The 72,089-nt window shown below is 37.2% G+C and overlaps 1 long non-coding RNA gene and 1 pseudogene across 1 annotated transcript; both read right to left on the bottom strand.

Annotated features, from left to right (window-relative positions):
- Positions 1-30,743: 30,743 nt before the first annotated feature.
- Positions 30,744-33,237, bottom strand: LOC100722593 (heat shock protein HSP 90-alpha-like; annotated as a pseudogene).
- A 12,725-nt stretch (positions 33,238-45,962) lies between these two features.
- LOC134475285 (uncharacterized) lies at positions 45,963-53,759 on the bottom strand. Its single transcript, XR_010046412.1, has 4 exons — positions 53,643-53,759; positions 53,373-53,434; positions 50,593-50,812; positions 45,963-49,212 (listed from the first exon to the last, which is right to left on the bottom strand). It is a non-coding gene; the product is annotated as an uncharacterized LOC134475285 (long non-coding RNA).
- Positions 53,760-72,089: the final 18,330 nt, after the last annotated feature.

Genomic DNA, 72,089 nt, shown 5'->3' with positions numbered 1-72,089 from the left:
TTTGGAATTTAGAATTTGGGGGGATATGAATCTTATATTTGTCATATAAAATTACCATACATCATACCATATGCCACATGCAATTAATCTCTATTTATGCAATATATCATATATCCCCTAATAGTGGAATCTCAGGCACTGGCCACTAATCAAATATTAACATTTTCTCCAGCTAAAAATAAGATTCAATTTTGTTACTAAATCAGTTTGGTCAAGTTCTGTGGTCTATTGAATTACTAGAAAACTTTGGTTTCTAAAAGCTTTTGGATTTTAGAGCAGTAAGGGTCCTTGGCCCCATAAAGGAAAACATTTAGAATAATGTCTGCAACATAGCTAACATTAGATAAGTGTTACTGCAAATACTGTCCATTTTGGCACTGTTTTGTTATTCTCCATCCAACTTGATTAAAGAGTTCACTCAGGAGGAAGGCTCCCATGCCTTCCCATATTAGCACCAAAATTATGGTAGAGATCAACCCAAATTTCAAAGTTCGTAAATGTCATGTCTTTTGCACTAATTATCATAACTTTACAGAAAATACCAATGAACATGGGAACTTAGTAAATCATGTTCTGAATAGACAGAAATCTACTTTTACTTTGTCAGGTAGGGACATCTATTATGTGGAATGTTAAGTATAACAGACAAAACATTAGGAAAATAGTGGTCTGAATTTTCAGCTCATCTTCTGCTGGACTGGTTCAATGACAGCGACTGAGTCCCTAGAAAATCTGAAGTCTTCTGCAGGCTGGGTCACTTCTCAGCCAAACTATCAATCTGATGTAGCCATTCTGAAGATCAGCAATTTTGTGGGTTTCCTCAGTTTGGATGGATTCAATAGGTTACATTTGTCTTGAAAATTTGAGTTGTAGGTTAGCAATGGAATTGGTATTTTTTGTTATTAAACTTTATGATAAAATATAAAAAAACCTCTCAAAGATAAAATGTAGAAACTCTTTCATAAGTTTTAAAATGAAGGCCATTCACCTCTTTAAAGTCAGATGAGTTAGTACATTGTGAATTTCCTTTCTTACCTGTCTTTGCTTGGATTATTACTTTTCTTGCTGAGTATATTTAAGGCTTCGAAGAGCTAACAGCACTTATTTGAATTCACAATTTGAGCACTACAGTACAGAAATCAAAATTCTTGGAATGAAATCCTTGTTTTGTTCTTTGCAAACTTTCCTTTCATTATTTCGTATGTGTCTGCAGAAAGATTTCTCTTGGTACTGTTCATGGAGACTTGTTCCCCCTCTTTCCTGACATTAATTGTTCCAGAAGGCTCTGATGCCTCTCAACAGAGCTATTTAATTCACCAGGGGGCTGAATAGACTGAGCAATGCTTGCTAAAGCTCAGGCATTTGGGTTCTGCTCTCCCTCACCAGCAGCAGAGCAGACATGATGGGCAACTATTCTCATTAATTATAAGCACACAGAGGTGGACCCCGGCCCCCAGCTACCCTGCCTTTAGATAGGATCTAACATAACTTCAGAGTGCGGTCCTAGTAAAGGGGCTTCTCCTTCTTCTGCAGCCTCAGCCATCCTCTTGTGCCCATTAAGTGTGTGGCTTGAGTGGTTTACTTTCCTATGATCTCTGTCTAGCTTGTCTCTGAGATTGCCTTTATTAGACTATCTTACCTTACTACTGACTTTTGCTTTGAGAAATTTAATTTATTTAGTTTTAAATTTCTGTTGCTGAAATGCTTTCAGTTGTTAGTTATAGTGCCATTTCTGGAATCCTGCTGCTTACCAATTTTATTATTGATGCAATATCAACTTTCTTTTTCTGATGTGCTTTTGTATAAATATGCATCAACATAATGATGAGTATTACATGTCTGTATATAATGCATTGTGTCTCTACATATGAATCAGTCAGTTTGGGCTGCCATAATAAAATACCATAGATTGGGTGGTTTAAACAAAAGAGATTTATGCCTCATAGTTCAGTAAGCCAGAGGTCCACAGTCAGCCTGCTGACATAATTGGGTTATGGTGGGGGTTCTCTTCCCTGCTTGATGATGGTGGCCACCCCCCTTTGTGTCCATGTGATCTCTTTATTTTGTGCATTCATGATCAGGGATGGAGGCATAGAATGAGGGTAAGTTCTCTGGTATCTCTGCTTATCTCAAGATGAGGCTCCACATTTGTGAGCTCATCTAAATCTAATTATCTTCCAAAAACCACAAATCAGATAGCATCTCATTGGGTTTGAACATCTACATTCTGGGAGGGGTATTAACATTCAGTCTCTCTCTCTCTCTCTCTCTCTCTCTCTCTCTCTCTCTCTCTCTCTCTCTTTCCTTCTCTTCCACACACTCACACTCACATCACTCACATGTATGTGTGTATGACAAGCTTATGGTGTTTCATCTAAATTTAAAGTAAAGCTATCAATGTTTGTTTTTTCTAAAAATGCTGATGGAATTAAAAACACTTCGAGGACGCACTAGTCTCTTGATAAGCAAACAGAACAAGTTCAAAAAACCAATTTAAAATACTAGAGGAATTGCAATATATAATAGTAAAAAAGCTACAAGTGAGCACCAAAACTCAGAAGTACCAATATTAATTTGAACCAGTTTTGGTTTTTAATAATTCATATAGGAAGGGTGCAAATGCCATGATGTCTGTGTGAAGCAGTTTTATAAAGGCATGTATCTTTGAAATGCATCTGATTATTTGCATTGCTGACTCTTGCTGTTTTGTTGTTTTGCACCTTGGCCCAGATTCTCAACCCTCAGGGCCCGAAGACCAGATTCACAGCAGTCTCCTGAGAAATGGTCTCTGGGGACTCAGCAAGCAAGGCCGGAAGGAGCCGCTGCCGGGCACGAGCTGGGAGGCTGGGTCTGTGACTTCTCCTTGTCTCTGATTCCCACAGCCCGTGGCCAGGAAATCTGAGCACAGCCCCTTGCGTTAATCCAAACACTCTTTCTGAAGTCCCTCAGAGAGATGCATCTAGATGATAGCATGTCCGGGAGTATATGTCAGAGGAGAGGGGAGCCTGCAGCCAGGGTGCGAGCCAAAGAGCCAATTCACCAGGCGTTTCTGTTGTTACAGAATGCAAAGGGAAACATACTCAAGAAGGTGTTTATTCCCTTCTGAATCCTCCATTCTGTTCTCCCTATTGGCAGATAATCTATTTTATGTATTTCTCTATTCCACTGTAATTAAGTGAGTAGGCAGTGGGGCCAGCAGATAAAATTTGAATTGTGATTTCTCTCACTTATCAACTGTATGGTCTTGGGGAATTCCTTTACATCTCTCAGCTTTTTTGATCATTTATAAATTGAGCTAAAAGCAGTGGCTATATGATACTGTCGTTGGATTAAATGAGATAAAAGGGGAAAACATCTAGCATCATGCATGGCGCATAGTAAGTACTCAGTAAATATTAGTTGCTTTTAATTTTATCGTGGCTGCTATTATTCTTTGATGAGACTGAATCTTGGCTGTCTATTGGTGTCTGTGTGACTTTGGACACATTGCTTAACCACCCTTTCTGTGTTTCAGTTTCCATCTCTATAGTGGAGATGGTAATACTGTCTATCACATGTGATTATTCTAAAGATTAAGTAAGTTAATATATTATAAAAACCATGAAAGAATGCTAGGTCCCTAGTGTCATAGAAATGTGTTAAATAATGTAATTTTTAGCACACTAACCTAAAGAGAAATCTACCTACTCTTTACCTATGAATTTCAAAACTAAGAACTACAGTTCCAAAGAAATGTGTTTTCTGAGGTCTAGTGAACTATATTTTAATTAAGAACAGAGTAGATTGACTTATAAGTCTTGGAATCACTTTATTAATGAAACAGTCTCAGCTTTTAGAACAAGAACATATTGTATTTTTTCCTAGAACTTAGATTTTCATAAATAATAGCCTATGCGCCAAAATTTCCACTGCATAAAGCTTGCAGGCAAACCTTGAGGCAATCAGAAGATTTGCTTCAGCAAAATCTAAAATAATAATAAAAAAGGATACTAGGCTGTAAGAATTGACTACACAAGCTGATGACTGAATTATGTAAATTGACACTTAAACTTCAGGAGCTAGAGTCTCAACATTCACAGATTAGAGACTCTGTTCTTTACTCATGGGAAGACTGTGGAGTGCTGGTGAACTGGAGAGGGCTCAGTTCCTTTCCAGACCAGGTAAGAAGGGGCTGGTGGCTGGGATGTGGCTAGAAGAGGTGCGCAGGTGGATTCTTGGGACAGTGGATACTAATCTTTCTTTAAATCACTCACTTTGGAGACTTCAAGGAACCTGTGGAGCATCTTGGTCTTTGACCAAGCAAACTCCCCATTGAGATTGTCCAGTTGAATGGCTTAAGAAGGCTTGGGCTCCAAACCTCAGAGTGCATACAGAGTTTGGGAACAGGAATTTGATCTTTTCTGCTTCCTCTGGAATTCTGTGTTGTCCCTGTAGCAATATAAAAAGTCCCTCTTGAATTGTAGTACCTAGACATCCTTGAGGACGGACAGGGAGGTCCCTGGAACTAGTGTCTGCTCACACAAACAGGTATGTAGTGGGGGAGTACTAACACGCCTCTGTCCTCTGTTTGCTTGACATGAACTGAGCTGTATCACTTCATCCTTGGGTCCTTGGAGGTAGAAATTCTTTGAGGGAGAGAAATTCAGTCTCTTCCTCCCCCTATTCCTGGCTTGCAGAGGAGAAAGTTGAGACTCAGAAGGGAGATGAGCTGATTCAGGCACACTGCCAGTATCTATGAAGCTGGAGTTCAGGCCTGTGCCTTTGCTCCACTTCTGGAAACATCCTTTGAAGATCCCCATCTAAGTAAAAGAAGCGAATCCCATCCAAGAAATTGATATTGCCTTTAATAACATTGTTATTTTTCTGACTTTCGTATATGCAATTTTTATTTTTTCAACCTTTCATTGTCTTGGTGTGAATAATAACATCTCCGATTTGCATTTACTTGATAATTTTCTTTTAAAGGACTTAGTAAGTATTACTCCTGACAATTCAAAAATTTCTGCTAGAAATCTGAAAGCTCATTGAGAATGTTGAAATCAAATCATATCTCTTCCCAGTTTCTTGGACTTTTTCTAATAAAGAAAATTTTATTTTGTTTATAACAAATCAAATATTGTCATTTGATCAATAAATATATGGTATATTGAACATCTACTATATGCCACATATGCTAACAGTTTTTTTTTTTTTTTTGGACTGGATTTTTGAAAAATTCCAGTTCTATCTTTTAATCAACATTTGGATTAGTTTGCATTTTTATAAACAGCAAGACTTCAAACATAGGGTATGCCAGGAATTCCAGAAATTGGGATAGCAGCCAATCCATTGAAGCCCTCCATGCTGTTTATTATCTTTTAGCCATTTGGATCTAGTTTCTGCCCTTCTTTGCCCTGTTCTGCTCTTTGGGCCTGAGTAGAAGTAGGGAAATGGTAGCCTCTGCGTGTTGATTCTCCTGGCCTTTTTCATCTCCATCCTCTGGTTGTTTTTGGTTGAGCAGCAGAGAAGTAGAGAGGTGGGTACTCACTGCCCTTGTGGTTGCTCTCTTCCTCCCTGGCTATGATGTAGGTGATGTGGGGTCCTCTCCTGCTCTGCACCTGTCAAGGATGCCCCTTTTGCAGTTCCAGGTCTCCCCAGGCTCTGCGAGACTACTCATGACTTTCCCTGTCAGACCTAAGACTGACACTGGCTCTCCACTGCTGCTAGTGCCTGGACATCTCACACTTGATATCGCTTTGCCTAAACCCTGCATGTAGTCCTTTATTTGGAATGTGTTGTCTGTTTCTTTTAGCGTCCCAGGTCACAGTGCTAGTTACCGTGTACCAAAACTGTGCTATGACTTCTGCATGGATTTTCTCATAGAATACATGCCTACATTGGTTGTAATTGTTAATATTATTTTCATGACAAAAAGACTCATCAAAAAGAGATGTCGAGAAAGTAGGCTGCTGAAGGGATCACAGCTTGAAAGTGGCCAGGCCAGGATTCAAACCCAGGCAGTCTGATCCTAGAGCCTGCCCTCTTAACCTTGCCAAGGCTCTTGGGAGGAACACACTGAACAAAGACTTGTAGGCAGCATCTTTCTTTAGAGGTAGAGCTCTCGGTGTGAACACCTGTGAGGAGATGAAAGCAGTACGACTGAGGAGAATTTAAACTGGCAAACAAGGGACTTGAAAGCCTAACTGGGTCCCAGAAAGAGCTCTGGTGCTGATACAGCTGCCAAGCTGGGGTGAGGGAGCCAGGTTTTATATCATAGTATCAGCCAGTCACTCAATGCAGGGCTTTAACCTTGGATTCTTTCCAGCTAAGGGAAGTCTCAAGAGAGATTCTATTAAGAGTGGTGATTCTCAACACTGTCACCAAGAAGGGATGAGGGATTACCTGGTCCTGGAGTGTGGATCCAAGTGGCACAGCGTGGTATTGTGAGGACTGCTAAAAACTGAACTCTTGAGTAAGCAGCTTGCTTAAATCTTGCATTAGTTTTGCAACATTTTTTTTGACTCTGTGTGTAAAGATGAACCTGATGTAATTATTCAACATTGTTGGAAAAAACCCTGAAGCAGTAGCAGCTAAGAGACCTGGGTTCTAGTTCCTGCTCTACTTCTTACTATGTGCTTTTGTTCATCTTACTTACTGATTTCGAATTCCAGGTTCTTTATCTGTAAATTGAGGAGTTCTGAATAGACAATCTCTAAGGTCACTTTCAGCTCTGAAGTTCAGTGCTCTTTTTAATTTATTAGCTTTCTAAAAGCCAGAAATAACAAAAGCAAACATGTTGGAATGCTTTTTAACTAGTGCTGGAGATTATTTCTTGCAACCTCCACTTAGTGACTTTCCCAAGCTCTCTCAATAAATCATGATAGACCTCATGAAAATTCACCCGGTGCCAGCATCACCCTGTGTTCTCTGAAGAACTGGGATGCTCTATGCCCCTCCCCCCAATGTCTTTATTTGGCATGTACAAGATTTTAGTATGCTTGACACTTCTCATTTTTTCTGAGCATAGCTCATCCAGATGTTTCATTTTAGGAATTACTTGGAAGTAATTGCTTGCACAGGGTCATTGCTATAGTTTGGACAGACATGGCCTTAATTTTGGGTAGATATCTTGATCAAAACAAGAAGGAATGGGAAATGGCTTTTGCTTGGATTATTGAACTACAGCTTTTCTCAAAGAATAGATAGGCTAGGGAAACAAACAAAAAGCCAAACAAACAGATGAAGACTGGCCAAAAGGAAGGAATAAGATACTGATGATAGAATTCTGGAGAAAATATTGATCCACATTGTGAACTTTAATTACTATGCACATAAATATAACTTAGCAACAGAGTGAAAGCTTAAAAACGGAACCAAGTAAATATAGAAATCTCTTGCAATTGATTTTTCTGAGCAATGGCAAATGATTGAATGAAAATGGAAATAACTATTATTGTCAGCCATGTATAGCCCTGTCTGTATGATTTCCCAAAGTAAGCCTTGTGGTTGAGGCTGCTTGGATCATAAATAAATAAATAGACATACCTTCACTCTGGCTTCCTTACCTGACTCTCGTTAAACCCTATCAGCAACTGTAGAGGGTCAAAGAAGCAATTTCAATAAATATTTCATTAGATGGGAGCCCATTTGCTGGTATTTGAAATAAATAAGTACGTTTTCTCACCCAGTGGAAGCTAGAAGGGAAAACTCTCCAGTTTCCATTTTTACACTTTCTTCTACTTTCTGAGGAGGTCAGTCATTTTTTGTTTTCCAGTGTACAACTCGATTATTTATTGGAAGAAAATGTTTTAAACCAGAAAAAGAAAAAGAAAAAGCAATGCAGTAATTTATTGAAGACTGTCTCTTGGCAGATTAATCCCTACTATTTGGCTGGAACTCATTGCAGAGTGACCAGATTGGTCAAGTTTAAATCTTATGCCCATAAGAAGTTGCATAAATAACCCCAAATGCTGTGAACCTCTTTGTACTCGGTCAACTCCATGACCTTCAAAGAAAGTGTCAGAAAGGTAGGAAGGTAAAAAATATAGCCGAGACCCTCCAGTTATGGTATTTTCTAATAAATAACAACCTTTTTGGCTCCTTTCATCTAAACACATGTATCAGTTAAGACACATATGCTTCCTCTAGGTAAGTGAATAGAAATACTACCCTTTCTCATATGGGTAACCTGAAAATATGATTTAAAGTATTCTCAGCCATGCTTAGAGGTGGTATTAAAAGCTTGAGTTAGAACACAAATCTTTGTTTATTATCTCGGTTTGTATTACCCTGAACAAAATCATGAAAATGGTCCATTTTTAAAGACTGTGTAAAGACTGTATGTGAGAGTAGTAGCGAAAGAGGTTTTCTAAGAAATTCTGTCTCCTATTGTAATGGTTAATTGATTTTGTCAATTTGAGAACTTTAGAAGCTTAATGAAATTGGCTCAGCAATTCTAAACTCTAGGATGTAAGATGTAGAAGACCCACCCCAGGGCAGCTCATCACCTGGACAATTAAAAGGCAAAAAGAGCACAGTCAGAGCTGCTTCAGCTCTGCAGAGGAGCTCTGTCTTTGTCTTCAGCTTGGATGTCCATTCTTGCCTTCCAGAATGGTCTCTGGCTTCTGCCACAGATCCTTTAGCCTTTTGGCATAGACTCGTTAGGCTTCTGCCTCAGACCCATCAATCTCCTGATAGAGGGCCCTGGGTGAGCAGCACACCTCAGACTGAAACCTTTGGTCTCTGATGTGCAGACACCCTTTTCATGTGTCCTCAGCACTCTGGCTGACGAGTCTGTAAATTTGTATGTCTTGCATTATATCTGCTTTTTTAGTAAAACACTGACTGATCCACCTGTCCTGCTTAGTCAAAGGATGGGCCTTGATTTATAGCCACAGGGAATCAAGAGCTATTATAGAACTCTACCTGGTCTCTTCTTGCTTTCTGTCCTCTGCATTCTCAGATTTGGCTTGAGGCTTTGCCAGTATTTAACCTTCCCGGGCCAGAAATTTTAGATAACTTAACTTTTTTTAAAATTCTTTTTTGCTAATATTTAGTTTCTTACTCATTAATTAAAAAAATGTGATGGAGTTAGAAAGAGAGACCTGGAATTCTACAATTTGTGTCTGCCACTTACTAATTATGGGGCCTGGTGATTATTAAAACTTTCAGTGTCTTCTCTTGTAAGATGGGAAAATGTTAGTTTCATTTTGAAGTGAATTAACATAAATTGTGTGTTATTCAAATTTATGTGGCAGAAGGTGGTAGGAGTAACCTAAAAAGATTTCTGCCTGCCTTTGGACACCAGAACATGACAGGCGAGCTCCCTGTGTACCAACACCTCCATATCTTTGTCAAATTAGAAGGGTTTGGATGTGTTTTTGTCACTCTCTTAGGTACATCTTCAGTCATCTCCTTTGGGACAACCCAAAGAATGCTATATGTCTAAATCTTATGATAGGATCCACAATAGATCTTTAATTCTGGACATAATATTTCTTCCTCTTAAATTGTTCCTTTTCAGGGTTCCCTGGTTCACCAAACAACACCACTTTTTTTTGCTTGTTCAAGGTGCCCTACCCTGCCATTATCTGATTAAACACCAAATTATCTCAAGAGTCTGTGTCTTAGATTGGTTGGCTGATGATTGATTATCGTATTTGAGATTGAGCCTGGGGTCTAGTGTCCACAGGGTTACACACCCAATCCTCATTAAAATTTTATTTCACAGGAGGCCTTGCTATGGTACCTAGGTAAGATTTCAACTTATGATCCTCAAGCCTCAAGCTCCTGAGTAGCTGGGATCACAGTCGTGCACTACCAGGCTCTCCAGCTTAATTCTATTCATTTTTTCCATCTTTATGATGGCTCATGACATCATGACCTCTTACTTGAATTTTCACCACAGCTTGCTACATTTCCTACCAGTCTTTGGTCATTATCCCACCTCCCTAAGTTTTGTTCCACATTCTAGTCAAAGTTGTTATTATGAATTCAAATCTGTCCATGTCAAGACCCTGCTCAAACTATTTTCAATGATCTCCAACTGGCTTCAAGATATTGGTCAAATCCCATAAATCCTTGCTATGGTTTGAATATGGTTTGTTCCCTTAGAAACACACATAGAAACTTACTCACCACTTGGAAATATTAAGTAGAAACTTAAGAGGTCAATAGGATTATACCATATGAATGGATCAATATATTCATAAAATTAGTGGATTCATGGGTTAATGGATTATCCCAAAAGCAAGGCTACTAGGAAATTCGGTATGAGTTGGCCTCTTGCATTGTTTGTCTATTACCATATGATGCTCTGCATCTTGAAAATGTGCCAGCAAGAAAGCCATCCCTGGATGTGGCTCTTTGACCTTGGACCAGAACCACTAACAAACTTTCCTATTTTTAAAAAAGTCTTTGCTCTTATTTATTTACTTACTTTTATCAATACAGGTTTTCAGTATAATAATTGTATTCACTGTAGGGACTCAGCTTTATAATTTACCTGTTGTGTGGTATTGTGTTATTAGCAACAGAAGACAGACCAATGCAACCTTACAGGACCACATTTCTGATAATGTTTACAGCAGCTCTCTTCTCTTTCATACTATGTGTGAACAGCTTATAGACTTGAGTAACTGCTTTCAGCTTCAGGAAAGCGCCATGAAAACATTTTCATGATTTTGCTTCGCAAGTCTTCCTTACTTGAACTACTTTCTTCCCCCTTTGACTCGCTAACTTCCTGCTCGGTTTGTATTTTGGTTCAGATGTTGGTTTTGCTGGAATGTATTTTCAGCTTATCCAAGTTCATAGAGCAGCTTGTGTCCCTGCAAGAACTCGCTGTGTGGGACTTGTCTCTTACGCCCTCTTTCCCACACTACTGCTCTTAAAAAGGCAGGCACTTGACACTCAGTGTCATTCCACAGGGCATAGGAAATTTTGAAAGATTTTTTGAATAAGTAAAGAAATTAGATAGCAAGTTAGTTTATTTTCCTAAAGAAAGAGCAGAATAGTGTTAAAAAAATATCAACCAGCTATCAAAAGTCCCAAATTGCTGTTCCACTTCCCAATGAGGTGATTAGGAATGCCTGTGATGGAACACTTTTAGGGTTGCTGTAGTAGTGATACCTCACATGGAAGCTCACTATAAAAAGAAAACTTTCCTGTGAATGAAAAGTGTCAGCACAACAGTGCTTATGCCTGCCTTGCCATGCACATATTAACTATCTTAGAGCTCTTACTTGACTGCAGCCATGAAAACATTTTGCACAGAACGTACCCATTAGTTATTGTCACATAAAAACTTTATCAAATCATTTAATGCTTTAAAAGAACAATCATTTATTTGCTCATGATTCCATAAGTGGGAAATTTATGTTGGGCTTAGTTGGACAGTCGGTCTTCCTGGGGCTCTGAGGTAGCTATCTGGTCAGCTGGGGGGGGCAACAGGGACAGTGTGGCTTCAGATGGACAGCTTAGCCTTATTCCTTGTGTCCTGTCCTCCTCTAGTGGGTTAATTTAGAGAGTTCCAGGAAAGTGAACTGAAGCACAAGCGATATCTTAAGGTGTAGGCTTGGAGCTGCCATAGTTTAACTTTACTGCATTTTGTTAGACAAGTCCAAAGTCAGCCTATTTTAAATAGGAGGGGAAATATGTACTACCTTTTGATGGGTAAAACCTCTAAGACATTTTATAAAGAAGTGTGTATATCCTGGAGAGAGTAATTGTGGTTATTTTGCTGACAACACATTGCATTCTGTCAGCATCTTCTTTTGATTATTGACCAAGTCACAGATGCGAACATCTTTTAATTAAAGATTATTCAGAGCCTCTTAATTACCTATCAATAAAGTCCATGCTCATAGCAAAAACCTCCATGAGCTCCCCACATTGACCATATCTGCCTGGGCCTTTACTCTTTAAGAACAGAACCTTGTAATCCCAACAAATCCATTGTGCTGTCTATTATCTGCCCTTCTTACTGTTTCTTCTCCCTGGACTGCTCCTTCTTTTGTCTGGATAATCTTACTCATTATAATAATGACAAGAGTACCACTTGCTATATTTCAGGTACTGAGTGCTGTAAGCATTTTGTACATTAACTCAATGAAGCAAATACTATTTTTATCTCCTTACAAATGCAGAAACTGGACACCATCTCAGCTAAAATCTAGTTCTAGTAACGAGCTCTAAAAATTGTGCATTTGTCCTCCAGAGCCTTCTACCTCTTCAGACCTAACTCAGTTTGGTCTGCTCTTACTGGTCTCTTCACATTTTCTGTATTCAGTGACCTATGTCAGTGTCTGATGCCTCTTTGAGTTATGAGAACTAAATATGTGTTACCTTTGTAATCAAATCTAGACTGGGACCAGGTCTGCATCACCCTCATCAAAGTTATCAAGATGAGTGTTTTGTATCATTAAAAATTTCTTCTGGGATGGAAAAAAATCAGAGCAAAGACTATTAGTCCTCACAGCATCTCCAGGAAAGGACTGACGAGTGGGAAGCTCTGTCTCATTTTGCAAACAGGAAATTTAGGCATGTGGAGATGAAATCACCCAGTGCCGTGCCAGGATTCTTTTTTGGGTTTTCCAATTCCTAGTTTTGTGTTCTATCTACCAAAAAGTGGTATTTGTCTATGAAGTGCAGCTGAGGGTTGCTTAATTCCCCCTAAAACAAAGTTAAAAAACATAACAATTAAATTAAATCACCCAAGAGGGACGTTGACTACCATTGTAAAGTTTTGAGGGAACAAAGTTTTGGGGGAACTTTCTTCCCTGGGGTATAGCACTTTCTTCTTTCAGCAGAATATATTGTGTCTGATGGAGCAAAAAATTGTTTTTAAGAAGCCCTGCACCAATCTGTCTGCCCCAGCTCAGACACATGCTCACACAGAAAATTAAATTCACAGAAATGAGAGAAAATCAAGAGAACCAAAGGAGCATATCTTCTGTTTCCCAGAATCATTCTCTAGTGTATTTAGTGGCCTATTGGGTGACAGGGTGATAAGCAGAAGACACTGGTTGAATGCAGCTAATTTTTCACATGCTTTTGCTTATTTCACTCAAAGCACCCAAAACAAGCAAACATAATGTGCATTGCACCTACCTGGCTTTAATCCATAAGGAGTTTTATTAGAACACAGAGAGTTAAAGCATGTTTTTTCCAGTCTGAGTTTCATGACTGCCATTTGCTCCATTAGCAGCAGTAACTTTGAGTGTAAAGCTTGCTTGAGATGTAAGTACTAAGAGAAAGTGGAGGGGGAAGTGGTAATCAAGGTGGTAACTTAAAGAACAGTGTGCCATTCAAACACGTTATGGGGCAGAGAATTGACTCTTTAGAGAGGTCTCTCGAGCTATTTAAAATGTTGTTCCTCTTCAGGTGTTTTGGTGTTTGGCTTAAATTCTATTATTCCCTAAATTATAATCTTAAGTCTCATAATCAGCTCTCCTACCCATATGATTTTGACCATGCCACAGTTAGAAATGTTATTCCTATGAAATCGTTTGGTTTCCTAGTGATTTTCCAGTTTTACAGACTTCTTTAGGCTTGTATCTCTCTAAATTTCATTAGCCAATATAACCATGCACTTAGGAGAGGTTTTGGCATGTCTTGAAAACCATACACTTAATAAATGTTAGATGAGAATAATGAAGATTATGGTACAGATGCTGACCTTTACTGATAATCCATTTTTCCTTAGAATGATTGTATTTGCCTTTCTCAGTGACTCAAATGTTTCCTTTTTTTTTTCTATCTCTGGAAAGACCAAGAACCTTACAGATTTTGTTATTTTTCTGCTCCCAAGTTGAGACTTGAAGAAACTAGAAGCCAAGTCCCTGCGGTCACTGTGCACAATATAAAGCTGCATATGAACTGGCAATTAAAACTCGCCAACTCCTCTCCACTGTCTCAGAGTCTTCCGCCCGATCTCTTCTCACCTCTATTCTCAGAAAGGCTGGTTTGTTACGAAACTAATTCTTTTCTAGGCCAAGTTTCCTTTGAACAGGGTGCAAAGGCATATGATCCTGTGGATTAGAAGTGGGTTGTCATCAAAATGATATAGCTCTGTTCTTCTCTGTTCCTTTCTTGGAATGGCTGAGAACAGACTTGCGAAGAGAAAAACTTGTTGGCGTTTGGGAGCTGCCAGGTTTTAGAGAGCCCAATTATGTCTTTTTTGAACTAGCATTCTTTAATAGAGTTTAATTTTAAAATGTTTTCTTTTTTCATTTTTGACATTTCTTTTCGGTTTTTAATTTGAAAAGATGAAGATGTGTTTACTCACTGAAAAAAATAAAATAGGACTGTGTGTGAGTAAGCAGGTCAGCTGCTGCCCTGTGAGGATGTCTGAGTGGCCATCGGAGGTCTCTACGTTTGAAAAAGTGCCCTCTCTACTGCCTTAGTCCCACACGTGTCACTATTGTTTGCACCTTTTCCTTACCTCCTTTCAAATCTAGTAGAAATGAGTCTTATTTGCAGTTTAGCACCTATTGCACCTACTTCTTGATCAAGTAGCCACCGATCTCTAAGGAAATCAGCTTTGCACTATTTTGGAGAAGCTGATTCCACCTTTGTCATACATCTGTACCAAGAATCTAGTGTCCTGAGCAGAAGGGTTGCTTCAAAAAACTGAGCCCTTGGTGATATCCTTTGAACACTGAACAAAGCCTTACCTGAACTCCTGGGTATTTACTATGCATGATATAATCACTTGCATGACATATGTCAATGACTATATTGTTGTAGGCATTTGATTGTGGTTGATTTGCATTTGACTCCAAATATCACGGCTTTATCATTACCAGCGGGCCTCATGACCTGTGTCTCTTCTTTCTCTAAGGTTCCACAGGGGTGAAGCCTTGAGCTGTTCCATGATAAGAATCTTGCAGTGAAACTCCATCTTAGCATCTTTTTCTTGGAAATTCAAACAATAACTGACAGACCAATGATCCCTGGACTTCTTTTTGATCAAAACAAAGGAAAACAAAACAAAGCTATTTTACTTTGTCTCATTCAACCAAGTTCTGGAAGTTCATTTACTGGGTTTTGTTTTAAGATTTAACAGTTGTCCAAGGAGGTTGAGGATACCAGTAGGCAAGTGCAAAGGAGAGGTGACCATTTCTGGAATCTCTAATCAAATGCATGTCTTATTTTTAACTCCAAATATATTTACATACCCATAAAGCCATTACCGTAGTCAATAAACTTTGTAGCTTCTCCCCACCCTTTCCTTCTCCTCATGCACTTATGCACTCATTTTATATTATCATAGAGTCCTTGCATTTAAAAAATAATGTAAATAGAGCCATGCAGTGCATGTGCTTCTGGTTTGTTTTAATTTACTCAACAGTTATTCTGAGGTTCATTTATGTGGCATGCATCAATTAGCTCAGTGTTTTTACTGATGAGTTTATCATTGCATGCACACACAACATGTTTATTTGTTTACCTACTAATGGACACTAGAGTGGTTCCTAGTTTTGGGGTATAAAGCTGATATGAACATGTAGGTAGAGATCTTTGTAAAGACATATGCTTTCATTTCTTTTAGCCAAATACCTAGGAATAGAATGACTGGATCCCATGAGAAATGCATGTTTAACATTTAAGAAGCTGCCAAACTATTTTCCAAAGTGATTCCATCATTTTACAACTCTGCCATCAGCGTATGAGATTTCAAGTTCCTATATCCTTACTGATCCTGGATAGTCTGTCTTTTTAAATGCTAACAGCTCTGTGAGTAAGAAATAATTTGTTGGTCAGTTTTTCTTTCCCTAATGCCTGATGATATTGAGCATCTTTTCACATGACTATCTGTGCTTCATCTACCTTCTTTGGTAAGGTATCAATCAGATATTTTCCCCATAATTTAACTTGGTTTTTTGTCTTTGTCAATGAATTTCAGAGCTTTAACAAAGTATTATCTTTTATATAGAAATATTTTATCAGATATGTGCTTTGAAAATATTTTCTCCCAATTTGTGGCTTGTCTTTTTAATCTCTTCTTATAACAATGTATTTCAAAAGAACAAAATTTTAAATGGTGACTAAATCCATTTCATCAATTTTTTATTTTATGAATTGTGCTTTTGGTGTCATAGCTAAGAAATTTTTGCATACCCCAAAGCCACAAATATTGTCTCATATGTTTCTTCTAGAATTTTTACAGTTTTAGATTTTACATTTAGGTCTATGATCCATTTATTTTCAATTTTTATATGATCCATTTTGAGTTAATTTTTGTATATGGTACAAGATATGGACTGAAATTCATTTTTTTTTGCATATGGATATCCAAGTGTTCCAGCACCATGTGTTAAAATTGCTCTTCTAATTTTAAAAAATGGAACACATAATTCCAGTGTGGTCCATAGACTATCTCAGTATAATCATTCTTGTGCTTGTTAAAAATGCAAATTCCTAGGCCTCACACCAGTCCTTCAAATTAAACTCTTGGGTGATTCTTGGAGATACTAAACCATGGAAACAACTAGCATAAGGCCATTATTGCCCATTAATACTGTCTTTCAAGTCAGCACTGTCTCCATGAAAGCTCAGAAAACATGAAAGTTTAGAAGTTTAGCAAAAATTCACCTGTTTGAGGAAAAACTTACAAATGTAAAATGAGAATAAATAAAAGAAAAAAACAGTATGAGTAACTGCAATATGTATGTGTATATATATATATATGTATGTATTTATGTATATATTCTTTTTTGCAAAGGGGAAGGTGGGCAGAAGATGGAGGGAGGAGAGAAGGAAAGGGAGAGGACAAAAATAGAAGATGTGTGGTGCCCCTGAACCAGCTCCCCGTGGTGCTGCAATCATCACGTACAGCAAACATGTACTAACGAAAATAAAAGTGAAAAGGCAGAAAATCAGTACACTTTCCCAAATATAACAAAATTTATAAACATCAAAAAAAAACCCTTAGCTTAAAAGTAGACAGGCAATAATATTGGAAATTTTTTTGAGCTTGGATAAGTAATTAATTTTAATTTATAGATATGAAATAACTGAAAATGAGTAAAAACCCTTTGAAGGACTGATAAAGAGACAGAGGCTATATAATACTAAATTTTAAATTGTTTTACAGCATAGAGAAATGTCTATAATATGATGAAAAATCTGAGCCCAAAATTGCTGTTTTGTATTTCTTCAGGTACACAAGACAAAGCCCTGGAAAAGCACCTGGGTGCAAGGCAAGTGGCCCCCAACTTCAGCTGGTTTGATCGGTGGTTTTTGACTTCGCCAGGATAGGAAAGTTGTTCTTTTCCACTTTGAATACATTGGTCAATGAATTCCATGAGATCTTCAATTTTCCCTGTAAAATAGGTTTAGTGTGAGGTAGTTTTGCCCAAATGTAAGCCAGTGGGAGTGTTCTGAGTATGCCTAAAAGCAGTCTAAGCTCAGCTATGATGCTTAGTAGGTTAGTTGCATTTAGTGTATTTTTGACTTAGCGATATTTTCAAAGTACGATGGATATGTTGACACATAACCTCGTCATAGTTCAGGAATTTCTCCCTGCTCTTAGATGGTATTTTGTAAGTTATGCACAGTGAATATGTGTATACTGCCAATGTAATCAGAAAAGAAAATAAAAGTCAGATTTTCACAGAGAGCTCAAAAGGTGGACTGAATGAAAACACAAGGAGAGGCTGAAGCCAGGCCTTAATGAGCTAGCACGCAGGTGAGAATCTGTGGGACAGCTCATTGCTGAGATGACCTCCATGGCAGATTGGCAGATCGGCAGGATGGCAGATCGGCAGGACTAACATCATGTCACAGTGTTTTTCTGACTGGGTCTTGTTATGGTTTTGTCTAGATGTGCCCTCAAAGCCTCATGCAGTCATGCAACCTCCGTCAGGGAGGTTGCAGAGATGGCCAGATTTAGAGTGTGTGACACTGGGATTGATTCATGGTATTAGGCTCAAGGGCACTAGGATTGAGGGTGCGGGTGCTGCCTGCCATAAGCAGTCTGGATAAAATATAAGGCACAGAAAGCGCTTTGGTCATCCATGATTATTGCTTTGCTACCTCCTGTCTGTCTGGCACAAACTGTTTCTTCTTTGCAATGCCTGCCTGTCTTGGAGGCAGCTAGTTAGGTACTAAACCCTTTACAAGCTGTGAGCTAAACAACTTTCCTCCTTTAACCTTGGATATCAGGTATTTTGTCTCATTAATGAGAAAAATAATTAAATCAGATATACAGCACACCCTCCTCCCATCAAAAGAGTTTCTTAGAAAATGAGTGGGAGCCACATGTGGTAGTACATGCCCATAATGACAGCACTTGGGAGGCTGAGGCAGGAGGATAGCCATGAGTTTGAGACCAGCCTGAACTACATAGTGAGTTCAAAAGAAGTCTAAACCACACCCTCTCTCAAAACAAATCGAAGCAAAACTGAGAGAGTTGCAAAGGAGTCAGTAAAAGTCACCTGCTCTTTCCACTAATGCAAAGCTACTGAGCTATGAAATGTCTGTTCATAGACTCAGGACTATTTCTTTGTTTGCTTTGTCCCTCTTCTTCAGTTCAGGAAGTAAATCTGAATACTTCTGCATATTGAAAATCCACTCATCTTTCTTGGGTTTGTGCTTCTGGACTGAAATTGAACTCTACGGCTCTTGTTCACATGACCTTAGAACCATGGAACGTTTTGTTTTGAAGAAGAATGAGTCCTACCTACTTTTAGCTATTAAGCAACACTTATAAACCCCAGCTTCTAAGTTTTGGGTAATTATGAAAAAAAAATAAATTTTAGATAGAAATACATAGGTTATATACCTCTAATTACACACAGGTTTTGAAATAATAAAATATATTCATCTCTCTCTACCTACTACGAGTAACTGCATTAAGAATTCGAGAAAAGAATATGAAAAGACACAAGGAGATTGTAAGCTAGGAAAATTCTAATCAAGAAAAGTAAGTTATATTGCTAAGTAAAGTTGAAGAGACCTCTAAAAATTACAAAGCTTATTGGAAGGACTTTTTATACACTTGCTCTTTAGATGACTCTGTTCTTTAAAGTTACAGGTAGTATAGATTGTGATTTCCACATAGTCTCCATTGATCTGTAAAATAGCCACGTAGTTCATCAAAAACGTGATTGAGTATTGCAAGCATGCAGAACATATCTCATTAAATAAACTAAAATAAACAAATTTATGTGAAAAAAGCTTTCTCAGGCTTGTCAGGAAAATAAGACAGCACGACTGTGAACTATAAAAACCAGGCAACTTCTCTAAAATAGCAACAGGCAATGGTTTCTTAAGGGAACCCAGAGGAGGTTAGAAAATAGATTTAAGAAATGATCCAAGTTATTTTCCTTATTTTTGTGTAGTCTCTTTTCAAACCAAGAATTGAAACATACCATAGTTATGATTCCACTAAACAAAGAACAGAATCTTAATTATTGGAAATAAGAACATGACAGAATAATATGACTTCCCTGCTTCATGTTCCAAGCCATAGAATTTATCTAACATGAAATATCCTCACATAAATTTTTTTACTTGTATATGATAGTATGAAGTGTGCTAAAAGTCAGAATAGAAAAAAGATTAAAAGATAATACTATCAATAGAATATTAAGCTGAGGATCGTAATTAAGTTACATGAATCCACACCCTACCCACATTTTCAGACAGGGATCCTTTCATTTGGCCATGTCTTGTCCTGTTAACCTGGTGAATGGTTTAGTAAGCATAATAAATGCATCAAGGATATTACCCCATGTTCTATTTTTGTGGAGCATATCGTTGGTAGAATGTTTAAGTAGCATTTTCACATTGTTTTCATAGTGTATTTATTAAGATGAGCTTGATTTTCACAATGAAAATCCAGGGTGTTTAGGTTTTTTTTTTTTTTTCCTAGCTAATTAATTCTGCAACTTCTCAGATTCGAGACTGAAGCAAGCATGGCTGGAAAGTCCCTTGAATTAGACAGACAAGAATACTGTCCAACTAACAACAAGTGAACCATTATTTTGGCAAAACATGGATAAATCTGTCTCAAATAAGTTTTGCCTGGTTCCATAGCTTTGGCGATTATTATCTGGTCTGCTTTGTCCTTAGGTTCTTGTGAAACGAATCTGTATTTGGGAACTATGTTGAGGAAAAATGTCTCTGTCATTAACCATACTATTCCTCATAGAGAACTTCTAAGAGTTAGTAATAATGCAAGTATTAGCTTATTTCAAATCCAGAGCCATTTCTTGGGTGCTAGCCTTGTGTCAGGTGGTAGATTAAGGAGAAAGTGAGACTGCTGTGATCTCCTCTGACAGCCACACTGCTTTGTGTTTGGCAGCATGCAATTACATTATCTTGCCTCACCCTCCCTGGAATACATGAGACAGATATCATTTCCCCCCATTTTACAGATGATAAAACTGAAATAGAAACGTCACTTGTCCAAATTCGCAATGTTAGTAGAGGCAAGACTATAAGCTAGATGGTTTTTTTTGACTTCTAGATCTTTTCTCTTTTGATTATTCAAAGGCATATGTTTTCCCTAGTGTTTTTAGTCAAGATGAACCATGTAACTATTTTAATGCAAAAATCCCTCTGGTCCAAAGTAAGAATTTCAATACCTTGTCTAAATTTCACCCACCATTTCCATATTATAGGAGCAGGAAATTACCCTATTCAGAAGAACATTCATGCACCTATGAATTTCATCTTTTGTGCCAGATGAATAGGTGAGGTTGGATTTGATTTGCTCCATGACTAAACTCTAAAATTGGGATTTAAAATGGATATATAATCTCACTCTTAATCCATTTCTCCAGTAACACTGCCTAATGGTTATGCGAGCCTCCGAAATGTATTTAAAGTAACAACATGTCCTTTTATCCAATAACATCAAACTGAGATCTTTTCTGTTCACTTTTGCTAGACCTCTAACCTTTAAAGGTGAGCAAGGCAGCTGCAGAAAGCCTGATCTTATTTTCTGCCCCTGGCAAGACTTTTTCAAGTTCATCTTTTTTCCCTTCTCTCAAAATCTGATGAAAAATGAAATGTCAGGAAAACAAGCTCTCAGGCTAAAACACTTGTGTCTCTCTGTGTGACAGATGTCAGTTTGAAAGGTTTCAGGTCACCTGTCAGAAGTGTGCTGGTGTGATCTCTGCTCACATGCATGTGACCTCACACCAACACTGAGTTCTGCTTTAGAAAATATTCTGGGAAAGATTTAAATGATTTCAAATCATTGGCTTTCCCAGTATCTTTTAACTCTCATTAATGGAGAGGGGGGGGGGAAGGACAGAAAGAGAGAAAGTGTGTGTCGGGGGGGGGGGGAGAAATTTAAAAAGGACAGTTTGACCTTTGGGTGCCCCTGGCAGGGAACCAATCAGCATTCTTGTAATCCAAACACAGATGCCTGAAGCTAAACAAATCCTATAGTTGTGAACAAGAATTCAGTTTGCTGTCAAAATACTGTGAGGATCAGCATAGAGCTACTTTTAACAAAATATGAATGAAAGTTTAAATGTTTGTGATTAATCCACAAAAGTAATATTAAGCAGCATAATGTTTGAACTGAGTTAAAAATATTGCTAGCAAAAAATTCATGTGCTTTGAAAATTGCTGTGTTCTAACCCCATCTTGGACATGACTCCGTATTATTTTTATGCCAGAAATATCACTGGTATTATTATACAAGTCAGTAGTCTGTAATGACTAATTAATGGAGTTGAACTCTGTTCCCTTTCTATATCAGTTATGCAATGTTGGAATTATAACAGTCATTAAATTTTTTTACTTTAAAAAAATTAGCCTACATCTTGGCCTGAGCAATTTAGAACTGAAAAAACAAAGAGATGGATTTTGTTTCATCAGTTTGGGAGCAATGTCAGGGCTCTGTCATGAGACCAAGAAGATAAAAGCTTATAATTCCAGAGGCATCTTTGTCAAATCTATGCTCTAAACAAGAGGTCAGACCATAGCAGATGAGTGGACCCATGGACTATATACTCAGAACATTTAGTTAGAATAAAGCAATGGGCCTTCTTTCAAGTAGGCCCATCTCTGACTAGAAATAAAGGAGGATTCTTGAAGATGTGTTCACTGTGTCCATACTTGGAACAATGCTATTTCTGTGGGTAGAAAACCTGATAGAAAAGAGAGGAGACCTACTAGACAAAGCTGATTCTCCGCAATGATCTGTACTGTATCTATGAAGGTTTTCTTTCTTCACTTGCTGCTGTATTTTGGACTAGCGCTTCTCAAGTTGCATTGTGCACATGAATCTCCTGCCTCTTGTAACCATGCAGGTCCAGACTGCAGTCTGGATGAAACCTGAGCATTATATTTCTAATGTTCCCAGGGGTACAGTACCCCTCAGCCTGGACCACACATTGAGCTCTAGGTTTTAGGTGAATCTTATTTTTTCCCTTTCCGCAAGGGCATGTGTCCAATACTTTGAGATTGCCAGGTGGTTCTGAAGTTCCAAAGAATTATCTTCTTTGACAAATCTCTTTTTGACATATTTTTCCTATGTTTATGATATTTTTCTTTCTGTGCCCTCGATTCTATTTAGGATCCCTCAAATTGTAACATATTTGTAGTCACATCATCTCAGAAGGTCCCTATCACAGTAAGAAAAGATAGAATACAACAAAGGAACTAGGAAATCCAGATTTGAACTACTCCGCTCTTATCCTACTTGTTTTTTATTAGATCATGGTCTCAGTGAGAATGCTCTGTAGTCTACTAAGATATTTCATGAATACTGACATGTTTCTTTCTTGTTCTGTGGCCATCAGACTGTTCATAAGTAGAAGGTATAAGCCTTCATAAGAATGTACTTGGCCTAAGCCCTACCAGAGGGAGAAAAAAACCAGTTAAAAACAGAAGTAGTCAGAACTATCAGCAGTGTTTAGACCCAGATAACCACAAGCATCCTGGAATTTACTTAGCCATGTCTGATTTCCCAGTGAGTCATGTTTACAGCTCTAGACGTTAGTTTACTTTTCCTTCATTTTTTTTCTTGATCACTCATGCGGTGGAAAGCAGAAACGAAATCTTCCACGGCAATTAAAGTGCCAATACTTGTGCTGCTATGTCTTCCTGCTACTGATAGCAAGAGATCTGGCCATTAGTCAAGCAAAGCTGTACCAGTTTTCTCACGCTCATTACATATTTATAATACGACATTCTTGTGACATATCATGCAGCTGCTTTAGTAGTAAGTTCATAGCAAATGTGAGAATGCCAGATTTAGCTCTACCAAGATAAAATGCACCATATTTAATGCTCAATTTTCATCCTGTGTGTGTTAGATACACATGTGATTGCTGAGATTTTCATACCAGCGTATTCATAATTGTGTATTCCACTGTTATTTTTATCCTGGATATTCTTTTCCACCAAATGTTAAGATCATTGAAACAAGTGGAAAGTAATAGTTGCTAATTTTCTCAATAGGCTGGGAATATTGTCTGCACTGAGGGTAAATTGTTGCTACCTTCTTTTAGAAGAACTGAATCACTGGTCGATTGGCTATCACATAGCAGGACCCAAAAGACCGCTTTATTACTTCTGTCATGGAAGCCTTTATTTCATGTTGCTAACTTCACCCGGTAAGTCAGCTGAACAACTTTGAACACGTGATGGTGGGTTAGAAGCAGAAATATGCATTCCATTACTGCTGTCCCAGTAGAGGCTCATGATAGCACTCTGAATAAGCCTCCCACTATAAGAAAGCTGCTTTTTAGTGAATATTGGTGGAAGAAAAAAAAAAAAGAAAGAAAAAGAAAAAAAAAAGGAGGGGATATGGCAATTGTGAAAGCAGATTTTTCTGGCTGAAATTAATAATTCTGAGCAGCACTAAAATTAATTACTCTGTGGTTATAAGTAGGCAGCGGATTTATGGTAAATGACAGAGTGTTTGCAAATTTTCCTGACTACTCGATTAGAAAATGCACAAGTGGAGGCGTCAGCCGAGCATGCATTATTTAAGTGGTTGGTGTCTGGCGACAATCTGGAAACTGCAATTGTTGTGGTTGCCGTAGGAAAATTCTCACTTTCTGAGAGAAATTCTTTCACCTTTGTGCGCCCACAGCATGGATCTCTCCTCGTGGCAGCTGTAGGAAACACAGGAACTCTGTGACCTGGAAAATGTGGGACAGCTGACACAAGGTGACCCTGGAAGGCTGGGGTAGGCCCAATTAATTTAAAATTTTGCTTGGCCTTGTCTCTTCCAATTTTCTAAATCCTCTGGAAAAATGATTAATGCGTACACTGCCAATGCGAAAATATTTTTGACCCTATTAAAGTCGACCAAGGGTAAACCAAGTGTAGGCTGGCATTGTATCAAACTAGCTTTATTAAATTTGATTGGAGGTTTGTATGAGGAAGGGACAGACAAGGACATTATTTTGCACAGCGGCTCTCTTTTAAATGAAAATATCAAGAGGAATACAAAGTAGCAATATGCCCTGGACAGGAATCATTTTAAATATAGCAAAATATCACAAAGAACTTTGTTTAAATGGTAAACTCTATTTGCTAGGAAATTTTCTGTTTTCTTATTGCTATGCTGGTCAATTACCTATGAGGATGTTTTAATTTATGGAAGGCTTAGAAAAGTCTTATATTCCTTCATTTATAGATGAGCTTGTTCAACCTTGCTTTCTTTTTTCTTATCTGTCATTGAATTCTATCATGTAAAATTATCTTTGTGCTTTGAATCTTAGAAGAACAAAGCTCAATTTTAGACTTTCCCAGTGCACCTATCCTGTACCATCATGCAATTAATTAGTAAAATGATTACAGTTTGTACTGGTTATAGAGTTTGAATAAAAATGTCACAATTCCAGCACAATTTTAAATTGTAGGACTTCTCAGAGGCATTTCTTGCTACTCCAAGAATAAAATATGTAAATGCACAATTTAATTTAGGAGCCAATATTCAGATTTCACATTTAATATTTTCCTATAGTTTTCACAAAAATAGATGATCCTTAAACATACAAATGCTGCCATGAGAGCATATTTTACTGATTAATCATGTAAAAAGAGTAACAGTTTCCTTTTGGCAGGGATGTCCGGACCTTGCTGACTTTGATACACCTAGCATCTAGTTAGTACTTATTGAATGAAAGAAGGGTGGAAGTACTCCACTTTTATTCCCCCAAGGGAAAACTAGAGTCACAGTTGGAATGACAGTTTAGATGATGATAATAGCCCAGCAAAGGCTCTAGAATGTATGAGTCATGTTTAAGTCATTTCAGTCTACCAAGTCTGAATGTGGAGAGTAGGTAGTTACAGAATAAATTTCACAAGTGAGGAGATTAGCCTTGACTTAGTCTTTCTAAATGAAAGGCATGAATGAACTATTTATATATATGACTTGTCATGGATTGTATCACTCTTGACTCATGGTCTTCCTTGTATTCTGTGGCCTTTCACTGCTGTTTCTTTCTGCAGGAAGGTTATACTTTCTTGCCCTACTTAATTCACTGATGGCATTTTGACATGGTGTGACCAATGAAATATGAGAAGTTAGATGAGTTGCTTCCTGGCAGAACCTTTAAGAGTCAGGACGTAGTTTGCTTATTCTTTTCTCGCTGTGCATAATAATCAGCAAAGTTTCAGCTGAAGAGCAAAATGGAGCTAAGATATAGCTGACTTGTGATATATAGAATCGTGTGAATGGGAATCACACATTTTTCTGTTAACTATTGAGATTTTGAGATTATCTGATAACATTTAAAAGCATAGCTTATCCTGACTACCACAGAAATAAACTGTATTCCTTCTGCACGAGCTAAAGAACATAGTGTTAATTAGGTCTTTATGAGTATTAGGATGAAATTAGCTCATTTTCCCTCTACTATTTTGAGGAACCTACTTGATATCATATATATATCTTATCTCCTCTCTAATGCATGCAACAAACATCCACAGACTAATGGCGAAGCTTCTGCTTGTGCTCTGGATCCCATATCCTCCCAGATATCTAGTTTTTTTCTCTTTCTGATATCCCTTCTTCTCTCCTGCAATATCCATCTCTCTCCTAATAAACCAATTATATTGCCCATGTTGACAGCAATTCTTTCCTTATTTTATTTTAAAGAGAATAAAACCAAACCAAACAAGTCAGAATAAAACCAATTGAAACAAAGCAGTGAAAGTGATATAGGACTTCAAAACAGGACAATAGGAAATCAACAATTGTTACCCTAAGGCTTCCTGTTAACTTCAATATTGCTACCCATACCATCAGACATAGTAAAATCAAACAAAAAGAACAGAATAGAGCCAATCAAAACAAAACATTGAATAAAACAAAACAATAAAATGGAGCAAAACAAAACGGTGAGAACAATATTGTATTTCAAAAACAAGACAGAAGAAAATCCCCGATAGTTGCTCTACTGCTTAATGTTATACTCTTAATACATGCTCAGACTACCAACTAGCTTTGTAGTTGCAACGTCAATCAAACAATACAAGCATTAAATTGTTTTTGTACCTCAGTTGCTATTGACTCAGTCTGTATTCCTCTGAATCAGCTGGCCACTCACAGGGTTGGGGTGGGGAGAGGCTCTCAGTTCACAGAAAGGGTGCTTCTTGTTTCTTCTCTCAAACCACAGTTACCACTGGTACATGGGAAGAGTGAATTGGCTTCCTGTTTCTCTTCCCAGCCAATGGCTGCCACTGGCTCATTGGAAGAGCACTTCTCATTTCTTGACAACAATTATTTTGAGCTTTATATCAATTTTTTCAGACAGCTCCTTTCCATTTCTCTTTCCTTTCTCAGCAAAACATTTAAAATGTTTAACTGCATGTGTGTGTGCTGTCCCCATTTCCCTTCCCCCCACTCAATATTGAACCCACTCTGATAGTTTTTTTCTCTACTACTAAAAACTCATTGCTCTTATCAAGGTCATTGAGAGTCAATGGAATATCTAATCCACGGAATACTTTAATGTCTTAAGTTTACTAAACTTCTTAGCCGCATTTTCCTGAGTTGGCCATTCCTTCCACGCCCTGAAAAGGACTCTGGATTTAGTTTCCAGCACATTCTACTGGCTTTCTTCTTAAATTGTAGTCAACATTTTTTCCTCCTTCATTGATCTCTAAAATTTCTACAAAATAGAACTCCTCATGTTCAATACTGAGTTCTATTTTCTTTTTTTTTTTGCATATTATCTTCTTCTACTGAATTTGATCTTGTTTTCAGAGTTACCATTTTGAAATTCCCACTTAGAAGTAGTCATAAAAGCCCTATTCACATGTACTTCCCTATTTCTCACTTCAAAAATCCTTTGTGAAAATTTAGGGAGAATTCTTAACTTTGTTATTTTAATTCAATGATTTAATTGCTTAAAAATCTATCGATCATGTAAAATATCTGGCATTGGACTAGATATTAGAAATATGAAAATGAATCAAATATAAGTTTTGCTTTCAAAATGATGCTTAGTTGGATAAGAAAATATATTTACATTATGGTAGAATAAAATGATAATATTTCTAGTAATGTACCTGGCATAACATGTGGTGGGAAGATAAGGAATGAGAACCTAGGCTTCTAGGACAGTGAGGGAAGGAATCCCACAGGAAGTTAGATTTGGGTTAAAACTTGGTCAAACATGAAGTCTTCCAAAGGAAGCAAAAAGAAATATCCTCAAAGGTGAAGAGATGAGAGAGGGCCTGCAGTCGATAGGGAATTTAAAATAGCTAAACATGGGCCAAGGGATAACTCAGCCACATGGTGCCTGCCTGTCAAGCACAGGGTCTTGAATTCAATTCCTGGTACCAATAAAATAAAATAAAATAAAATAAAATAAAATAGCTCAATGTCTTTGCAAATAGTAAGGTGGAGTAGCCAAGAGCTATGGCTACATGTAGGGCCTAGACCCAACCAGGAGGAATTTTATGGAATTATATTCTTCTGATGTTCTGGCTGAAATTTGTGATGCCTTCTGATATTTTGTTTAATCCATCTCAATCCTATTAGCATGGAATCTGTTATACTAAAGCAGGGGCAACATGAATAATACTTAAGAGTTTTGAGAGTTGGAAGTATGGCATTGTTGATCTTGAAGCTAAATCAAACAAGTAAAGCAATTCTGCTTCTACATTTAATCTACACAGTATTTAAAATATCCAACTTTTGTAATGTAACATTTAGTTGGGTCATGTGAACAGTTTTTGACTTTGTTTTATCTTTTTAAAACGTTCCCTTATTTTCATTTCTTAATTTATATGAAAAGAGACAAATTGGTTGTGAACAGGATAACTCTAGATGAGACCTTTATCTTCCTAGATGAATATGTTGGGGTGAATCAATAGTTTCAGGTCAAACCTTCATGTGGAGTGCTAGCAGGCACCATTGTCTTACTTGAATTATTTTATAGTTGCAACTGAATGGACTCTGATAACTTCCTCAGTAAATTAGTCATTCTAGTGGTTTGCCTAGAGCATTTTGTGAAAGCAGTAGAACAGAGAACAAAGAGACATTAATAGTATGAATCAGATTTTGCCCTGTGCCTTCAAAATCAAGTAGAAAAAAAATAGAATGGTAGGAAGGATAAGACCAATTTTCTAAAGAGGCAGTTTGTAAAATGATTTGAAATACCAATGATTTCTAATCTGTCCAGCACTAACCCATTGAAATGCTGATTTGAATTTTCTATTAGCATTTGATCTACCAGAGCTGTGTGGGTAGTTATTGACATATAAGTTGGCTCCATTAAAGACTCATCTCACTTGTAACTTGAGCAATATTTGAGTGCAGAATACTTTGAAAATAGCTATTTTTCTACACACTCTGAACACGTATCTGGATACACGATGTCATTTACACTAAGATTCAAGGATAAGAAGTGAGGAAATTACATGAGGAAAGACCAAACAACATTCTAGGAAGATTTACATGAAAGACTAAGTAATTACAAGCTTCTTTGTTCCCCGTATGCTGGTGTCTCTTCTTGGCATTAGCTGAGGTGTTCAGGGATGTTCGTTAAGGATTTCAGGCCACTAGAGTACTAGTGTGATCAGTAATTGCTACTACAAAGCCTCAAGTGCATTACTTCATCAAGTGGGTCCTGAGGAAGTCTGGTTGATTATTTCTGGTCATGGAAAGTGGATTTTGCAGTGTCAGAAAAATAGTTACAGTAGTATGTAGCAAGGTACCAGCTATTAACCTTTCCAAGTATCCAGAGTTCTCCTTTCTATACCATCTATGGCTCTTAGGGAACAGCCGGTACACTCACAAAGAATCCTTCCTGCTGAAAAATGGAAAGATTTCAAGTGCAGCGAAAAAATTTTCTCACAAATGAGAAAGATGGGAGCTTTCTCATTTGCTCATTAGGTAAAAATAAAGTTAAATATAATAGAATTAATTGAAGTATCTTTGCTGTTTTTTTAAAATTCTTTGAAATATTAAATGGAGATTGGGTTGTACATCAAATCTTTATTTTTTATTATGAAGTAAATGCAACAATTATAAACACTGGTGTGCACAGGATACCGTTCTGAATATTTCAGGGGCCACATTGGTTTGCCAATAAGGAAACGTTCTGGTTTCTCAAGAGTGTTCACCTTCTAGTCATGGGATGGTGCCAGTTAACAAAACAAAACTCTTGGGATTGTAAATATGCAGCATAGCAGACAATGGCTGTACTAGTGGGCTTTGATGATTGACTGAAATTGCTTCTTTAGCCTGCATTAAATGATGATGAGATATGAGAAATATTTGATACTTTATAGTGGGAGGAATAAAACTAATTGGCTAGATAGAAATGTTGCAGTGGGATTATGCATAACCTGCTCATTTACACTTTAATTATGTTTCTCAAGAGGGTCTGGAGAACATTCTCCGCAATGAGGCATTGAGAGATCCACTGGTGAAGGAATACCAATGCTCTTGCCTTCCCTAGAATTGACAGTCCTGATGGGCAATGTACCAATAAAAATGGATTTCTAATTTTCATAGAGAATTCCAGATTGGTAAATGCAATAATCACCTGTCACAATAAAAAACAGGGACAGAATTTTATTAATTTTTTGCCATCTATTGAAGTTATATCATTTTATTCTTTTTAAAAAAATTATCTGTATTTGTTACCTCTTAAAACAGAATGTGACCTGGGCATTCCATTTTTATTCTGAGGCCTTGTTCTAAATTACTTTTCAAACAGCCATGTAGTGTTTCTAGGAAGTTTAGTTTTTTCCTCTAAACATTATTTCTCTCTGGAAAACAAGTCCTGTGCCATCAGGTTTAACTTATTTATTTATTTATTCAGTTTAACTTACTTATTAATAGAAGTTTAACTTATAGAAGTTTAACCTATTTATAGAAGCCCAGGGCATATAGAATTGAAACTACAGGGAAAATTTTTAAATAAACTAGATCTTACAAGATGAAAACTCAAGATATTGAAATAAATATTTCTTTAAACCTCAACATATCTCAACAATCCAGAGACAAAAGATTTGATCTACTAAAGAATTTGGCTTGATAACTAAACACTTTAGACCTCAGGAAGTTAATGGTAAGTTACATCTTTCCACAAACATCTCAACCTGTCAAAATACACCAAGCTAAACTAGAAAAAGCATTACTAACTCTGCTTTAGTGCCCAAAATATCACAGTATCACTTAAAGGTAGAAAAGAATCTTATCTTTCCCTTAAGCAGTTATCACACCATACATATTTATATGTTAACCAGAAATCCTCAAAAATATATATTATCAGAGGGAATGCAGGTAAAGTACTGAGCACACAACCCAGTCATTCTTTGGGCAGAGTTCAGTCAGCATCTTCCATGTGAGATGTGTCGTCATCTCCTCCAAGAGGTGGCATCTCTTCACTGGCAGCAGCAGTGATGTCATCAGCCATGGGGTCATCTTCATCAGTATCTAGACTCAGCTTGATAATCTGTAAATCCTTTTCACATGTGTCTGGAGAATCTTCCAGACTGAAGGCAAAGGACCGCAGTGCAGGTTCATAAGACAGGATTGTCAGATATTTCACAGATGTTGCTCTCGTCAGCCTTGGGCTTTTGCCTAAGATCTCAGTGATGGAGTGGTCAGGATTCAGCTCCAGGTGCTTTTTTGCTTCCATGTAACCCATTGGAATTGTCCCTTAGGGCTTGGGCTATTGTGATTCATTCCAGGAAACATAGTCCATCCAGGTGTATTTGCTGATGACAATACTGCATGGGGCCATCTCCAATCAGTTTGACACAACCACTTTTTTTTTGACATTTTTCTCCAAAATGTCTCTCATGATCTCATAGAGGTTTCAAACTTTGTCTTTTTATCTTCCTGTTTCTTTTTCTTCTATTCATCTTCTGGAAGTTCCAAGCCCTTTTTGGCAACTGACACTAAAGTGTTCTACTCAAATTCCTTTAGCTGTTTGACACAGTACTTGTAGATGGCTCAACCACATAGATTGCTCTAAGCCATGCTTCCGAATACTTTCCACAAAGGCAGACCCTGGTTTTGGTCTCACCTGGGATGAAATAGATGTGCTTCTGGCTCTCCTTTATTGTAACAGTCCTTGAGAGAAACTATCTCTTCTGCAAAAGTAGATGTGTAATAGCATAACAGTTCTGAAAGCTTCTTCTGATTCTGCAAGTCTTCCTGAATTCTAAACTTTGTGTTCTGAGAAAACTGCTCATAGAACTTCCTATAGTTCTCCTTATCTTCTGCCAGGTCAGGGAACAATTCTAATCATGTTTTGATCAAATTCTTTCTGATGAGTTTCAAGGTCTTGTTTTGCTTCAACATTTCCCAGGAAATATTTAGAGGGAGATCCTTGGAGTCCATCACACTCTAATGAAATTCAGGAACTTGGGGATTAGCTCCGCACAGCTATCTATGATGAAAACTTTGTGGGCATCCAGCTTAATTCTGTTCTTCTGTTTTCCAATAGATCAAAAAGAGCTTATCGTGGAACAAAAAGAATTTCAACTTCAACAAAAATGCTTCACTGCCAAGTGATCCTCCCAATCATTGGTCAAGCTTTCGTAGGATTCCCTGTACCCCTTATTAGTAATATCACTAGGGTTTCTGGTCCAAATGGGCTTCATTTTGTTCAATTATTCTTGATCAATATACTTCTCATTAATCTTTTTCTTTTTCATGTCATCATCCTTCTTCTTCAGCAGATCTAACATCTTCTATTGCAGGTTTGTCATCAGACTCCTTTCCTTCTTTTTCTTTTTCTTTCTCTTCTTCAATCTCATCATCACTCACTTCTTTATCTCGTTCCTTCTCCACAAAGAGTGATGAGATAACCAATAAACTGAGAGTGCTTTACAATGTCTTATTCTCCTTTCTCCCAAGTTCTCAGTTTGGTCTATTTCAGTTGTAGGGTGACTTTTGTTCCTCAGCCCATAGGTTTACCTGTGTCAGTCCTCACTGTGGAGGACCCTCCCGCTAAGATTTCCAGGGATACTGTTCATCATCATTATGCTTGCTGATCACAGTCACTTTCTCAGCCACCAAGTATGCAGAGTAGAAGCCCACACTGAATTGGCCAGTCATGGAGATGTTGGCGCCAGCCTCCACAGCCTCCATGAAGGCTTTGGCTCCTGACTTGGCTATGGTAGCAAGACTATTGATCAAGTTGGTCTTGGTCATTTCAGTCCTAGTATGCATGATGATGAAGGTGCAACCTTGCTTGTTTGGAATAAGATTAATGTGCCGATCCTATCCCAAATCAAATTTACTAGAATGTCAGGTTTTCCATCTGATTTTATCTAGAGCATCTGACGAATTGGAAATCAGCTCCCTCAGGAAGATCTGTGTTTGAGTAGAAAGTGTTGATGATCAATGACACTGACTGGACAATTTCTGCCTGGAAGGCAAATATCTCCACCTTTTTCTTCTCCAAGGACTGGTCCTGGAACTGGGTCTTCTCTGACATCCTGGCAAAGCAATGCTCAAGGATGGCAATGTAGCAGCTTCTAGATGCTGAGACAACTCTACATCACTTTGTTCTGTAGCCTGCCTCTCATACTGAATTACTGTAACACATTTCCTAATGTTATGTCATCCTTTCATATCTATGAAAAATTATATTTGATAACATTTCAGTTTGTGGCTAGACTGTGAGACTCATTTGTTAACAATTCTTAAACTTCTATAATAAGTGAAATTAGACAATAATTTTATTTTTTGTTGTGTTTTGTTCAATTTTTGGTAGCATCATGGGACCTTAAAGAATATGTTGGGCAGACTTTCACATTTTCATATTTTCTATGTTCCTGGGGATTGTGTGTTCTGGGAAGCATTTTTTCAGGCTTTCCTACAAAATTATGTAGTGAGGATGCCTTTCCAGGCACCAACTATAAAAGTTTCTCTCACATTAACTGTTCTGTTTAGATTTTATACTATCTCTTGAAGCAATTTTGGTTATTCACTTCATTGAGCTTTCCCTTCATGTAAAACAAAACATTCTCAAGTAGTTATTTTAAGATAGTAGGGAACTGAGATTACTATGGTGAAAATGTCAATATTCTACCCTTATAATTTATTCAAATTTTGCTACATCAAGAATTCCAGATTTTAAGAAATGCCCTTCTTGTGTGAAAGCATTGCTCTGTTGTATCCCAGAAGAAGTTGCTGTTGTTGAGAAATCTGACATGAATATTATGAGTCTCATTTCTTTGTAAGTCAGTGGTTTATTTCTTCATGGAAACTTTCCAATTTTCATTTTTTTGGGGAGTTTAGATATCTACAATGATTTGTTTGAAGTGTACATTTTTCCATTTAAACCCATTGATCCTTGCTAGATCCTTGCTAGGTAGCCCCAGAGGCATGGTTTTCTTTATCATGGAGAATTATTTTCTCCATTTTCTTAATCATTTCTTCTCTCTTCTTCGTGTCACACTGTAAATCCGGTATGACAGGTATTGGACTTCGTAATGCTGTTCATGCGTATTTTAAATATTTTTTTCAATGTCACTGCTACTTCGTCATTTTATAGCGCTTTTTAGAAGTACACTTCAGGTTGCTCTTCCAGAGTTTGAATTCACTCTTTAGCTTTGTTTCCTTTATATTAGCTCTATAATTGCAATTTGAAACAAATTTGACAATCGTATTTAAAATTTCTAAAGTGTAGCTGTTTTCCCTTTTACGTGTGAAATATCTTTTTGAAAGTCTCTAAATATACCATATATATATATATATATATATATATATTTTTAAAGTTTATGATTTATTTTCTCTGTATACTTTTCCTCAGCTATTAATTTCTTATTTGTTTATTTAGTTGTCTTTATCACAGTGATGGCTTATTCAAGTGTAAGATGATTACCTTTCTGTTCATCTTTGTGCTTGAATGTCTCAGAAGCTGTGAAATATCTCTAGCAGTTCCAGGGGACAACCTATCCAATGTTGTTGGGTACAGTGTCTAGGCTCTTCTCTGATCCTCTTCCACTCCTTCCTCTTTCTCTTCTCTGGGAATCAAACTCAGGACCCAGGTACTCATGCTGCTGAGTATTCCCAGGTCTAGGCACCTCTTCTAGGAATAATAGATACTCATTATACTTGGACTTTGCTAAATTCCTGGGCCAAAGTGTTACCTTGGTTTCTGTGTTCATTTTATTGGCTGCAGCATCCAGATAAAGACTTCCACCTCCCACTATTCAATGTAACACACAGTAAAGCATAATGATTTCCCTGATACTTCTCCCCAGCACTTTTGGAGTTATTTTTCTAACTCTATGTGTATGTGGTTGCTTTATTTTTCAATAATTCTTGAAAAGTTCCAATCTACTGGTGACTATCAATGACTCTCCTCACTTTTCAGTGATGTTGTAGTTTTGTAAGTTTTAAAAGTTTATTTTCTATAATTTGTTAAAACATTAGGTAAGAGAAAAGTACTCTGACTCACATCTTGGAGAAATACGATCTCTACCATATTGAATATGGTATTGTCTTGGCCTCATGTTACTAATATTCTCATGTCTTCCTGGAATATATTTTTTCATTTTTCAGATTTCTGAGAAATGAGTCAGGGTGTGGGAAGGCAGCAAAACTCATCAAGTGCTAAACTTTTAACTTCACTAAAGAGACGCTGGTGAAATTATTGCATTCTAAACATAGAGCAAAAATTTCAGAACATTAGCAAGAAAACCATGTTACTTGTAAAGTACAACATTTAGACTGCCAGTACACTACTGCAAATATTTCATTTGAACCACATCAAAAATAAATGAAAGTATTGAGTATAAAATTGTAGACAAAGGTATATCAGACTCCTATGCTCCCAAAGTTAGAAGAAGTGGAACCAAGGATATATCTCAGTGGCATAAGCGCCTGCCCAGCAAACCCAAAGTCATGAGCTTGATTCTTGAGACCCCGACCCCTAAAAGGAGAAATATCATTTTAATATAAAATAGAATTTCTGGACAAGAGGCATGTATTGTGATGCTGTTATATTGATAACGTTAATATCTACAGTATAACAATCATGATACATGCATCTAAAAAAGGACTATTAAAATATATGCATCATAATCTGTTAGACCATATATGGAAAGATTAACAGAAATTCAATTGTAGTAGGGTACTACATAACACAGTGTTCTTAAATCAAAATCTAAAAAATAGATTTGGCTTGAAAGAATTTGAAAGACTACAAGTAGAATAAAATTACACATGTGTACATATATATATTTATTTAAATAAATACAAATATCTTATGTGCATCTACTAAAATCTTTATAAAATTTGTATATTTATAAAAGCTTCATATTTTATGTATGTATCTATTTTCCAATTCCCTGATACATTTTTAAAAAGCAGGCATACAAAGGAAACATACCCTGAAAATCTTAATAGCAAAAGTAGAAGCTGTGTAAATTATATTCTCTAATGATATTGCAGTAAAATTAATACTTAATTGTGCAAGTCTAAGCAAGAAAGAATCACACTAATTGGATATTAATAGCACAACAAGCCTTGGATTAAAGTAATATTACAGAGTTTAGTCCTAGAGTATTAGGGAGCCAAAAGAGAACTTTCGTAGCTAAAATCTCTATGCTGTTTCCAAAGTCATGGCTGCAAGGTAAGTTGACAGCCTGGAATTCCTTGTTTACCTAAAAAGAAAGATGAAAGTCAATAAATTTAATAATAATTCCAAAAGCTTGAACATAAACAAGGAAACAGAAAACTCAGGAAAAACACAATTTATTTAAAACTACAGGAAAGGCTGGCAAGATAATAACCAAGAGAAAAAAAATCACATATTCAGTAAATGTAAAGATTAATAACTTATAAATAGTAGATAGAAGATTTTAAATATCTGAAGAAATTTTTCCAAGGCCTTCTACACTAATAAATTTAAAGATACAAACAAAATAGGTAAATTACTGACAAGGCACATATTATCAAAATCAGTCCAAAAAAGAAGATGAGAATTAAGTAGATCTGCAACTGTTGAAAATAATTAAGTAGTTTTAACTTTGTGTTATCAATGTTGCAGGAATAAAAATTCCCATACAACATAAGCTGACTGAAGAATGTATTTCAAGGACCCTTATGGTTACACAGGACAAAATATGTCAAATTTAGCAAGTCTTCAAAACTATAGATAAATCTTAATACTGCGATATGTAAATGCAAATGCATGAAATAAATATGAGAAAATAAAAACAAATATGTTATATAATAAAGCATATAACCAAAACTAATTTCACCAAACAAAACAATTCATTATTTGTATGAGTTGATGTACAAATTTGAAAATAATAAAATAGAGTGAAGAATGAAAGTAATGTGATCCAGCATGAATGGCTCATAATATATTAGTTCCCATTGCTGCTGTAACCAATTATTACAAACTCAGTGGCTTAAAAAAACACAAATTTATTATCTTATAGTTCTGTAGGTCAAGGTTATTGAAATCAGGGTGATTCAAGAATAGTTGGGAAGCTGTAGAAGAGAATCTGCTTTTATGCTTTTGAGCTTCCAGAGGCCACCGGCATTTCTTGGTTTGTGAACTCCTCTCAACCTTCCAATCTGTGCTTCTCTTAGTAGCTCTTCTACTGGGATGTTGGTCTTCTGCTTGCTTCTTTTAAGGATGCTAGTGATTACAGAGCTCAGTGTGATTTTCCCATATCTGTTTCCTTAATTTTGTCAGTCTTCAAAATTCCCTTTGCCATGTGAGGTAACATATTCACACGTTTTTGTGGATCAAAGATATGGATAATTTTGTGGGAGAGGGTGTGAGGCTATTGTTCTGTTTACCACATCCAAAGAGACTTTGATTAAATCTAACAATATCTGACAAAACTTTTCTCAATCTACGATTGGACAGACATTGTTAATACCATGAAACGTTTCCATGATTCTACCTTGTGTAGAAAGATGATTCTTAGTATATATTTATTCTAGAAATAGGAACCAATAACAAATAAAAAGGCATAAACCTTTATCACAGGAAGGATATTCAATTGTAATTGTTTTTCAGTGATGTCATTGTATACCAAAAGTTTAGAATTTAAAAGCTGTTGGAAGTAATGCAGAGATTAATACAATGACTAGATCCTGATAAAACAAACAAACAAAGCTAGATAACAAAATAAATAACCTTTCAGTATATGATTAGGAGAACATTTACTCAGTCAGCAAAATGAAACTTGGTCCTCGGGCACAAGAAGGAATGAAGCAAACAAAATTGAGACTTGTACACATGATTCAGTTTTTTTAGTGACAGATTTGTTTAACACTATTGAAATGTATGGCAAATATTCACGAGATTTTATTTATATGGATTATACCTATGGAGAGTTGCTAAGTTAGTGATTAAAAGAAAAATTAAAACAATTATTTTGTAGTTAATTAAACTAACATGTTAAATAATAATACATTTTATGAAAAATAAAAATATTTTCCAACTGTCAAAATGTAACGAGAAAAGGAGAATTTGTTAAAGTTTTTAAAATTTCCTTAATGTCAGATTTAACAGAAGATGCCGAATTTTTATGTCTGCTTCTATATTGATTTTTGTTCCCCTATGCTGTTTTGGTTAAAGTGACAAAGAAAATCTGGCCTCACATAGACATGCAGATAGAACAGGGACGCGTATTTTAGTACCATTTTGGGGAGAGTTATGGATATTCTTCTTTTAACTTGACAAGCGGTAGTTTCTTGAAATGCATTTGCAGTGAAGAGTCTGAAATTACATTATAGCTCTTTGTAATCTGCTTCATTAAAATCCATTGCCTTATCTTGCAATTTTAATATGTCTTCTAACCATGCATGGTTTATAACATCATTCTTTGATCATTTGGAAAGTATTTATTTGCTAAATTTTCAGATCTTCCGCTTGTTGACACATTTCATTAGCTAATAACTAAATAACACATTTGTTAATATTATCACTGACATCATCTGCAGAATTTTTAAATATTGTAAAATTGTCAAGCTCATCACAGAAACAAGTTCTCTAAGATTCTGATATTTGCTTGAAAGTACTTAAGATTTTGGGTATTGCACTACTATAGCCTGGTCCAAATGCTGGCCAGTATGGAGGAACTGGAAGACTTTAAAGGTGGTCATTTTTGTTTTTAAAGTCAATGGTTCATATTCCATAAGAGAAACCTACCATTAGTGATGCTTATAGGCTGTCTGAAGTATGCATGTATTTCTGGCTCTTCAGTAGCTTGCATGAATTCCTGTAGACAGTTTGAAGTCATGGCCAGCCTTAAAGATCTACTTGAAATATGTAGAAGGTTGAATTGGAAGTGAGTGCAGAAGACAGACTGGAGAAAGTGAGTAAACTGTATCAAAAACTGAATTACAGTAAGTCCAGAACAGGGTGAGGGTATTAGGGATGATAAAATGTGTTCAAGGTACTGCATATGTAAGTCTTAGCATAGTGATTGATATTATTGTGATTGTTGTTGCAATAAAAGAGTGGGTACTTGGGCAAAAGGATGAAGCTTTGTAGAATTCTAGGTTTTAATCTATAGGAAGAAGCAAGTTCTGGTATAGATATTTATACAGTTTTGGGACTGGATTGTGACAGAAGTGAATTTCATTTCAGATGTGCCAAATTTGCAAAAGTGGCGTTCTGTGGATAGATGGAAATAAGAGTTTTTAACTCAGGTGAAAGCCTCCAGGATTGTGATAGTTAAAAATGGGATGCCTGATCTGGACATGCTGGAGGTGATTTAGAAACATTCTCCAAGGAGAAAATAAAAGAGGTTGGAAAAAGGGACTGCACGTGGGAAACTCCCACAGCCAGAATGAAGCAAACTAAGGAGCATTTGCAACTACAGGAAGGGGAGCCTGTCTTGTCATGATAAAGGCACTGATGAAGGGCTGAGTGCAGCTCAGAAATTCAGGGTGACAGGACTGAGGAAAGCCACTGCAGTAATTGAGAAAGAACATGTGCTTTTATGTGGCATTTTCTGCTGGGGAACCGTGGCAGGAAAAAAATAATTTTTTTGTACTGGGGATTAGACTCATGACCTTGTATTTGCCAGGCAGGCACTATGCCACTGAGCCACATCCCTGGCTAGGAAAAATATTTTACAAGAATTTGCATATATTGAAATATGGAAAAATAGAGCACTCAAAAAGAAAAAAGAATGAAAGAAAAACTAGTAATAATTGGGATGACTTGACATTAATGATGTATTTGTTTACATAATTTTTCATGTTCCTATTGATGTGAAGGCAGGTGGTAAGAACCAGTAAAGAAAAGAAGGTTAGGAATTGAGTAGAAACAAATGTATGTTGTAACAGGGACCTCTGGGCTGTAGGACTTTGAAAAGGAATTAAAGTTTAGATCCTGCTATATTTTAAAATAAAATGATTTTTAGAAAGGTCATGCTGGTTTTATGTTATTATGATGAGAATTTTATGTTATAAAGAATAAATATATGAAAAACTGTTCTACATTTTTAGCTATTAGAGGAATATAAACCAAAACTACATTGAGCTTTTATCTTATCCATGTCAGAATGATGATGATGATGATGATAATAATAATAATAATGTAGTTAGGGTATAGATAAGAAGTAACTGTCACACACTTTTGGTGGAGATGTATGTTACTAAAGCCACTACAGGAATAGTATAGAAATTTGGGCCAGGGATTTAGCTCAGTGGTGTAAGTGCCTGCCTGGCAAGCACAAGGTCATGAGTTCAATCCTTGGTACATAAACACACACACACACACACACACACACACACACACACACACACACAAAGAAATAGTATAGAAATTCCTTTAAAATTCCCCTGGAACTACCTTATGATCTAGCTATATCAACCCTGGATTTATTCCTGAAGGCATTGAAGTGAGAACACCATAAACACACTTGTCCTCCTATGTCTATTGTGGAATACAGAACCAGCCTGGTTGCCTGGTGAGAGATTAATGGATAAAAAGAATGTGGTATATATACACGATGGGGCATTATGCAGTCATAAAGAAGAATGTCATGACATTTTAAGGAACAGGAATCGATCTGGACTTTATCACAGTAAGTGAAATCAGCCACAAAGAGAGAGAAAAGTATTGCCCGTATTCTCTTGCATAGAAATACTAAAAAGAAATTTAAAATAATGACTAAAGTAGAAGAGGAACTGTAGTACTCCCACGATCTTGTTTTGACTGATTAGACTCTGTTCCATTCTATATGATAGTATCAAGTTTGAAGACATAGGCAACTACTTTGAAGACAAGAAGATTCACTAAGATACCCATTCTGGTTTGACTATTGTCTTCTTTGGAAGTCCTGTAATGTTTACAATGCCTAAGTTTCATTGGTCTTGTTCTCTACTGTTTTGTCCAACTTTATAATATCTAATAAGATAGACAATTCTTTTTAAGGAAACAAGGGACAACGTTGATAACCATTGTTGATAAACTTGTACTCTGTTCTACACCATGTGCTATGTCTATCCTTGGTATTGACTGACAGCTTTGTTTTGCCATATTTGACTGTATTCTTCCTCCCCCCCAAAGAAAGTAATAAGCACTAAGGAGTAATAAAATCCAAGATGTGTAAATTTTGTTGTAAAAAAGAGAGGGAAAAAAAAAAAAGAAAAAGAGCTCTAACGGATATAACAGCAAGTGTGTTTGGGGGTGTTAAATAGCTGACTTTATCAATGTTTTTGGAACATTGAACACAGCTGTTTGCAGTCTCCCTGTTTGAATGTCCACCTTATGTTCTTTGATACTGTGATTTGAGGAAATATTTTCAAGAAAATAGTGTGTAATCTACTAGCAGGTAATTTCTTACTGTTATGGTTTTTTGTTTTGTTTTGTTTTGTTTTGTTTTGTAGTTCTGTATTGCGTGTACCCTTACGCCGCTTTGGTTTGTTTTGTGTTTTTCTCTTTTTCCTCTTAAATAAAAAAAAAAATAAAGTAGAAGGGGTTTGGAAGGAAGAGGAAGAAGAGGGACTTTAGGAAGGGTTGATTAGAACAAAGTTCATATATACATGTATGGAAATGTCACAGAAAAATCCAATAATCTGTACAATTAATATACATTAAAATTATATTAATCATGGCAAACAATGTACCATTCCATGTGCTAAACTTTGTGGAGATAAGTTCTATCCATCCCTGTCCTCTGGTAGATTTATCTACCATCTGTTCACCAGGAAGTGAGCTGCCTTTGCACCGGGAATATAACCTGAACACTAAAGATTCACACTTGGTTTTATCTACAGATACATTGCAATAAAAATAGATAAGAATAGTCTCCACTGAAATCTCATTATAATGGGGTCTTGTGGATCAATTCCAATGGCAAGACTGACTAAACATAAAGATTATCAGTAAGGAAAGCTGCTGAAATTGCTTTCAAGTTTCATACAAAGTGCCATGTTCAGAACTAATGAACTATGCTTCATCATTTGTAGGCTGGCAGATTCTAGTAAAGTGAAGCTCCTTTTGTTTACCACCTATTAAAATGTATGTACTTCGCAATTAATGTAATCCTAGTCCTCTACTTGGGAGGGTGATACCAAGAGTCCAAAGTAAGCCTGGAGTTTAGTGAGACTTTGTCCGAAACAAACAAACAAACAAACACACTCTATTTTTCTTGAAGTTTTATTACTCAATACAATCCTTTTCATGTTGAAGTAGAACTTTAACAGAGGTAATATTAACTCATGCATTGTTGTTCATTCTTTAAGAAATTTGTCTTTTGATTTATATATGTGATACACCAAAATTAGAATCTCTAATGAGTGTATCACCCATCCCCTTACTATTCTCCTCTCTTTTGTCAGGTTATAGCTCGGGTGTAACTCTATTCATTCCAGTGCATATGCCTCCTCTCTTGCTATTTTCTTCATCATGGTCACCTTGAAAAATTCCAATCTTGTTTAATTCCATCTCTATCCTAATTTTGTTCTAGTAGTTAAATTAGCTGTAAAAAATCATATATCTATTAAGTATAAACTGGGGTTTTAATGCTAAAGATTAAAATATGCATCTAAATCAATTTTTGCTATTAGAGTCATTTACTAAACTTATAAATAAAACCAATTTTGGCTTCCTAAATCACTTAGAATTCTTTTATCATATGCAAGATTAATTGAGGTTTTCAAAAGCCAAAGTATTTTTAAAGAAATTTAATGAATAAGTATTCCCTATGCTCTCAAGTCTGATGTAATTAATTCATTCAACAAATGTTCAGAGGGTTTATAGCACATGCCAGGCACTCTTCTATTCTTGGGGTATAGAATTGAATGATATAGTGTGCCCACCTGCATGGAGCTTATATCTTTCTTAGTGCAGCTGTCAGATCAGAAATAAATAATGAAACACATGAACATGTATCATTATAGGGCTTGGTTAAGGAGGCTTTCTTACATACTGACTTCTGAGTGGAGACTTGAGGGAAGGTAAGGAACCAGTCATGAGTTTGTCTTGGAGGAAGAGGAGTTGAGGCTGAGGGCAGGAGTGTCCTGGGCATGCTCAAGGAAAAATGCAAGATAGAAGGCTGGCTGTAGTTGACTGAATGAGGGAGAGAAATAAGGAGTCTTGTCAGAGAAAGGGTGGTGACCAGATCATCAAAGATCTGGGAGGAGGTTACAGTTTTACTCTGAGTTATTTGAACAACAGAGCAGTATTAAAATCTGATCTCTATTTTAAGAGCATCACAATACCTACTGAAAGGTATGAGCCAGGAGCATGCATGGAAAGCAAGAAGATGACTTAGGAGGCTACTGTAATCATCCAGGAGGATAATAACCATTTGTAATCAGCACAGTAGCCAGAGTGGGCTGGGAAACCTGCCTGCCATGATTGGGGGAGTCTTGGTGTACCCATGAATGTCTGAAGAAGTCCGTTTCGCACACTACCACTCAACCAGGAATGTAGGTTAGGAGAAACCCAAGTGCCTGGCCTTTCCCCTACACCATGGATGGACAGCCAATGTGGGAAGTACCTGGGATCCCACAACCAGCTCTTACATAGGAACCCAGAAAAATCTCAATTCGAAGAAGCAGAAGGCAATCTTATGCCTCCAGCACACCCAGAACAGATCTGGGAGACATAGATATGAAATAAATTGGAAGTCACACACCTAAAATTTCTGAAAAGACAAAAACTGAAGTAAAGAAACAACTTCATGAGGCTGTAATAGTAATCAGATCAGAAATAATATCTGGTAAAAGGTAAAAGAATAAATTACAAGCATAATGAAAGAAATGTTGAGCATATCTAAAGAAGACATAGATAAAAAAGAAGAGCATAGGAAGATGATAGAAATCTTGAATGAATGATATAGGAAGGATTATAATGCATGAAGCAGATTCAAAGAAGTATCTAGGAAATTATAAACTTCATTGAAAGCTGGCAAAACTGCTTGAAAGAAACTGAAGACAGCCTTTCAGATCTTGAAGACAGGATAGCAGCTAGTGATTGCAAAAGGAAAGATCTCTTAGAAATAACAAGGAACCAGGAAATAACAATTCAATGGCCACATGAAAAAACAAAGAAAAATGATTTAAGACTGATAGGTGTCAGTGAAAAAAATGAGGGTTCAACACAAATGACATATACAGATGTAATAGTGGAAAACTTCCCAAGCATGGGAAAAAGACCTGACATACAGATCAGCCATAAACAAAGTAAATCTATACCCAGACATATAATAATCAAGGTCCCAGAAATTCAACACAACAACAGAATATTAAAGGCTGATAGAAAAAAGAAACTGATCATCTATAAAGGAAAACCCATTAGAATCATGGTAGACTTCTCAACATAAACCATCAAGTCAAAAAGAGTTTAAAGTGTTTCAAATCCTGAAAGAAAACAACTTCAAACCCAAATTGATATACTCTGAAAAGCTCTCAAAATTAGTGGGGAGTTAGGATACTTCCATGATAAAGAACAGTTGAAGGAATTCCTGATCACCAAACTAACCCTGACACAAGAAGGATATTCAAGAGAGAGATTAAAAATAATCATGGTTCCAGGAACAATGGTACCAGGGACATCTCCAAGCAGCACAGGCCAAAAAATGAATCAGAAAAGTAGAGGACCAACGGCAGGGGAATAGCATGTCAGAGACAAATCGGTGTATGCTGGTTGTAAACATTAATGTAGATGACCTCAATTCAGCAATAAAAGGAAATAATATGCTGTGTACAAGAAACACATGTGACTCAAAAAGAAATTCATGCAATGAAGGTTGGCGAGGAGAACACAATGCTCCATGCAGTGAGGATCCAGAAAAAAGCAAGGGTAGCTTGCCCATCAACTGCAGAATGCATAAGAAAGATATGACATTTTTATACAATGGAAAGCTACTCGGGTGTAAAGAAAGACAATCTTGAGGCTCTTGTAGGTATGGACACAACTTGAGATCATGCTTCTGGATGAAATGTTTCAGACTCACATGGGTGAGCATTGCATTCTTGCCCTAGAAGGAGTATTGTCGTCCTAGAAGGAGGATCCAAAATAGAGTAGATATTGTGAAAATGAAAGGAGAGGAAATGTCTAAAAGGGGAAGTGGTAGCCATTGCTAATTTTCTATTATCTTGTTTTGAAATCTTACATCATTTTTATCATTCTGTGTGATTTTATTCTGTTTTTTAGTTTCTATTGTATCTGATGATATGGGCAGCTATTTTGAGGCTAACAAAATATATATAGTAGCCATTGTTGATTTCCCATTATCTTGTTTTGAAGTGCTATATAACTTCCATTGCTTTGTTTTGATTGGTTTTATTTTGGTCTGTTGTGTTTGATTTTATTATGTCGGATGTTATGGGCATCTATTTTGAAGATAACAAGAGACTTTATGGTAGTCATTGTTGATTCCTTATACCTTGTTTTGAAGTTCTATACAATTATCATTGTTTTGTGTTGATTTGCTTTACTGTTTCTTTTATTTTTAGTTTTATTCCATTTAAAATAAAAAATAATCATTTGGATGAAGACTGTAATGTAGACAAGTTCTATTTTCTGGTTACATTTTGAAGGTCATATAGTTTTCTGATAGACTATGCATAGAATACAAAGAGAAAGTCAGACAAAGATGACTACAAGATTTTTATTATTCAGCCCATTTTCAGAGATGAGAAGGCTGTGGGAGGAACTGGCTTTGGTGGTGGTAGGGCAAATGAGAGAATTTATTTCTGACACAATAAGTTTATGATGCCTTTTAGACACTTAGAGATGTCAGGCAGTCAGCCAGATGTGTGAGTCTGGAATTCAAGGGCGAGGTCATTACATTTGGAGACATTACAATTGGGCATCTTCAGGGAACAGATGGCATTTCCAGCCACAGGAATTGGGTGAGGTCGTCTCAAATCTGAGGGCACAGTAACAAGACTGAGGCCTAAGATGTTACAAAGCTTAGAGTTTGGGGAGACAGAAGGAAATAGAAGAAGAAGGAATAGATAATGAGATGGGAAATTTACAAAGAATGATACCCTGATTCCAAGTGGGAAAAAGAAAACTTTTTAAAAAATGACAAGACAGTCTGCATGAATGCCATTGCTATGTAAATAGATTAGGACTACTAATCTCCACTGCATTTATCAGGGTGTGGTCATTAGTGATCTCAGCAAAGAACAGTTTGGTAGAGAGGTGGGAATGAGGGAGGTTCAGGGGAAAATGAAAGGAAAAGCTAAGAAGAATTCTACCCAGGGAGACAGAGGCAGGAGATGTTGGCTCCTCAGCTGGGTGAGGTATGAGGTATAATGAAGATCAGAATATCCTAGCATGCCTGTTTACTGATCCAGTAGAGAAGAAAAACTGATTACTGAAGGCAAACAGGACAAATTCTGGGTCAGTATCTCCATATAGATAAGATGGGATAGAACCAAAAATTGTGAGAGCTGGCACTAATAAGAACCAGAAGAGCAGAGGATGATGGGGTGTAATCTTATCTATCTGGGAGTCTGAGGCAGGAGGATCAAAAGTTTAAGCCCAGTCTGGACAACACAGTGACTTATGGAGACCCTATTTCAAAAAGCAAACAAAAACAAGCACAACCAAACAAAAAATTGAATCCCAGTTTCCATTCTCCAAAACTGAAAACAATCCCCTTTCTAAAAAGTCACACAGTTTGCCCATGGACGCAGAAGCCAGGGGTGGCAGGAGGAGTGACGCCAGGGGAGGCAGGAGGATGTGGCTCTAGGAGTTAATCTCTTTTGATTCTTCTGTATCACAAGGCCCCTGAGAAGGGCAAGGGAGTGGACATATGTAGATGCATAGCTGTGGCAATGGACCCTGGAGTCTCAGGTGAGAAGTTAGGAGAACAGGAGGAGAGGAAGCAGCCTGAACAGATCACAGCGTGCAATGATTAGAGCATTACATGCTTTGAGAGTCTGTCACAGCACCATTAAGACAAAAAGCAAATATTTATTGAATGGTTGAACAATACAGACTCCTAAATAATCTTACTTGTGTTTGCATTTCTCATCTCAAAAATAAATTCTTAGTGGTAAGTCTGTAACTGTTCAAGGTTGTTTTAATTTTCATGAACCATCCTGATTTGTGTATCCAGAAGCAAGCTTCAGTATCAGTGAGCTGAGAAGTACAATTTCCTATAGGATTAACTCCCCCAGTCTCGTCCCAGCCCCAGCTCTAGCATGCGGCCGAGGGTCAGGCAGGTTCACCCTGACACCACCAATCTCTCTCCTTTCGTACAGGTGTTAGTGCCAGGTGTGGGGCATCTTAAATCTAGCTTCAAGCTCAGGCTCTGCACATCCACAAATGGGAAATAGGCAGGGAATGAATGGGATGACTTTATTAACCCATGGCAAGTAGAGGCTGGTGACCAATTTCTTCCTCCTTTTCCATCCTCTGGCAGCTTATTTGGAGAAATTGTGTGTGAAGGTTCTAGGAAGCCAGAGTCCTTAGCTGCACTCAGCAGAGACTGGCATCACAGGCACCATGGCAACCTTGTAAGAGTCCTTTCTCCCCAATGCCTTCCGCGACTCTTCTGCCTGCTCTGGGACCCTCTTTCCTGATAAAGTAGCAGCCAGCGAGCTCTCAGCAACAGGCTCTGCTCTTTAGGAACCGGACTAAGACAAATGCCGTAACACTTTACACTCCGCCAATCCCAATAAAGGGATAAACCTTTATTTTAACGAATTATTTGTCATGGGAATAAGCATCAAGAAAACCTAAAAATTCTAGATTGAGACTAGATGGTGTGCTTTTTCTTCTTTAATGTAAGCTCTTATTGATGTACGATTTCAGTCATTAGTTGTTTATGGATTTTAAATTTCACTAATTTTGCACTTTGTGGTAACAGACAGAATATGTGATTATTATGATATAAAGTGTTAAAAAGAAAAGAAGTTAAGGTATAATTATTTTTACTGTACATTATGTACCATGCACAAAGCATTGAAATCTCTCCTTTTCTCACTGTTGCTTAGAGGTCTTCATGGTTCTTTCATGCATTAGAGAAACAGCTCTTACCTCAGTTCTAGCTTCTGAGCTGCCCCATTCAGGGCTCTGAGCTGTCCTCAGTGATTTTTTTTCCCCTAAAACACAGATATGCTGTGCTCATACTTAGCTTGCTTGAAGCCTTCCTCTGAGCTACACCACCACTAATCGAGCTTAAACTCTTAGTGTGACCTGGGACTTGCTGTTAGCTCCTCCCATGCTAGGCTCCATCACAGCTTCCCTGGGTCAGGCACCGCTGCCTTTCTGGTTCAGGGAGTTCCAGGCATCTCTTCTGCATAACTTTCTCCTGCATCCACTTGGATTTGATCTCTGACTGCCAGGAGGCACACTGTGTTCTTTCCTCTTTCATAGTGGATCACACTGCAATACAATGGTTCTTTTCTGTACCTCTTTCATTCACTAGCAGGAGAGAACAAGACTTAGTCCATTTCTGGATACTGAGCCCTTAACACAGTAGTTGGCATGCAGAGTTCATTAGTCAATGCCATTATGATTGCCTTCAACAAAATGATGCAAGCATTATCAAAAACTATGGAAACTGGATTTAAAGATTTACACCTCTCTTTCTACAAACTCAGATAATCACTCCCCACCCCAATCCATTGTCTCTAACCCCTTCAGCAGCCTGAGCAAAAGTTACTGAAAGCTTCAGCTTGGAAATTGTGGGTTTATAGGGAATTTTACAACATGGAACTATAAAAATTACTTTTTGACTCAGCATTGTGTCTTTATGGGGAATGTTCCAGGTTTACTTGTGGATAGCGTTATTCTATAAGCAAACTAGCTGGTGTCTGGGTCATCCTAAAAATCATGGTGCAGAGCTAACCCAGGAAAACATGGAACTTTTCAGAAAGGTATGCTTCTCTAAATTATATAGCCCTGTATTTTCGCCATCTGGGCTCCTTGAGTCAACCATGAGCAAAATTGTTGTCAATATTAACACCAGAGGGCTGCTAGGGCCCAGCTGATTCTGCACATTTTAAAACTGTGAATTAGTTTTCAACTGTTGAAAATGAGTGTATTTAATGCATAAAAATACACAGTTAGACCCAAAATGTCCCCAAAGTCTCATGTGCTTGGAGGTTGATTGAATTATGAGGATGCCATGATCATCAATGAATTCATCCATCTGAGAGTTTGGTAGATGAACGTGATGTTAGGAGCGGGGCCAGGTTGTGGGCAGCTCTCTTTGGGTGTGGCCTGGAAGGTTGTATTCTTGTCTCCAGTTCCTCTCTTTTCTCTCTGCTTCTGGGTGGCCGTGCTGGAGGACCATCTCCTCTGCCATGCCTCTCTGCCATCCTATCTCCACCTGATATTTGACTGAAACCATGAACTATAATGCTGGAGTCTGGTGTCATATCTGAGTGACAAGAAAGAGACAAATACATACATGTCTACATGAAATCTAAACTTCCCTTTTCTCTTGGAAAGTGCAAGAGTTTGGAAACACTGGGTTCGCATTTTGTATAAGCAGCAATTGGCTGGAGCTGTATTCTAAGTAGGGACACTGGTCCTCATTCTGTTCTCCTGCAGATTGTTACCATTTCGGTAACAATGGGGTTACCAAAGGTCTCACCAAAGATCTGACATGACCCAGGTGAAAGATAGTCATTGCTATTTTCTAAATTTGGTTAGATTCAGTAAAAGACAGTTTCAGTAGCAAGCATTTAAGAAAAGCATTTTCACTTTTAAATTTTAATGAAAGTCATTTAAATTATTTAAATCTCAAAGCAGATATTTTAATCCAAAGTGTCTCTGCCTGTATTTCTCTGGATATATTATGTTAAAATATGTTTTGTTTTCCCAAAGAGATAGCCACTCTCCCATTTTTCCTGTAGCATTATTCACAAGAACCAAGATGCAGAATCAAATAAGGTTGATTCCAATCAGCCCAAAATACTGAATTCAACCAGTGGATGAATGGAAAAGGATGGGGAGCTTTATATACACAGTGGAATATGATTCACCACAAAAAAGAAATGTTGTGTTTAGTAAGAACACAGAGCTGGAGGTTATTATGTTAAGTGAGATGAGCCAGACACAGATAGACAAATATCCCATCTTCTCACTGATTCTTTTTGGAAATTAAAAAACTGATCTCATGAAAGAATGGAATGGTTATCTCTGGGAACTGGGAAGGGAAGACAGACAGGAATTAGATATCAGTTACCAAAATCACAAAGAACAGTATTAGCTCTGGTATTTTATAGCTGCATAAATAAGTGTTGATTACAATAATTGTGATCTATTTCAAAATAAATGAGGATGACATTCCCAATAAATAAGAATAATTAATGTTGGGAGATAGAGGTGTTTACTACCTTGACTTGCTTAGTACCCTGTGTTTTTCTATATTGAATTATCATAAGATACTCTGTAAAGATATACAAATTATGTCTTACCAGTAAAACCAAAAAGATGTATTTTGTTTTAAGTGATTATTCATCAGTTATCAAGTAACATTGTGAACTAAAAGTGATAGATATTTATCCCTGAAATTTTAGTAAGCCCAGCAGTATTAAAATCACTGATAAATGTTGTCCTGAAAGATCATGAGTGTTAATATTTTAAAGTATTACCTTGCAATCATTCCACTTAGACTCCTATCTACCTACTTTTATTTTCTGTACCTGCATCTACAGCTATGTATATATTTAGAATCTCAACAACCATTGTATTACATCTTGTAATTAGATCTGGGATTTGACAGGGTTTAGTGGTCATTTCTCCCTCTTCTCACCTGGCATTGCTGGAGGTTCACTTAGTGACATTAAGTTGGCAGGACAGCTGGTCTGGGAGGTCTGAGATGTATTTGCTTGCCCATCTGGCACTTTGACAAGGATGACCGCACAACTGGAACTACCGGGGAAGGGAATTAGTTCTATTCCTGTTTCCCAGGGCCTTTCCATGTGACTGTTTAGGCTTCCTCACAGTGTGAGGCTGAATTGTAAGAGTAAACTCTGCAGAGAGAGAGAGAGAGAGAGAGAGAGAGAGAGAGAGAGAGAGAGAGAGAGAGAGAGAGAGAAAGAGAGAGAAGATTATAATATGATTAGAATCCAATCATATACCCATTTTGAGCCTTGCCTCTTGAAGTTTAAGATCATGTTATCTGCATCCTCTGACTCTAAAAAGATTTCTTGACAATTGCTTTTGATAGCTGCATAATGTTACATATTACACAACACAATTTACTTAGCCATAACGTATTTCCTCTCAATTAAGAAGTAATATTTTGGTTATACTAGTTATACAGAAATAAACTGCATTTGATACATTTTGAAAAATTTGTACTGGTTCTTTAGTATGTAGTTCAAGAAGTGAAATTAATGATAGACATGAAAATTTTTAAGACCTGGATTATCAAATTGCTCTTCAGAATTATAGTGCTTATTCAAACTAGCACCATTAATGTTGATTATTTGTCTCACTATAAATTCATTGGCTTTTTCATTTTTAAGTCTTTACACATTTGACTAAGCTATAAATATCTTCTTGTTATTTGGAATCTCTAGGAAGGTTGAAATTTTTTCATGTTTATTATTGATATTATATACTTTCATGTACATGGTTGACATACTATTTTTGAAATGTTTATCTTAATTACCTATTTTAAAGGGAAAAACTGTGGTGAAATATATTTTAGTATTTTGAGTGGGACTTCAACTTGATGTGATTCATTTAAGTATACTTTTCCTTACATGTTATGAATTTTCAATCAAACTTTTGATATACATTTACTAATTTTTATTATTGGCATAGTTTTATTACTGTTCGACTTAACCTAGAGTACACAGGAAAATCATACAAATTGGAGTGATTATACAATTTAAGAATTCCCTCCTAGGAAAGATATAAAATATGCTACAGAATCAGCATTGAAATTTGATTATTCTGACTCTTAAAATGATAAGTGGTTTTTAAAAATACACTTCAAATTCCCAAATTCTAAAAGTTTTATGTACTATAAATTGCCTATTTATTTTAAGCAAAAAACATAACTTTGAGCTGTACTTTTTCTAAAACAGAAACCACTTGTATTTTTTCACATTAGCATTATATTCATAGCTTTTCAAGAGAAAAGAATGACAATAACATTTTACCTAAGACTGTTTTTATTACCTAATAGAAAAAAAGTGTCTGAGTTGTTCAAGGCATATAATTTCCCTCAATTTTTCTTTGGTGTCCAGTTCAGGACATTGTAACGCAGGTGATAAAAATAGTGAAAAGTAAAATCACTGATAGAAAAATATAATTACCTCATAAATGTATAATCTGAATGGGAAAGATCATGAAGCTTATTGTGGAAATTCACACATAATTTCAGTAGCAATATGATAAATTGCCTTGAAACAAAACAGAACAAACAAAAAGAAGGCAAAAAAAATCTCGACATATATATATATATATATATATATATATATATATATTTGTTTTCTCTCTCTCTCTTTCTTTCATTCTATCTTTCTTTTTTTCTTATTGCTGTAAAATCAAATTATCTCATTGTGATGTCCTGCCAAGGTTTGTTCACAATAAATTCAGAGACTTTCCCTTTACTTTCCAAAATTCTGTAAAGAGCTTTGTTATTGATTTTGAAACATACATTTTCTCAAGTAATTCTTACTGAAGGCCAGTTTGTTTGATGTCTGTTAACCTTTCTCACATCGTCCTTTTCTGTCACTGCTCTGTTATGCAAGTGTTTCTGTAAACCAGCTTGACCACTTAACATTAGCCTTTGGGTGGTGATTAGGATTGCTGGCTCAGCTAGCACATGAACACAGACTGAACATTTTTTTTTTTTTCATTTCTTTTCTTTTCGCTGTATTTTGTGATCTTGAAAGGAATGCATGCAGTAAAGTTACACTACCAGTTACATAATGTGGTGCCGTATTAAACTGTAAATTGCCCTCCCACCAGAATAACAAAGGCAACGCGCTAATTTTTGTATTAAGACAGTGCAATAGCACACAATTGCATGATGCTATTTCATCCCCTTTCTTTGAGACCTGCAGAACAGCCCCCTTTATTGCTGATGGCTTTCTAATAATGGTGTCCATGTGGCTTTGGAACAACAGTAGAATGTTAATTTATTCCCTAGTGTTACCTAGAGGCCCTCACATGGGTCTAGGGCTGGCGACGCCCTAATTTAAATACTGGGTAGAACCAGGCTGATCAGGTGGCTCAGAGCTAGCACAATGGGCTGTGAGGGGAAGCCTGGCTCCCAGATCAGGGTAGATCAGGAGGATTCCAAGTGTAATTGGCCTCGGGGGAGTGTGTAAGTCACTCTTGCACACCCCTTTCGACCTCCTTAATGCCTTGCCAGCTGGAAGGAAACATGCCTTCTTGTATTGCCCACAAAGGAAGTGAAGACTGAGGGGAGAAGAACTGGAGAATTAAAAAGAGAAGTGGAAAGAGAGAGCTCCCCCAGTGAAGAGGTGATAATAACAATGAACCTTTAAAAGCCTGGGGAGCATGTCATAAACAAATGCGTGCAGTGGTCAGTAGACAATTATACCCTGTTACCTCATTTAAAATGCTGACTGATTACAGGCACCTCTTTCCTGCCAACCCTGCATCAAAATGCTCTAAAAGAAAAACAAACAAAAAACATGAAATCAATCTTCCATGGTTTTAAGGACTCATAATTCCTGAAGTTTAAAAATCTGCACAGTCTTCTTAAAGTACAATAAGATATTTAAGTCTCAGAAATTAGACTTGTAAATGAAGCTTTCCTCACAAACAAAAAAAAAAAAAACCAAAAAGCCAAAAAAAAAAAAACCTTAGGACCCTCACCTTGTTTGTGAGCTGAGCAATCCTTTTAACATTGTTTTCTTTACTCTGATGGTGCTGTTCAAATCCTCAGCTCCTGTTCTCCTTGTGTTATGTCAAATAATGACGTGCTGAAGTGAGTGCTTCTGTCTACTTGGACAGAACTGTGTCCTGAAATTTCTCTGGGGAGAACTTCAGTTTATTTCAGAACTTAACTGAATATTTGCGGCTCCCATTGGAAGAAGTGCTGGTAAATACTAGAGCTGCATTTTTTTTTTTTTTTTTTCTGGTACTGGGGATTCAGCTCATGACCTTGCACTTGCCAGGCAGGTGCTTATGTGGCTGAGTTAAATCTCCATCCCTTAAAAAAAAAAAAAAAAAAAAAAAAAAAAAAAAAAAAGAAAAACAGAAAAAGGGTACAAGTAATACAGAATTTCAAAAAAATGAATAGTAAGAAACCACTAGTTAATAGATTACATATTGTCATCTTAGAAATAGTTGTTCAAGTTACAAAATTAAAACATACATACAAAGTGGACATTCAAACAGTCAGACTGCAAACAGTTCTGTTCAATGATCCAACAAAAATTCAGTAATGTGGTTATCAATCTTATACACTTAAATATACATGCAGTTATATACTTTAGAGCACTTTCTTTTCCTCTCTTTTTTACAATAACACTTACACATTTTGGGTTTTATTACTCCAACAGTTCTCATTGCTTTTTTTTTGAAGAGAATAAAACCAAATGTGACATAACAAAACAGAGTCAGTCAAATCAAAAGGATGGACATAGTACATGATGTAAAAACAGAATAAAAGGTTTTCAACAATGGTTACCCTAATGCCTCTTGCTATCTTAAAAAGAATTGCCTATATCATCAGTTATAATAACATTGAACAAAACAGTACAGAACAAAACCAATAAAACCTAAGCATTGGAGACATTACAGGACTTCAAAAGAAGATAATAGTCAAAGCAGAATGGGCATCATAGTGAATATTATTGTCTTCAAAGTAGTTGCCAACATCCTCAAACTTGATACTACCAACACCCCCCTCCCCAAAATAGAGTACAATCAGTCAAGATGGTGAGAGCAAGACAGGGCTTCAAATCAAGTTAATAGGAAGTCAAAGTGGTTACTATAATATATCCTGCTATTTTTAATTTATTTTTTCCTTTAATGAAAAAGATAAAAATAAGAAAATCAATAATAAAAAAGAAGATTGAGATAAAAGAGGACATAACAACAAAACAGCACATGTCAGAACATAACCATTTAAGCAAAATTGTGTTTCACCACAAGATATCCCGACATAACAGTAGTTACCTTAGTGTCTCTTTCCTTGGAATATTTGAGTATAACTTTATATACTGTAGCATCAAACATATCAAGGCAATGTAAAGCCATTCAAGAGAATGAAAGTATTACAGGGTATTTAGAACCAACTAACAGAAAATGAACAATGGTTTCTATATTATCTCCTTGTCTATAAGTTTTTGTTTGTATTATCACATATAATAAAATCCAATAAGATACATGTTAAGACTGATAGATACGAAGAACAAAAGCTTGATGGGACTTCAAAACGATGATATTAAATCAGCACTAGCTATTATGATGTCGTGTTTTCTTCAAAATAGCTGTTCATACAATCACCAACAATAAGATCAAACAGCTCAGAGTAAAACCATTCCAATTAATGAATGAAAACATTATAAGGCTTCAAAGCAATATGGGGAATGATGATTACTGCATACTTTTATGTATTGTTATCATTTCTTACACTAGGGAAACCATTTGGTATTTATCCATGTGGGTTTGATTTATTTCACTTCTGAGTATGATCTCAAGCTGTGCCCATTTATTTATAAATATCTCAATGTGATCATTCTTTACTGCTGAGTAGTATTCCATTATATAAAAGTACCACAACTTTTTTATCCATTCCTCAGTTGATGGACACTTAGGTTGTTTCCAAGATCTGGCTATTACAAATTGTGCTGCTATAAACATGGGTGCACATATATCACTGTGGTATGATGCTTTCAGATCTTCTGGGAATATGCCTAGAAATAGAATAGCTGGAACAAATGGGACTTCCAGTCCCAGCTTTTTGAGACATCTCCAGACTGACTTCCACAATGGTGGCACCAGTATACACTCCCACCAACAGTGCAGGAGAGTTCCTTTTTCCCCACAGCCACTCCAACATTTGTCGGTGGTGGTTTTCTTGATCCTGGCCATTCTTTCAGAAGTGAGATGGAATCTCAGTGTAGTTTTAATTTGCATTTTTCTAATGACTAATGACAATGAACATTTTTTCATGTATTTATTTGCTATTTATATTTCTTCATCTGAGAATTGTGTGTTCATCTCAGATGCCCATTTTTGGATTGAATCTCTGAATTTTGGGGGTCTGATTTTTTTTAATTCTTTATATGTTTCAGACTGAAGTCCTTTGTCTGAAGGACAGTTCATTAATATCTTTTCCCAGTTTGTGGGTTTTCTTTTCACTATGCTGGAGATTTCTTTTGACATGCAGAAATTTTTTAATAAGAGGTGTCCCAGTTATTGATTCTGGTGAAGTGTTTCCCGTGCAGTTTGAGTCCTCTTCATGAATTCTCTACCTACCCCTATGTCTTCAAGGTTTATAGCGAATTTGTCTTCCAATAGATTTAGTGTTTCTGTTTTAATATTCAGATCTTTGATCATTTAGATTTTAATTTAGTACATGGTGATAGGTCTAGTTTTAGTTTTCGGCATATAGAGAACCAGTTTTTCCAACATCATTTATTAAAGAGACTGTTGTTCTTCCAGTCAACCTGTTTGGCTCCTTTATCAAAGATAAGGTAGTTGAGTAGTTGTGGTTGTATCTTCTGATCTATTCCATTGATCTTCAGCTCTGTTTTGATGCCAGTACCATGTTGATTTTACTACAGTTGCTTGGTAGTGTAACTTCAAGTTAGAGATTGTGGTGTCTCCTGCCTTGCCTTTGTTGCTTAGAACTGTCTTTGCTATTTTAGATCTCTTCTGGTTCCAGATGAATTTTAGGAGTGATTCCTCTAGATCTGTGAGGTATGTGGATGGTATTTTTATTGGGCTTGCATTGAATCTGCATAACAGTTTTGGGAGAATGGCCATTTTCACAATATTTATTCTTCCTATCCATGAGCAAGGGATGTCTTTCCACTTTCTGAGATCCTCTTCAATTTCTCTTTTCCGTGTATTATAATTTTCCTTGTAAGGGTCTTTCACCTCTTTTGTGAGAGTAATTCTTAAATATTTCATTTTATTGGTTGCTAGTATGAAGGGTGTGGCTTCTCTTCTCTGTCAGTGATTTTGTTGTTAGTGTATAGGAACGTTATTGATTTTTGAGTGTTGATTTTGTATCCAGCTACATTGCTGAATTTATTTATTATATCTAAGAGTCTTTCAATGGAGTTTTGGGGGTCTTCTATGTAGAGTATCATGTCATCTGCAAATATTGATAATTTAACTTCCTCTTTTCCTATCTTTACTCCTTTTATTTCTCTCTCTTGTCTAATTGCTTTGGCTAGTATTTCCAGTACTATGTTAAATAGGAGCGGTGATAAGGAACATCCTTGTCTTGTGCCTGATTTTAAAGGTAAAGTCTTCAATTTTTGGCCATTTAGTATGAGACTGGCTGTAGGTTTGTCATAGATGGCCTTTATTATATTGAGGTAAAGACCATCTATTCCAATTTTCTTTAAGTTTCTCATCATAAATGAATGTTGAACCTTATCAAAAGCTTTTTTTCTGAGTCTCTAGAAATGATCTTACTTTTGGTTTTATTGATATGGTGGATTACATTTATTGATTTACATATGTTGAACCATCCCTGCATGACTGGGATGAATCCCACTTGGTCAGGGTGTATAATCTTCTTGATGATTTGCTGCACCCTATTTGCCAATATTTTATTGAGGATTTTTGCATCTGTGTTCATTGGCGAGATTGGCCTGTGGTTCTCCTTTTTAATTGGGTCTTGCTCAGGTTTGGTACTAGAGTAATATTTGCTTCTAGGAATGACTTAGGAAGGATTGCTGACCTTTCAGTTTCATTGAAGATTTTAAGGAGTGTTAGCATTAAGTCTTCTTTGTACTTCTTGTAGAATTCTGCAGTGAATCCATCTGGGCCTGGGCTCTTCTTTGGAGGTAAGGACTTAATTACGTTTTCAATTTCATTAATAGGAATTGGCTTATTCAGCAGTTTTACATCTTCTTGACCTAGCTTTGTTACTTCATATGTTTCTAGGAATCTGTCCATTTCTTCTGTGTTATCGAACCTATGATAATAGAGGTTTTCAAAATAGATGTTGATGATCATCTGTATTTCTACAGAGTCTGTAGTGATTTCGCCTTTTTCGTTCCTTATTGCATGAATTTGATCTTTTTCTTCCCTTTTTAAAATAAGGTTGGCTAGGGGCGTATCAATTTTATTTATTCTTTCAAAGAACCAACTCCTTGATTCATTGATTCTTTGGATTGTTTTCTTAGTCTCTATTGCATTAATTTCTCCTCTGATTTTTATAATTTGCTCTCTTCTTTTGGCTTTGAGCTTGATTTGCTCTTCTTTTTCTACATGTTTGAGGTGTAACATCAGGTGTTTATTTGTATTCGTTCTGTTTTCCTGATGTGGGAACTCAGTGCAATAAATTTTTCTTTGAGGACAGCTTTCATTACATCCCACAGACTCCGGTAAGTTGTATTTTTGTTTTCATTTGCTTATAGGTATTGTTTAATTTCCCCTGTGACCCACTGATTGCTCAAGAGTGTGTTATTCAACTTCCATGTGCTTGTGGGATTTTTGAAGTATCTTTTACCATTAATTTCTAATGTCATGGAGCTATGATCCAATCACATGCAAGGGATAATTTCAACTTTTTTGCATTTATTTAATATGTTCTGTGGGCAAGTATATGGTCTATTTTAGAGAATGACTCATGTACTTCTGAGAAGAGTGTGTATTCTGATGTTGTTGAATGGAACACTCTATGTATGTCTATCAAGGCCATTTGTTCACAGGTGTCATTCAGTTCTTTTATTTCTTTGCTGATTTTCTATTTGATTTGTTCCTTGGTGTCAGTGGTGTGTTAAGGTCTCCTGTAATAATTATGTTACTGCTAATTTGGTTTTTCATTTTTGTTGATATTTGTTTTATATAACTGTGTGCTCTGGAATTTGGTGCATATATGTTTAAGATTTTTATCTCTTTGAAATTTTCCCCTAACCAGTATGTAATGACCTTCTTTATCTCTTCTGATCATTTTTGGTTTGAAGTAGACATTATCTGCAAACAGAATAGTTACCCCCACTTTTTTGCGGTTCCTGTTGCATGAAATATTGTTTTCCATTCTTTGACTTTCAGTCTGTCAGTATCCTTTTGCATTAGATGGGTTGCTTGTAGACAGCATATGGTTGGGTTTTTTTCTTGATCCATTCTGCCAGTCTGTTTCTTTTAATTGGTGCATTGAGTCCATTTACATTAATGGTTATAATAGTTATATGTTGGCTTATTGTTGACATGTTATCTTACCACTGTTGTATCTTTATCTTTCTATTCTGTTTAATTGTCTGCTTTGCTTAGTGGTTTTTTCCTAAGTATATCTAAACTGTCTTTCAGTATTATTTGCAGGGTTGGCTTGGTGATCATGAAGTTCTTCAGCTGTTCTTTGTCATGGAAGTATCTTATTTCTCCATCGATTTTGAAGGACAGTTTTTCAGGGTACATCAGTCTAGGTTGGCAATCATTTTCCTTTAGGATCTGAAATACTTCACTCCATGCTCTTCTTGACTTTATTGTTTGTGCTGAGAAATCTGCTGTGATTCTGACAGGTTTTCTTTATAGGTGATCTGTCTTTTCCCTCTGGCAGCTTTTAATATTGTATTCTTTTTTGGATTTCTGGGATGGTGATTATTATATGTCTGGGTGTAGTTTTATTTTGGTTATGGCTACTTGGAATTCTATATGTTTCACTGATCCTGATGTCAGTTTGCAATCTCATGTTTGGGAAAATTTCAGCTATTACTTCACTAAATATCCTCTTGACATCATTTATATTGTCCCCTTCTTTTTCATTTATCCCTATCAATCTTACGTTGTTTCTCTTTGCATTATCCTGTAGCAGTTGAATTGTTATTCCCTGATTTCTTGTTATTTTTAAAAGATCTTTCCTGTTCATTAGCTGCAATCTTGTCTTCGAGGTCTGAAATTCTATCTTCACTATCATTGAGGTGGTTTTTATAGCTTTCAATGGAATTTTTGATTTCCTGTATTTCTCTTTGAATCTGCTTTATGTATTCTGTTTGTTTCTTATATTGTTCATCAAGAGATTCTACCTTTTTGTTTAGTCCCTCCAATTTTTTAACTGTGTCTTCTTTAGATATGTTCAGCATTTCTTTCATTTCTTGTATCATTTCTTCTTTTACCTGGGAGATTATTTCTAGTTTGAATTCCTTTAAAGCTTCCTGGAGTTGCTTGTTTATTTCAGTTGCTATTATGTCCAATATTTCAGGTGTATGGCATATATTTTCTTCTATGTACATAGCTCCTAAGGTTTCTTGGGATGGACTGGATGTTTGAGATTGCATTTTGGTCTTTGGTTTTGTCATTTTCCTATATTTCTGTGTTTCAAGTGTTGTTCCAAAGGTTCCCCTGGCATGTTGGAAATTGTCTCCTATGTCCTGGGCTCCTGGGTCTCCTCTGGTAGCAAGCTCCCTCCTTGAGCAGTGAGGTCCCAGATTAAAAGAAGGTTTCCGGGCTTATCTCATGTAGGCTTAAAGCCTCCTCAAGCTGCACAGCTCCCTCCTCTGGCAACAAGCTCCCCAGATGGAAACAAGGCCACCATGTGTGGTCTAGCCAAGCCCAAATCCCGCTAATCCCAATCTTTTGTGGCCACAAGCCCAGCGGGTCCCCAACCACTTACAGCAAGGATCTCATACTCTCCTGGGGATTGGATGTTGTGTAACCATCCACCTCCTTTGGTGGAAAAGCTCCCTGGGCTGATAGAAGGTCACTCTGATGGCCTACATAGGCTTCAAACCTCCTCCACAGGGCTGCTCCCTCCTCCAGGGGGTGGCAGTAGTGCTGGTGCTCTCCAGGCAGAAAGAAGGTCGCAGGCAAGGGCAGGGCAGGTTCCTGTGGCTCGGCTCAGCTCCTTCCTCCAGATGAGGCAGCTGCCTCATGTGCTCCGGGGCAGAGAGAAGGTGGTCAGCAAGGCCCAAGCAGGTTCCCACGGCTAGGCCTAGCTCCCTCCTCCAGGCAGGGCAGCTGCAGCGTGCCCTTCGGGGTGGAGAGGTGGTCAGCAAGGCCCAATCAGGTTCCCACGGCTTGGACCCCATCCTTTTTTTTTTTTTAATAACTTCTTTTCTGAATACAGTACATTTGAAAAAAAAAAAAGATTTGTCCCCATTAAAAAAGCAATCCCAAAGTAACTACATACAGCCAAAGAAAGGTAGTTAATAAATGTACCTAATCTTTGTTCAAATAAAATATGTATAAACATGCGGTAGGGAGATTTAGTTATCCAGAATTGAATGTGACGTGGGTAACTAGGTGACTCTCTGAATCTTTTTGTTGATTTTTTATGCTAGCCATCAATAGTTTGCAAAAGACACTTTAGGATTCTTTTAAACTTGAGTTTTATGGAGGGCTGAGCTCTAGGGTTCCACCCTGCTCTCAATCACAGACTACTACTGCCTTTTATTAATAATAATAATAATGATAATGATGTAATAATACAATAAATATTTTGGTTTTTTGAGACAGAACCTTGCTATGTAGTTCAGATTGGCCTTGAACTAACTGTGTATCTCAGATTGGTCTCAAACTCTGGCAATCTTCCTGCCTCAGCTTATGAAGTACTAGGATTACAGGTGCATGCCACCACTTCTGGCCCTGTTGCCTTTTTCATATGGAGTTTTTGAGAAAATTTTCTTTTTGTAGAAAGGAAATATTTCATATTAGTTTAAAAGCATTTCAAAGGTATTGGATAATATTTCATTGTTTACAATGTCAGTTTACTCATTCACCTATTGAAGGACATCTTGATTGCTTCCAAGTATTGGAAATTATCAGTAAAGCTTCTAGAACTGTGTATGCTGGTTTTCATATAGATGTTAACTCTTAGCTCTTTGGATAAACAGCTGGGAATACAATTCACTGGTTCATATGATAAGAGAACACATGATTTTGTTAGAAATCTCTGTGTTGTTTGCTAAAGTGGCAGGTTCTAAGTGTAGCAAAGTGTTTGAGCATCATTAGAAAATGGAGTGTTTTTCAGAGCAAAAAAAAAAGAGCTATCAAGCCCCCCTGCACCTTTCCAAAAAGGGAGGAACTTTACAGACATCTTAGGAAATAAGAAAATCTAATCTGAAAAGTCTACCTACTATCGGTTTGCCCGAAACGGCATTCTAGAAAAGACAATACATGGAGACTCTGAGAAGGTCAGTGGTTTTTGAGGAGTCACAGCAAGAGAAAGATAAACAGGTGGTGCACAACAGAGGCATTGGGCTGTGAAAGCACTGTGTATGATCCTATGATACAGTCTTCATACATATAACAAAACCCTCATCTATACCAGGACTTCAGGTGGCAATAATGCACCACTGCAGGCCTTTAATTGTAAGAAATGTGCCACTCTGCTGGGCTATCATCATAAAGGGTAGGGCTATGCCCACAGGGTGCCAAAGGGTATATGGGATATCTCTTCCTCAATCTTTCTCTGCATTTAAAAGTGCTCTAACAAAACTAAAGTCTTTAACATTTTTTAAAAAAGGACTCAACTAGATCATCTCTTGAGATCTAGTGAACTCCAATAATCCTTATGATTCTATGTGAAATGCCTACAGGATGTATAATTATGAATCTGACATAAAATTATCAGTGAGTAAATAGGAATCTTCAACTCAAAGACGGAAGATGTTTTCCTTTGATAAAAATTCTTTTCAGGATATTAATATAAATGGCCCTTTGGAGTGATGGTCCTGTGGATACCTTGGACTTGCTGTTTTAATTGGGTTCTTTGTTGTTGGTATCAGAGAGGGAGATAAGTCTTCTGAATGTCATCCTCCTTCAGCTGGAACACTCTTCCTGTCCTGTTCTGGTGAAGGTAACACTACCATAGATTTATTTGTTTCCATACTAGTTCAAAATGAATGAAAGAGATAAGAAATCCACTATCAAATTAAGACAACTAAGAAGTATAATGAAGCTGTACTTTGACATATAAATATGTCAGAAGTATTGCTGACATATTTAAAAAGTTACTCAGCAAGTCCTCATCCACCACACCAGTAGCTTTTTGTTTCAGGCAGATCCCCTACACATGAGACGGGTTTGTTCAGCTTAGAGCAGAAAACTCAACTCCTACTTTAAGATCTTCCAATTTTATGAGCTTCTGTCCATGAGCCAGTTCCACTGTGGAGACACGAAGAATACTATGTAAGAAGCTTTCCAATCGCATGGCAGTATAAAGCTATCTGCTTATGGGGATGTCATAAAGAGCAAAGTGAAAAATAAAGTGAAGAATGAGGTCTTTGTCAGAGGACTCTGACTTCAAACACCCAGTGGCAGTGAGAGAAGTCTTAAAGCCATGGGAGGTGGGCAGAGAGGGCTCAATAGACAGGATGTATAGCTGATATTTAAAATTCTGGAGGAAATGTTCTCACAGAAGATGACATAAATAAGAAGTGGCTGCAGAATGGCAGAATGGCTTGTTGAGCAGATGTCATCCTGAGACATGACCTCAGATCTCACGAGGGAAGCTGCTGAGGCTGGTGGCTGGTCACCTCCAGCACAGCCACTGAGGTAATGGCCAGGGTGACCTGAGACAGAGCTCTCCCTGCAGCAGGACAGATGCCCACATTGAGTATCAAATGAGAATCACATCTAGAGCTCAGGCAACCTGCAGCCCAAAGAGTCCAGGGAGCTGCTTTGTTAACAGCGGAGAAGACTGAGCTCTCTGTGTCAAGAAGAAAGTGTGCTAACTTCACTCCTGCAGACCAGCAGTGGGCTTTGATGACAGGGATGCAGCCCGCAACTGATCAGGGCTTGGTCTTCCACACTCACACGAACTTGTACATGCTTGGTTAGGCACAGAGGCCACACTGTGAATGAGCTGGAAGCAATGTTTTTTGGGGGGACTGTTAAGGTGTTAGCACTTCTGGTCTGCCTCCTGGGAGGATCTCAGTACTAGACAACCCAAGAGAGTTGACCACTCCATCTTCAAAGCCAGAAAGGCAAAATGCATAGAGAGATGCTTCCTCTTATAGCACCATGATAAAAGAAAAAGTAACGACAAAAATAACAAAGCAGCTAGTGTAATATGTTCCTGGTAACTAAAGGCGCATGTCCTTGGGGTGCTTTGCCCACTCACAAGGTAATGGGGATGTTTTCCAGTGCTCAGTGTGATTTCAGTGAGAAGTATTTATCCCACTGTTATATACAAAATATCATTTGAGTCTGGAGTATTATTTCTTTTGGTAATTGGGACTAGAATAGAAAATAGTAATTTCTTTTATAATAGCTTTCACTTTTTTTTCTAAAAAACTGAAAATGCAGGTCCTATGACAGGGTTAACAGTTCTTTGTAAAAATCACAAGTGTAGTTTATCTAGTGGCATAAGAAACGTTGTGGGCTACACTGCTGGCATTTGTACCTTTTCTTCCTGCAGTGTTTTCTGTTGTTGGGCACTGTGGCAGTGTAGCGTGGTGGTTAAGCAAGTGGGAACTGGCTTTTGATACGGTGTGCTCGGACTTCACCTCAAGGCCCTCATTGACTAGACTTCACAAATCTTATTAAACTCAAAGTGACTTGGTTTACTCATTTATAAAATACAAATGATATCAATAAAGTTATTAATTGGAAAAATTTTTATTAACATTAAATGAGATGATGAGTATAGAGATTTTTCAGTGTCTGATACATAGAAAACAATAAGTGTTGGCTTCAGTTCTTTTTTAAATAATGTGTGATTTCTCTAATAGGTTATAAACTCTTTGGTCACAGGGACTGTTCATACATTTGCCTACCTGTTAATATCTGGTGGAGAGGAAGCTTTAGATAATTTTTAGCTATTGTCAGGCTTAATTCTGAAAAAAAAAATAAGGAGACTCAGTAGCTTTCACAGTATTCTTTCAATCTAGACTTTTTCCTTTCTTAAACTTGTAAGAGTAATGTAAAAAGAAAACAAAAATATATTGGGGCTAATTACTAGAGCATTACTATGAATTATTATTATTATGGGCATATTTCAATACTAAATATATTGCCTTTTAAGACATTCCACACAGGCAGAAGACTATAATTCCCTACGGAAATTCAGGAATCTAAAAATCTGACTCCTGATTGCTTCCCTGCCCAAAAGCTTTTTGTAGGGTTCTCTTAAAAACTCTGAAAATTAGAGGCTTGCACTACATGGGCTCTGAGGTCACGTCCACCTCTAAACTTCAGCAATTCCAGTAGAGAACAAAACAAGACAGCATACAATTAAGTGTGTTGTGTGTGATGAACAACATGATAATACTTTTTAAAAACAAGAACCCATTCAGTGGTAATGTTTTCCTCTTCCTTTGGAAAATCTGTTTCCATGGTACAGGACTGTTCTGACACAGAATCAAATAAGAGAGAACTCTCCTACGGAAGATTCCCTAGTGGCTGAGGCGTAGCTGACATTCCCATGTCCCATTGTCAACCAGAGAATAAGGACGGCTCCTACCTAAGAGGTTCACAAATTGAAGGATGGTAGCAAATTACTGCATGATTACTGCACCTTGCAGTGGGGCAGAAATGAGTAGCTTGTCTCTCCACCTGGCTGTAACTGACATCTCACCACTTCTCAAACTGCCTTTTTCCTCTCATTTTCCCACTTCTCCCCTTTTCCTATGTAAGACAAAGTGCTCTAACCCCTCTGTCTGGAAAGGCAGCTAGTGTGCTGCACAGCTTTAAATCCAAAACATAGGCTACTCTCCAGCCGTGACTTGCTAAATGTAGACTGGTGGTAACTTTTTTATTTATTAGTAAATGTTTACAATATACAGTAACTACTTGCTTTGTGGTATTTGTACATGCACATGACATACCTGAATTCTTTTTTCCATCTCCCTCTACTTCTCTCTTCTTCCACCTCTCCATTTCTTGGTCCTTTTTCCTTTTGTGGAAGACCTGTATCCCTGTTTTTTTAGGGGGTGGTGGTGACATACTAGGAATCAAACCCTTGGGCTCACGCTTTCCAGGAAGGCACTGTGCCTGTTTCTGTTTGTCTACTTTTTATTTTGTGATTCTTTATTTATAATTTGGATTTTTCATATAAGAGAAACTGCATGTTTTATAAGCTTGTGCATCTGATTTATTTCTCTTGACATAATGGTCTTAAGATAGATTCCTTTTTCTACAAATGACTGAAATTCATCTTCATTGCAGAGTGGTACGCCACATTTTCTTTTTCCACTTACGTGTTGTGGACATATAAGCTGCTTCTAAGGTTTAGCTACTATGAATTGTGCTGCTATTAACATGGGAATGTGTGTATCACTGTAATATGATGTCTTTAACTTTTTCTGGAAGATACTGAGTAGGGCAAAGGGTTTATTTCTCCAGAGTTCCTCTTTTAAAAAAACTTTCACAGAATTCCTTTATCAACTTTAAATTACATTTTTGAATGTAGTGTCATTCTTTTGTTGGTACCAGAATCACTAATTCTTTCATGTACCACTTCTAGGGTCAGGTATGCCTTAGAATGAAGACATATATTTTAATACTGAAACTTCACTCTCTTAAGACAGTCAAGAACTACATTTGCTTTGGTCCCTAACAGTTGTCCCTAACACCATTTCTCCTCATCTCTACCACTAGCATTGCAGAGTAGGGACAAGCATGCACAGAGGTATTGAATTCATTCTAATCATGATTCCCCTTGTTGCCTTATGTTCTTGAGATGTTTTGGTGGTGAGTGATATTTAATTGTACTATTTCTGTTAAGGAGGATGCACTGGTATCTGTGTACAGAGCCATGGATCTGAGTACACTGGACCCATCTAGTCACCCAGGTAGGCACTCTTCTGGCTAGAAATAGACAGAAGAAACGAAGCTTGCATGGGCAGGGAATACTCTGTGCACCATTTTAGATGTCTGAGAATCTATGACAAATGGGACTTGGATTAGGCCACATGGCAACACTCCCATATTTCTTTTTAGTAGCATCTCACTGTTTGTCAGTCTCACTTCACTTGTTTGTCAGTACTTACTTACTCCCTGAGCCCATGGAGAACTGGGTGGTAGTGAAAAATTCTGGAGCCTCTGATGTCATGGCAGAGCAGAGCAACCAGAGGGATCCCACCTGAGGATGTGGCCTTCCATGAGATTGGTCTGTACCTCAGCTTCTTTCTTCCTCCTGCTCACATCCCAAGTCCCTGTCTAGAATGTTCTGTCCCTCTATCTTGAGCCTGCATTTGTGGCTGGAGCTTATTGGCATTATCTCTCTTACTGTTTCTGATTTATGAGTTAGTTATGATGTTGCCTACGCCAGAGTGTAGTGTGGTGTGGTAGACAAAGGGCATTTATGATTTAAGAATTTCTTCACTCCTTGGGAGAGAAACCAAGGATAATTTTGTTGTTTGGTGAATAGGGATGGGAGTGGAAAGAAACTTTTTCTTATCGTTACAACACTTCAAATTCTGTGCTTGCTTGTTCTTTCAATGTCTGTCTCCTAAGAGCCTAGGCTTTATGACAGCACAGACTTTTGGTTCTATTCATGCTGTATATCTAGACTCCACCCCAGTGCTTGGAACATATTTGACACTTCATAAGTATCTGTTGAATGGAAAAATAGAAACACATTCTTTTAAGTTGTGGGTCATTGTGTGCATATGTTAGCTATGTGTGACTTGTAGGTGAAAGACAGAGAGGCACAGGAGAGGGATGAGGACCACTCTTTACAGCAGAAGTTCTCACCTGCTGGGCTCAGCATTCTTAGTGTGAGCAATTTTTCTCACAGTATTTTCAGGCCAAAAGGAAGGAACTATGGAGTATAGCAGTTTTATTACTTGGTTAGTTTTAAATAATTTAATGAATATTTATGTCCTAACAATTTAGAGACCATTTTAAATGAATATATAAATTGAAGTAAATGTTATTTCATTCTTATCCAATGTTACGCCCAAACAGAATATATGTGGCCATTGGGTACCATATGTCTCCAGCTTTGAAATTGGATTAGACAGTGTTAACCTCAGTTCTTATTCCACATTCTACATTGATTTTCTGACTTTCACTGCTGGAAATTCGGTGTTACAAACCCATGACATTGTTGAAAGGAAGCTAGCACAGTCCAGTGTTTCAGTGGTGAGTGACCTCAAGCTAGTAGTTTGTGAAGGATCTAACAGATGCTTAAAACCTCTGTTTTTCTATAAAATTTAATGTCTGATGACAAATTCACTGTTGATATCACTGTTGGGGTGCACTGACACAAAACTCAGGAACTGCATGGTTTTGTTTCTTTGAATTTCAAATACTGGAAGAATCCTAGGGAAAGTAGGTTATGATGATGAAAGTGTAATAAAAGCCGTATTGCTGTGAATTACTTTTCAATTGTAGCAAATTATCATTCAATAATAGTCACTATTGTATGTATCTTGGCTTAACTTTGCTTAGTTGAGTTTGATTAAAAGTCACCTCCTTATTTGCAAAGGCCACAAATCCAAACCAAGAAGACTGACTTCTTGTGCTGTGCATGGGAGTTCATCTCCTTCCTCTGTATCATGTGGATTCAGCCTTCACATTTGGCAGCCTGGGGGACGTGGGTGTCTGCTCATAACTTACAAAATAGTATATGGTGGTGGTGGGTGGTGATTGTGGCTGGCCCTGCTCATACTCACAGTGTTAGAGGGCTCACAGCATCTGCAAAACATCACAGCTTTGTGTCAACCTACAAATTATCCGTCAGAATTGGAGGAATTTACTTAAAAGGCTTCCAGTGAAATCCCATGACAAATAGGTACAATCTAACATCAGCCTTCTCTCTAACTGCTTTATTCTTGGCATTTACAAATGTTCATTACCATTGTGCATTCTTGAGTAAATTTGGATGTTCGAATATAATTTATAATCCTTATCGTCCCTTCTTTTGAAATCCAGCTAAGTGCTGCTCTTTCTTGACTGAAATGTGAGGTTTCAAAAGGTTAAGGGAGCTTCACCCACACAAAAAAATCACCATCAAGTATTTCTGTGAATGTGGGATCCTTGACAAACACATCTCTCCATTTGCCAGGCCCCTGAATTTAAAGCATCTGGTAATAACAGGCCTGCTCTCCTTCTCCGAACTGGAAGCTCCTTGGGAAATGGTATCCTGCCAAAATGCCACTGCAATAAAGCTCGCATCCTAATCGCCATGTCAAAGTGCCAGTGAACCACAACTGGCAGCAGGCTAATTTGGGAGAACTGTCTGCCTCAGCCTCCTCCACTCGCTCCTCCTGAGCTACTCACCCACAAGCTATTCAGCTTGTGTACTGTTCCATGAGTAAGAGAGAAATGAAGCAAAGGAATTAGGAGGTGCCTTCCTTTTTGCTTAATACCCAGCTTCCCTGTGTCACTGATCCCTTCTTGCGAACTCCAGGAGCCAATTAGATGAATGGTTTCAAAGCACCCTTTAAGTAAGAAACACACTCCTAAGTGAATGTGGTATTACTTATGATAATATTTTGATAAAATATAATACCTTTACAGAATCCTTATATATATCCTAAATACTCAGCTTCTGATTGTACAATCTGATGCCTACCCTGATTATCTAATTTAATTGAAATTAAATAAAGGGAAGAAAGTGGTTGCTCTGCTAGGGACAGTCACATTGATGAGCGCCCTTCCACAAAGTTTATTTGGGATAAAAAAGCTACACATGATCATCTGTGTTTTACAGATGCTTCCTTTTGGGAAAGCTGAGCCCAGATTCTCCATGGCTGCACTTATCCTCACAAATGAGCTGATTTTAGCTCTTTCAGTCCATCACACACGTACAAAATGAGGACAAAACTGATCCTGGCTCCAACGGTATGAACACACAGAAAGCTCTCCGCATACAGTGAGCATAAGTAATTTCTTTCTCTTTTCCATCCTCATTCACATTCCTGTCATGGATTTCAACAACTTCCTGAAATAGGTGTGCCAGGCAGAACTTTGTATTGATGCAAATGGCCCCAAATGTGTACCCTTTAGTAGAATATAACAGGACAAGGCAAATAATCAAATAAAGAAATCCTATGGAGCATGCAGGAATTGTGGCAGAGTGAATATGGTCCTCAGAGGTCCTGACTCCTTATTTGTAAGTACGACTTACCCTAAGGCACTGATTCTCACTGTGCAGCTGGTGAACTGCTCACAACACTTAACAAGCAGTGTGTGGCTCATTATAGCCTGATTTACATGTGCCCTGTGTGTGTGCGTCTGTCCCTCTCAGGAGGGAGCTTCAAAGAAAACTTGCAGGTTCCATGTTTTGTCTCTTCGTGGGGGGAGGAGGACGGTGCATGGCTGTCCTCAGCAATGTAGAGTACTCAGTACCTCAAGGTGAGGCCTTCATCCTCCTGGTAATCAAAAGGGATGGATGCAGATGCACATCTCCATGAAGAGTGATCAAAACGAGTTGTACAAGTCAGTATTTTCTACAAAGAATGAGCTTTTCAAGGAAAGGTGGTAGTATTTGGGAGGTTAACAGAAGTCTCCTCAGAGTGATGGAAGATTTAGACCTGCATAGGAAGCCATGATTCCAACTAATGACAGAGCAAGGGAAGAAGGGCGTGTGAGAAAGAGAAAGAGAGAAAAAGACAGAGAGATTTTACTGGTGTTAATGCGCTCTTGCTTTTGTTCTTTCTCTTGTACTCTGAGGACTTTTTCTGAAGGATCCCTTCAGAAAGCTGTCTTCTGTACAACACGCATATGCTAGGTATGACTTTTCCTCATTGCAATGCAGTTGCTTTGTAGTGAGTGGCCAAGGAGTTATTCTAATCTCACAGAGGCCAGCTTTGTCTGATTCTATTTTTTAACCTGACTTTTTCAGTTCATACTGTCAGGATTCTAGGCCATCTTCTTTTCAAAAGCACCTCATTTTCATTTTCAATCAATTTCTCTCCACGATTTTTCACATGGCTTCCTTCACACTACTAATTTCACTTTAGAGCTGCCATCCTCCCCTGCATCCTTGGACTTGCTGTGCTAACATGTTTAAACACGATAAGTCTTTATTAATGTAAAAGAGACAAAGCTCCAAGAATCACACACCTCGTAATTTGCTATAGTTCCAAAGGGGGACCTCAGCCCCTGGGAGCTGAAAATGAATGAGCTCCCTGAGATGCAGATACGCTGGACATTCCGCAGCCAACTGGAAAGTTTTCCTTTCTACTTGTAGACAGAATTGTCTGCTAGTTGCATTCCAGTTCAAATCCCTACTATATCAAATGTCATTAAATATCCAAATAATCAAAAGACATTTCCTGGTCACAGATGATGATTAATTTACATTCAGCAATGTTTGTTACCATTTAATTCAGAAAATGAAAGGATTTTTATATCATTATGGGGTGTTTTATTTCTATTACAATCTTGAGAATAATATCTTCCCATGTGGTATTCATTTACTGTTACTCAGCAAATACATGCCAGAAATAGTGGTAGTCAACCAAGAAAGGGCAGAAATTATGTGAGACTACCCAGAAGTTTAGGTGAACTCTTCATGTACATAGTACTTTCGAGAAAGTTCTAAAATTTCAAAGGATTAACTATTTCATTTGACATACATAAATATGTCTGATGTTTGACGGGAAATGCCTATTTTAGAAAGAGTTGATATGGGTTACATGTATGCAATAAGACATTAACATAAGGCTAAAATAGTAAGAGCTGTATAAAGGAGCGGAGGACTTCATTGGATCTGAAATCTAAGCTAGGGATATTTTCTACAATTGCACATTAAATTCAGTTCCTGTGCAGGTCAGAAAGGCCAGAAAAGAAATTCTATGAGTCATGTAGTATTCATTTTCTAATAAAAGGATATATGCCAGTTGGTAAGAAGAAAATGTTCCCGGAAATAAACTCAACTGTGAATCTAACCATGGATTACTATAATAAAAGAAAATATCTTTAATAGTGACCTTTAGAAAAGATGCAGAAAATGTATTCATTTGGTAATTTCTTATAAAAATCAAGAGAATAATGCTAAATTACAACCATTCGGTGTGCTTCTAGAGGGAATGAAATGACAGTCATCGTGTCCCTCAGAGCCTGGTGTTTTGCTGCAGCTGGAGATGGCTACGTGAGCCAGGTCGTGGGTGGGAATACATCTGACTACCAGTGATTCTCAGTGAACTCACCCTACAGAGCCCATTCCCAGGCCCCTGATGGTAGTGCTGACTCAGTGTCACTGTTCTGTGGGGCTTCAACACTGAGCTGTTCCTGAGT

This window comes from Cavia porcellus, unplaced genomic scaffold (genome assembly GCF_034190915.1).
Source record: "Cavia porcellus strain 051 isolate PalLab524CR breed Dunkin Hartley unplaced genomic scaffold, mCavPor4.1 scaffold_2, whole genome shotgun sequence".
In the NCBI taxonomy this organism is placed as follows: domain Eukaryota; kingdom Metazoa; phylum Chordata; class Mammalia; order Rodentia; family Caviidae; genus Cavia; species Cavia porcellus.
The sequence above is the reverse complement of the archived record's forward strand: the minus strand, read 5'-3'. Positions and strand labels throughout refer to the sequence as shown.